Source organism: Aythya fuligula, chromosome W, assembly GCF_009819795.1.
Source record: "Aythya fuligula isolate bAytFul2 chromosome W, bAytFul2.pri, whole genome shotgun sequence".
Taxonomy (NCBI): Eukaryota; Metazoa; Chordata; class Aves; order Anseriformes; family Anatidae; genus Aythya; species Aythya fuligula.
Window position 1 is genome coordinate 5,316,259 of NC_045594.1, and position 71,739 is coordinate 5,387,997.

At 46.2% G+C, this 71,739-nt stretch overlaps 2 protein-coding genes across 6 annotated transcripts; both read right to left on the reverse strand.

Moving 5' to 3' along the window:
* Positions 1–9,737: 9,737 nt before the first annotated feature.
* Positions 9,738–26,320, reverse strand: LOC116501421 (haloacid dehalogenase-like hydrolase domain-containing protein 2). Its single transcript, XM_032206972.1, is given in 5 exon segments — positions 9,738–9,863; positions 9,865–9,887; positions 16,854–17,062; positions 23,738–23,843; positions 26,125–26,320. Coding segments are annotated over 4 exon segments (420 nt in total). The 5' UTR covers positions 23,839–23,843; positions 26,125–26,320; the 3' UTR covers positions 9,738–9,776.
* An 8,447-nt stretch (positions 26,321–34,767) lies between these two features.
* LOC116501416 (immediate early response 3-interacting protein 1-like) lies at positions 34,768–49,457 on the reverse strand. 5 transcript variants are annotated; one of them, XM_032206964.1, is made up of 5 exons: positions 48,384–49,240; positions 45,374–45,549; positions 44,055–44,182; positions 38,974–39,075; positions 34,768–34,968 (listed from the first exon to the last, which is right to left on the reverse strand). In XM_032206964.1, exons 2-5 carry the CDS (start codon positions 45,418–45,420, stop codon positions 34,913–34,915), a joined length of 333 nt encoding a protein of 110 aa, XP_032062855.1. In that variant the 5' UTR covers positions 45,421–45,549; positions 48,384–49,240; the 3' UTR covers positions 34,768–34,912. The 5 variants fall into 5 exon arrangements, with proteins under 5 accessions (XP_032062855.1, XP_032062854.1, XP_032062856.1 ...); XM_032206963.1 differs by having other exon boundaries at positions 45,374–45,552; XM_032206965.1 differs by lacking the exon at positions 48,384–49,240 and adding an exon at positions 48,141–48,369.
* Positions 49,458–71,739: the final 22,282 nt, after the last annotated feature.

Below are 71,739 nucleotides of genomic sequence, written 5' to 3' on the forward strand. Positions count from 1 at the left end.
TGAGCTAACAGTCCACGGGTCCTGAGAGATGACAAAGAGGACGACAGCCTGAGTATATAGTTCTTAAGAAAAGCATCTTTTGTCTCAAATTGAGGTAATTCATTCCCTTTGTACAGCAATCCAAATAATATTTCACATGGTGAAACTCCCACATCGTTTCTTGGTGCAGTTTGAATTCAGAGAAGTGCCAAAGGTAAGCGCTTTGTTTGGGGAAGCCGAGTTTCCAGAACTTAGTCAATTGCTTCCTTACTGTCTGGTCCTCTCCACCCTTGCAGAAGAGGAAGGATGCCAAGGAGTGTGAAGTTTCCACTTGATTCCTAGAGTCCACATTAGCCCTTGCAATATTTCTGACATAAAGTGATTTCCTCGATCAGAGTCGGTATTTTCAACAATTCCATACCTGGTAGTTATTTGTTCTAGAATTATTTTAGTTACCATCTTCGCAGCAGCAGATACTGAAGGGAAAGCTTCCACCCACCCTGACAAATGATCTACTGAGACTAATAAGCATTTAAATCTACCTACTCTAAGGAGTTCTGTAAAATCTACCTGTACATTTTGGAAGCGTTGAATTCCTGGTTCTCGCCCCCTTTGGGCTGACTGTGGATAATTTTCCTATTTACCTTTTGACATACTACACAACTCCTGCGTACTCGTTCAGCCAGAGCATATATATATATTCCTACACATACATATTTCCATAGCACAGCGTCACACATTGCTTGAATTCCCCAATGACCCTCTTGATGCAAAACAGTTAATATTTGCCTCGTTAGCACTTTCTTTAGCATTTCTCTCCCTTCAGGGAGTATCTATTTTCCTTTGGAGTTTGTGACTCCTAATTCCTTAAAAACCTCTTTCTCTTAAAACTTTTTAGTTCTTTTTAGTTTTGGGTAGGGGTAGCTCAACAATTCCCTGAATCCCCTCTGGATTTATTCTTCATTCCCCCTCAGACACTAGATGCCCTAAATACTTGACTACTCTTTCTACAAATTTAATTTTAATTTCCAATATTTTCAATCCCTGTTTTCCCAGAAAGCTGAATAGCTTGTTAGTGGCTTCCTTCACAGATGTTTTCTCCTGTCCTGACAATAAAAGATCATCCACATATTGTAACAGTAACACCTCCTGTAACTTGATTATCTCCAACCCAACCAACACATCCTGTTGAGCAGACAATTGTGATAACTACCTGCTGCAAGATAACAATTGCAGTAACTGAAATGCCCAAATAAGGAAAGGACGATCAATCCGCAACGCAGAGGAAGACTATGACCTTCATCCCCGTGACCACCAGAGAGCCCGTGACGACCCCCTAGCAACTGGTTGCGCAACCGCAGAAGAAACCAGGATGTGCCACTCAACCCGGGACCACTAGACAATAAAAGGGGACCCTGGCAGGGGTAAGATGTGCGTCTTGGTGGAGCAGAGACTCCCGGCGCACCCAGCGCTGTTTGCTTACTTCTATTCATTTAATAAATTGTAAACTTTGATTGTAACCCTATTTGGGACTCAGTCATTTATAACAATATGAAGGAGTTCGATCTGCTTCGGAGGTGGTCGATACTGAAGCTGGTCCTGCGGATGGACAAGAGCCAAGGAGCAACTGAGTCTGCGCAAAGACAAGATGTCAACCATCAGTGATGAGGAAGAGTCATCAGTGATGAGGAAGAGTCATCAACCATCAGTGATGAGGAAGAGTCATCTCCTGGAAGAGCCAGGAGACGCTCTGCTCGGCTGTGGGATTGACTGCGGAGTGGACGCTCCTAGGTGCATCCGGAGTATTTTCCTCGGAGGAGCCTCCACTCTCAGCCGCTCACCGCGGAAGCAGACAAAGACCTCCTGTTTATGGAAACTTATGGAGTTTATGGAAATGACTCCTTGGAACTAAATTTAATAAAAATTAGTTCGAAGAAGTCATTTCCATAAACTCCTCCCCTCTGCGCTTGCGCGGTGCCTTCTGGTGGTGGGCGCTGAGGGTCGTGAGGATGAAGTAAGATGTCTTCATCAGGGTTGAACTTTTCACATCGTCTCCTTGCGCATGCTCTCTGAGCCCCTGGTCACAATCTGGGCCATAAGGTTGCTTTGGTCCGGTTCTCTGGGTCTGAGGGGCCCCTGTTATCTCAAGGCCTTGCATGTTTTACATCCTCTTTTAAGAACAGTCCTCCTTATCTCTGAGCCCTTTTTCACAGTCCAAACCATATGGTTGGTTCGATCTGGTTCTTGGGGTCCCAGGGGCTCCTGTTATCTGGAGGCCTAAGCACAGCACAGGCACATTGCAAATGTAGCACATATTAAGCAATGAGTGTTGCCTACTGTCGTGGTTTAACCCGGCCGGCAGCTAAACACCACGCAGCCGTTCGCTCACCCTCCCCCCTCCCTCTCTGGGATGGGGGAGAGAAATGGAAAATGAAGCCCATGAGTTGAGATAAAGACAGTTTAATAAGACAGGAAAATAATAATAACAAAATAATAATAACAATAATAATAATAATAATACAATGGTGATAATGGGAAAATTATAATAATATGTACAAACAAGTGATGCACAATGCAATTGCTCACCACCCGCTGACCGATGCCCAGCCTAACCCCGAGCAGTCCGTCCCCCTCCCCCCGGCTAGCCACCCCTATATATTGTTTAGCATGACGTCAGATGGGATGGAATACCCCTTTGGCTAGTTTGGGTCACCTGTCCTGGGTCTGTCCCCTCCCAGCTCTTACTGCACCCCCAGCCTGCCTGTTGGCAGGACAGAGCAAAAGGCTGAGGTGTCCTTGGCTTGGCATAAGCACTGCTCTGCAACAATTAAAACATCGGGGTGTTATCAGCACTCTTCTCATCCTAAACCAAAACACAGCATTCCACCAGCTACCAGGAAGAAAATTAATTCTGTTCTAACTGAAACCAGGACATCTATCCACCCCTTATTCCATACCATTTATGTCATGCTCAGGTTACACTCTTTTCCATACATTCTAATTAGTCACCTATAGTAGTCATGGTAGTGATAACATACAGTATTATATAGTAATTAACATGGTACAATTCAGTTCATGGGCTATTCTCACCCAGTATTAAATCTCCTTGAGGTACACACCGGACCTCTCCGTTCTTTTGCATCACCCACCAAGTGTATCCAGGTCGCTGAGCGAAAACAATTCCACGAATGGGTTTGCCTTTTCCTGAGGCAGAAGTAGCCCAGACTGTTTTACCCAGCATATTTCTTACATGCACTACAGGAACTTTATCCCCTTCTACAGTATGTAACAGGTTTGATTGGGCAGGTCCAGCTCGGTTGGCAGATCCCCTAGTATTGACTAACCAGGTGGCCTTCGCCAAATGCGTATCCCAATTTTTGAATGTCCCAGCGCCCATTGCTTTCAATGTAGTCTTTAACAGTCCATTGTATCGTTCAACTTTCCCGGAGGCTGGTGCATGATAGGGGATGTGATACACCCACTCAATACCATGTTCTTTGGCGCAAGTGTCTATAAGGTTGTTTCGGAAATGAGTCCCATTGTCTGACTCTATTCTTTCTGGGGTACCATGTCGCCATAGGACTTGCTTTTCAAGGCCCAGGATAGTGTTCCGGGCGGTGGCATGAGGCACAGGATATGTTTCCAGCCATCCGGTGGTTGCTTCCACCATTGTAAGTACGTGGCGCTTGCCATTGCGAGTTTGAGGGAGTGTGATGTAATCAATCTGCCAGGCCTCTCCATATTTATATTTCAGCCATCGTCCTCCATACCAAAGAGGCTTTGACCGTTTGGCTTGCTTGATTGCAGCACATGTTTCACAGTCATGAATAACCTGTGCTATAGCGTCCATGGTCAGGTCCACCCCTCGATCACGATTCCATCTGTATGTTGCATCTCTACCTTGATGGCCTGAGGTGTCATGGGCCCATCGAGCTATAAATAATTCACCTTTATGCTGCCAATCCAGGTCCACCTGAGCTACTTCAATCTTAGCAGCCTGATCCACCTGCTGGTTGTTTTGATGTTCTTCAGTAGCCCGATTCTTGGGCACATGAGCATCTACATGGTGTACCTTTACATCGAGGTTCTCTACTCGAGCAGCAATATCTTGCCACAATGCAGCAGCCCAGATGGGTTTGCCCCTGCGCTGCCAGTTGTTCTGCTTCCATTGCTGTAACCATCCCCACATGGCATTTGCTACCATCCATGAATCCGTAGAGAGAGAGAGAACTGGCCACTTTTCTCGTTCAGCAATGTCTAAAGCCAGCTGAGTGGCCTTCATTTCTGCAAACTGACTCGATTCACCTTCTCCCTCAGCAGCTTCTGCAACTCGTGGTGTAGGACTCCATACAGCAGCCTTCCATCTCCGATGCTTCCCCGCAATACGACAGGACCCATCAGTGAACAGAGCATATTTCTTCTCATTTTCTGGTAACTGGTTGTACAGTGGGGCTTCTTCAGCACGGACCACCTCCTCCTCTGATGATATCCCAAAGTATTTGCCTTCTGGCAAGTCCATAATCACTTCCAATATTCCTGGGCGACTGGGGTTTCCTATTCGAGCCCGCTGAGTAATCAGTGCAACCCACTTGCTCCAGGTAGCATCAGTTGCATGATGCGTAGAAGAGACCCTTCCCTTGAACATCCAGCCTAGTACCAGCAATCGGGGTGCTAGGAGGAGCTGCGCTTCAGTACCGACCACCTCCGAAGCAGATCGAACTCCTTCATATGCTGCCAATATCTCCTTTTCAGTTGGAGTATAGCGAGCCTCAGTCCTCTGTATCCCCGACTCCAAAACCCCAGGGGCCGACCTCGAGTTTCCCCAGGTTCTTTCTGCCAGAGGCTCCAGGTGGGGCCGTTCTCCCCGGCTGCGGTGTAGAGCACATTCTTTACATCTGGTCCTGTTCGAACTGGCCCAAGGGCTACTGCATGGACTATTTCCTGCTTGATTTGTTCAAAGGCTTGTCGTTGTTCAGGGCCCCATTCAAACTCATTCTTCTTACGGGTTACTTGGTAGAGCGGGTTTACAATCAGACTGTAATTTGGGATGTGCATTCTCCAAAACCCCACAACACCTAGGAAAGTCCGTGTTTCTTTTTTGCTAGTTGGTGGAGACATAGCTGTTATTTTGTTGATCACATCCATTGGGATTTGACGACGTCCATCTTGCCATTTTATTCCTAAAAACTGGATCTCTCGTGCAGGTCCTTTAACTTTATTTTGGTTTATGGCAAAACCGTCTTTCAGAAGGATTTGGACTATTTTCTTCCCTTTCTCGAAAACTTCCTCTGCTGTGTCACCCCACACAATAATGTCATCGATGTACTGCAGGTGTTCAGGAGCTTCCCCCTGCTCCAGCGCAGACTGGATCAGTCCATGGCAAATGGTAGGGCTGTGTTTCCACCCCTGGGGCAGCCGATTCCAAGTATATTGGACTCCCCTCCAAGTGAAGGTAAATTGTGGCCTGCACTCTGCTGCTAGAGGGATGGAGAAAAATGCATTAGTGATATCAATTGTGGCGTACCACTTGGCTGCCTTCGATTCAAGTTCGTACTGAAGTTCCAGCATGTCCGGCACTGCAGCACTCAGTGGTGGCGTCACTTCGTTCAGGCCACGATAGTCCACTGTTAGTCTCCACTCACCATTAGACTTTCGCACTGGCCATATGGGACTATTGAAAGGTGAATGAGTCTTGCTGATCACTCTTTGGCTCTCCAATTGACGAATTAGCTTATGGATGGGAATCAGGGAGTCTCGGTTGGTGCGATATTGCTGCCGGTGCACAGTTGTGGTAGTAATTGGCACTTGCCATTGGCACTTCGACCCTCAGCAACCCCACAACAGAGGGGTCCTCTGAGAGACCAGGCAAGGTAGATAATTGTTTAATGCCCTCTGTCTCTACGGCAGCTATACCAAAAGCCCACCGGAACCCTTTTGGGTCCTTGAAATATCCTCTTCTAAGATAGTCTATGCCAAGGATACAGGGAGCATCTGGGCCAGTCACAATGCGGTGCTTTTCCCACTCATTCCCAGTCAGACTCACTTCAGCCTCCAATACAGTCAACTGCTGAGATCCCCCTGTCACTCCACAAATACAGATGGGCTCTGGTCCTTTATAGCTCGATGGCATTAGAGTACATTGTGCACCGGTGTCTACTAAAGCCTTATACTTCTGTGCGTCTGACGTGCCAGGCCATCAAATCCACACAGTCCAATAAACTCGATTGTCCCTTTCCTCCCCCTGGCTGGAGGCAGGGCCCCCCTAATCCTGGTCAGAATCTTCTTCGTTTCTGTGTTTGAAGGACTGTCTGCTGGAAGTTGGAGCAGCAAACTTTTCAGAGAATCCCTTTTTCCTGATTGTTTTCTTTTGCAACTCACGTACCCGTGCCTCTAGGGTCGCGGTAGATTTTCCATCCCATTTTCTCATGTCCTCTCCATGGTCTCGTAAGTAAAACCACAGGGTGGCACGGGGTGAGTACCCACCATATCGTCTTCCTTGTGTGGATGAACGCCTACCCCTGATAGCTGAGACACTGCTTTGTACAGGTGCGGAGGAGAATAATCTCTCTTCAAGTTGGTGAACCTTTTCAGAAAGTTTCTCCACAGCTGAGATGCAGGCCTGTAAGGAAGAGGAGAGACTTTCTTCGTACTGCCGGAGTTGTTTAGCCACTTCATCCACTGTGGGTTCCTCATCCTCTTTCCAGGCCATTATTGCCAATGAGCTGGCATATGATGATGGTGCACTCCGTACAAACTTCCGCCACATGGGTCGTGTACACCTGACTTCATCTGGATCTTTGGATGTTTGTCTGAGGTCTGGATCCTCATAAATCACCTCCCGTACGGCTAATTCCCTCAGGTACTGGATTCCCTTCTCCATAGTGGTCCACTTGCCTGGTAGACATAAAAGTTCTTCCTTGAAGGGATACCTTTCCCTCACAGCTGACAGGAGACGCCTCCAGAGGCTGTGAGATTGTGCTCCATCTGCAATTGCTTTGTCAATGCCTGCGTCTCTAGCAAGGGATCCCAGTCGCTTGGCTTCCCTGCCTTCTAATTCCACACAATTGGCTCCAGTGTCCCAGCATCGGAGCAGCCAGGTGACAAGCTGCTCACCTATACAGCGACCAAAATCTTTTCGCACATCTCATAACTCACGCTCGTTTAGGCTTCGGGTAGTTACTGTTGATTTTTCGGCATCCTCATCTTCCTCCTCCTGAACCCTTGATGGCCCAGCGTCGTCGTCGTCGTCTCCGTCGTCTCTATACCTAGATTTGGCAGAAGACTCTCTGCGTTCTAAACGACCTGAATCTCTATACCATTTTTTCACCTTCTCTACAGGGGCAGCTTGCACTGCTACTGCTCGTTTCTCTGACCTTGTTACAGGGTCTGTCACAGAGGTTGGAATACCCTCTGCAGGGTCAACTTGCACTGCTACAGCTCGTTTCTCTGACCCAGCCACAGGAACTGGAGCGGCTGCAGGAGCTGGAGCAGCTGCAGGAACCGGAGCTGGAGCAGCTGCAGGAGCTGGAACTGGTGCGGCTGCAGGAGCTTGAACTGGAGCAGCTGCAGGAACCGGAGCTGGAGCGGCTGCAGGAGCTGGAACTGGTGCGGCTGCAGGAGCTGGGACTGGAGCGGCTGCAGGAGCTGGGACTGGAGCGGCTGCAGAGTCCACCGTAGGGGTCACAGTGGCCGTTGGATCTGTCACGGGACTTGGAGAGGCCGCAGGGTCTGTTACTAAGTTGATAGCAGTATCCATGGCAGCTCGATAGGCATGAGCCAGGCCCCAGCATGTTACAATGATTTGTGTTACTTTGGAACTGCCAGAATCATGACACCTTTTTTTCAAGCATTCTGCCAGTTTTTTAGGATTTTGCAGTTGTTCAGGGGTGAATTTCCAAAACACTGGGGGTGCCAACTGCTCTAGATGCCTGCCCATATCCTCCCATACTCCCTGGCACCCACAACTATACTGCCTCCGGGCAGATCTCCGGATGAGCTTCCTAAGTAGTTGTTCAGTTCCCAGTTCAAACTTGGAATGGAATCGATCTAAGAGGATTATGGGAGGGGGCTTTATGGGCAGTGATTGGTTTGCGAAAATAAGGATGGTTGTATTGGGGATATGTGGAGGATTGTTAATAATTCCATGTTTAATACCTTGTATTACCAGACTAATACACTCGGTTATACAAGGAATGCAAATATCTGCGGTACCTGTTGACCCAGAACCAGGGAAAGAGAAAACCCATTCCCTGATGATAATAAAAATAAACAAAGATCCAAAATTGGTATCAATTGGTATCAATTCGGCAAGTATTGACTTGATTAGAAAGGAAAACACGAATCAATGCCATGAAAAAGGAGATGGGGGATTGTGAAATATGTTCATCTGATTCGTCTCAGTATGGAACAATGCTAGGGCCGCATGGTATGATGAATGTGACCTTCTGTGTTACATACCCTTGTATAACCACAAGTCTAAGAAATACAGAGTGGTTAATGTATATAATTCTTGTATCTTGCAAAGGAATGTTTGAGCAATTCGTGTCAATAGAGAGCTCGAAGGGAAATGTATTTGTAGGCTTTTCCTTGAAGTCTCTGATATCTGGGGGGTTTCAGAATAACTGCTAACTATTATGACTATTGCATGGGACACTATGCAAGTCTCTGATATCTGGCCAGGAGATTAAGGAGACGGGGAGAGCTGAAGAACAACTAAAAGACAAAGCTTGCAGGGGATGCTGCACAAGTCTCTGACATACAGCCAAGTTGGACAAAGGAGAAGGACAAGAGGGAGGAAGACTATGAGCCTTCAGCACGAGAGACCCCCAGAGGGACCACTGGAGACTGATACGCATGCTCCAGTAGGAGGGTTTGGATTCCGGAAGCTAATTATGATAACCCTGTTTTTTCTAGAAGTAGTACTGAATATGTATTAGCCTAGGAGCATAAAAATCAGCTGCTTGATGTAACTGGCGTGCGTCTTGGTGGAGCAGAGACTCCCGGCGCAACCAGCGCTGTTTGCTTACCTCTATTCCTTTAATAAATTGTAAACTTTGATTATAGTCCTATTTTGAAGACTGAGCCATTTATATCAATGACTTACAAGCAGCTCCCCTCTCCCTCAGGAGCCCAGGTCACCAGCTCAGATACAGACATCTACACTGTAGGTATCTGCATTTAATCAGGTTCACCTTAACATTCTGCACACTGCAAATCCCAAGGGACTTAATTAGCTGAGCAGTAAAGGACAAGGCATATGGACATGACATAAGGCTCAAGAAGAGAATGCAGCCAGTAGTTAATGCTTCCTTTAGACCAAAGGAGACTGACACCAGCAGCAGTTTACTCACCACTTAGTCTACAGACAAACAGCGTTCTAGATGTAAAACAGACCAGATGAAGTCCATAGCCCAACATCCTGTAATGGCCGCTCCTGAACACAAGATGCTTCAGAAACAATTGCATTTCCTTCCCTCTAAGCTGCGGGCCCTGAAGAGTCAGCTTTGAACACAGCAGCAGTCTTTCCTCTTGAAGCACTGCTAACTCGTTTCACCTTGATGACAACTAAGGCTGCACTTTTGTAGGTTGATTACAGAATGAAAGCTATGAAACCTGGGGCCAGACTGCCTGAAGTTCACAGTTAAAGCCCCAAATGCACAAAGGTTCTCTCAGACACAGGGGAATACACCACAATCCTCACTATGTAATGGCAATACCGCTACCAGCCTCTTCTCCCCACATGGAAGGATTTCCTTGCACTGTAGGGATGCAGCACAAGACAGCCACCCTTCAAAAAGTCACAAGGAGAGGCTGACTTCCCAAAATGCCTCATTCATCATCTTGTAGTGAAAGTGCTCAGGAGACAGTCTTATGACCACTGCATGCAATGGGGTCATCAGTGGCTATCCCTGGAAAATCAAAACATGGTACCAATGGTTATTCTGAGTGAAGTGAATCTTGGTCATACTTAGCAATGCACAGCCAGCGAGTGCAACAAGAGCAATTTAATCACTTTACAGCAAAAATGAGCATTTTCTGTCACAGACATCTTGTAGATGAGATTTATCTATGTTAGAAACAAGGTAAGTCTCTGTGGAAAAGGTGTTGATGTACACAGACTGTACCATCCTTCACAAAGCACACATCTGTGTCTAGATGGTCAGTGACTGTCTAGCAATGATTCTCCCACTGCCTCCACCGAGATGCTGCAGACTATAAACCACTTTTTTCACTGAACAACTTTTTGTGAGAGTCTCTCTCTCTCTTTCCACATACATTCATAGGCATTGCAAGACAGTAAAGCAGGAACATTAGTGAGTTCCACCCAGTTCTCTCACGTTTGCCATTTGCCGAGGCGATCGGCTCCGGGGCAGACGCGTTCTGCAGCGGAGCGGGGGATCGGGCCAGGCAGGGCTAATTTTTTCCGGCATCGAGCCTACTTGAGGGAGCCGCCAGGACCCGGCAGCCCTCGTGAGGGAGGCTGACGAGGCGAAGGCGGAGCCAGCAGCGCCCCCTCCCCAGCCGTTCAAAAGCAGCCCCTAGGGAGCGCGAGCGACCAGGAGCGTGGCGCGTCAGAAGGGAGTGGCGCGGCAGTTAGCGCAGGCAGGGCAGAGCGCTCCCCCTACACACAAACAACACCTCCTTAACAACAGCCGTAACTAGGTGATAATGGTCGCCACCAGGCACGGCGTGCACTCCAGAAAGTCGGTACACACGCAGACCGACTACCCGTTAAAAAATGCAGCAGTTCAGGTCACCGGATGCAAGGAGTGTCTGAGCCTGTTGCTGCCATCGGCGGGAGGCAGAGAAACTGCGTGCGTGAGGTGCGAGCAGGTGAATGACCTGGTCCGCATGGTGGCGGAGCTCAAGGAGGAGGCGGAGAGGTTGAGGGCCATCAGGGAGTGTGAGCGGGAGATAGACTTCTGGAGTAACTCCCTGCAGGGCCTCAAGGGGAGGTGCCGAGGTGAGACTCCTCAAATGGGGGCGGACCCCCTGCCCTGTCCCCGTCGGGCAGAGGGAGGGGATCTGGGAGCTGAGGAGGAATGGAAACAGGTCCCTGCTCGACATCGCAGGCGATGCCCTCCCCTTCCGGCCCCACCTTCCCAGGTGCCCTTACACAACAGGTTTGAGGCCCTAGAGATTGAGAGGCCGGTGTGTGAGGAAGAGGTAGCAAATGTTCCCAGGAGGATGCCTGGGGCGAGGAGGTCAACTCCGCGCCTCAGGACTGCCTCCACCAAGAAAGACAGGAGGGTTATTGTTGTTGGTGACTCGATTCTTAGGGGAACAGAGGGCCCTATTTGTCGGCCTGACCCTACCCGTAGGGAAGTCTGCTGTCTCCCTGGGGCCAGGGTCAGGGACGTTGCCAGGAAGCTTCCTAACCTGGTACGCCCCTCTGACTATTACCCCCTTTTGATAGTCCAGGCGGGCAGTGATAACATCGAAGAGAGAAGCCTCAAGGCTATCAAAAGGGACTTTAGGGGACTGGGTCGGTTAGTGGATGGAGCGGGAGTGCAGGTGGTGTTTTCGTCCATCCCTATGGTGGCAGGGAGGGGTACAGAGAGGACACGGAAAGCCCACCTGTTAAACACGTGGCTCTGGGACTGGTGCCAACGCAGAAATCTTGGTTTTTTTGATCATGGGGCACTTTACTCAGCACCTGGCCTGATGGCCGCAGACGGGTCCCTATCTTTTAGGGGAAAAAGGATCCTGGGCCAGGAGCTGGCAGGGCTCATTGAGAGGGCTTTAAACTAGGTAGGAAGGGGGATGGGGCTGAAGCAAGGATTGTTGGGGCTGTGCCAGGGGGAACAATGGCAAGGCCGGAGGATAAGGCAATGGCCCAGCTGAAGTGCATCTACACCAATGCACGCAGCATGGGTAACAAACAGGAGGAGCTGGAAGCCATCGTGCGGCAGGCAGGCTACGACTTGGTTGCCATCACGGAGACATGGTGGGACCAGTCTCATGACTGGAGTGCTGCAATGCCTGGCTATAAGCTCTATAGAAGGGACAGGCAGCATAGAAGGGGTGGTGGTGTGGCTCTCTATATTAGAGAGTCTTTCGAGGTTGTAGAACTCGAGGCTGGGAATGACAAGGTCGAGTCCCTTTGGGTTAGGATCGGCAGGGACAACAAGGCTAGTGTCCTGGTCGGGGTCTGCTATAGACCGCCGAACCAGGATGAGGAGACGGATGAGGAATTCTACAGGCAGCTGACAGAGGTTGCAAAATCATCAGCTCTTGTACTCGTGGGGGACTTCAACTTCCCTGACATATCCTGGAAGCACAACACAGCCCAGAGAAAGCAGTCTAGGAGGTTTCTGGAGAGCGTGGAAGATAGCTTCCTGACGCAGCTGGTTAGTGAGCCTACCAGGGGAGGTGCCCCGCTAGACCTTCTCTTCACAAACAGAGAAGGACTGGTGGAGGACGTGGTCGTCGGGAGCTGTCTCGGGCAGAGTGACCACGCAATGGTGGAGTTCACTATTCTTGGCGAGGCCAGGAAGGGGACCAGTAAAACCGCTGTATTGGACTTCCGGAGGGCTGACTTTGAGCTGCTCAGGACACTAGTTGGTGGAGTCCCTTGGGAGGCGGTTCTGAAGGGCAGAGGGGTCCAGGAAGGCTGGGCGCTCTTCAAGAGGGAAGTCTTAATGGCGCAGGAACGGTCTGTCCCCACGTGCCCAAAGACGAGCTGGCGGGGAAGAAGACCGGCCTGGCTCAACAGAGAATTGTGGCTTGATCTTAGGAGGAAAAAGAGGGTTTATAATCTTTGGAAAAGTGGGAAGGCCACTAAGGAGGACTTTAAAGAAGTAGCGAGGCTGTGCAGGGACAAAATTAGGAAGGCCAAAGCTCATCTGGAGCTCAATCTGGCTACTGCCGTTAAAGATAACAAAAAACGTTTCTATAAATACATCAACACAAAAAGGAGGACTAAGGAGAATCTCCATCCTTTACTGGATGCGGGGGGAAACTTAGTTACAAGAGATGAGGAAAAGGCAGAGGTGCTCAATGCCTTCTTTGCCTCAGTCTTTAGCGGCAATACCGGATGTTCTCTGGATACTCAGTACCCTGAGCTGGTGGAAGGGGATGGGGAGCAGGATGTGGCTCTCGTTATCCATGAAGAACTGGTTGGTGACCTGCTACGGCACTTAGATGTGCACAAGTCGATGGGGCCGGATGGGATCCACCCAAGGGTACTGAGGGAACTGGTAGAGGAGCTGGCCAAGCCACTATCCATCATTTATCAGCAGTCCTGGCTATCGGGGGAGGTCCCAATCGACTGGCGGCTAGCAAATGTGATGCCCATCTACAAGAAGGGCCGGAGGGCAGACCCAGGAAACTACAGGCCTGTCAGTTTGACCTCAGTGCCAGGAAAGCTCATGGAGCAGATCCTCCTGAGAGTCATCATGCAGCACTTGCAGGGGAAGCAGGCGATCAGGCCCAGTCAGCATGGCTTTATGAAAGGCAGGTCATGCCTGACGAACCTGATCTCCTTCTATGACAGAGTGACGCGCTGGGTGGATGAGGGAAAGGCTGTGGATGTGGTCTACCTTGACTTCAGCAAGGCTTTTGACACCGTCTCCCACAGCATTCTCCTCAAGAAACTGGCTGCTCTTGGCTTGGACTGGCGCACGCTTCGTTGGGTTAGAAACTGGCTGGATAGCCGGGCCCAAAGAGTCGTGGTGAATGGAGCCAAGTCCAGTTGGAGGCCAGTCACTAGTGGCGTCCCCCAGGGCTCGGTGCTGGGGCCGGTCCTCTTTAATATCTTCATCGATGATCTGGACGAGGGCATCGAGTGCACCCTCAGTAAGTTCACAGATGACACCAAGTTAGGTGCGTGTGTCAATCTGCTTGAGGGTAGGAAGGCTCTGCAGGAGGATCTGGATAGGCTGCACCGATGGGCTGAGGTCAACTGCATGAAGTTCAACAAGGCCAAGTGCCGGGTCCTGCACCTGGGGCGCAATAACCCCAAGCAGAGCTACAGGCTGGGAGATGAGTGGTTGGAGAGCTGCCAGGCAGAGAAGGACCTGGGAGTGATGGTGGATAGTCGGCTGAATATGAGCCAGCAGTGTGCTCAGGTGGCCAAGAAGGCCAACGGCATCCTGGCTTGTATCAGGAACAGTGTGACCAGCAGGGCTAGGGAGGTGATCGTCCCCCTGTACTCAGCTCTGGTGAGGCCGCACCTCGAGTACTGTGTTCAGTTTTGGGCCCCTCGCTACAAGAAGGACATGGAGGTGCTTGAGCGGGTGCAGAGAAGGGCGACGAAGCTGGTGAGGGGCCTGGAGAACAAGTCCTACGAGGAGCGGCTGAGGGAGCTGGGCTTGTTCAGCCTGGAGAAGAGGAGGCTCAGGGGCGACCTTATCGCTCTTTATAGGTACCTCAAGGGAGGCTGTAGTGAGGTGGGGGTTGGCCTGTTCTCCCACGTGCCTGGTGACAGGACGAGGGGGAATGGGCTTAAGTTGAGCCAGGGGAGTTTTAGGTTAGATGTTAGGAAGAACTTCTTCACTGAAAGGGTTGTGAGGCACTGGAACAGGCTGCCCAGGGAAGTGGTGGAGTCACCATCCCTGGAGGTCTTTAAAAGACGTTTAGATGTAGAGCTTAGGGAAATGGTTTAGTGGGGACTGTTAGCGTTAGGTCAGAGGTTGGACTCGATGACCTTGAGGTCTCTTCCAACCTAGAAAATTCTGTGATTCTGTGATTCTGTTCCTCTGGTCACTTAAGATACAAAGCCTGACCATTGTTCTATCTTGTCTGGTTATGGTAGCAAAGATGGTGTTGCAGCATGGCCTAGCACAGTTGTCTCACCAGGTTAGTTTTGGCTCTTCTGGAAGGTTCTGGAAGGCCTGTTTTTAATGCAGGCCAGTCCCCTTGAGAACAGCTTGCACCTCCTGTGTCCCTCACTAGGGGAGCATGATTGTTTTACATAGAAGTGTCTCCTCTGAAGGAACTAGATACAACCCTAAAAAGCCTGTGAAGAACTAAACCAGCAGTGAAAGAGTATCTGCAGAGTAGTATCTACAGGAGAAACTTAACCTGCTGTAAATAAATCTCTCATACTCTTGTAATAGCTGCATTTCTGCTAACACTTTTGGTCTTCCTTCACACAGCATATCCCCTACACCTTTACTATGACAGCTAAAGCTCCCAGGTCTCCAGAGAGTGTCATCACAGCCTCCTGGCTGATGTCTCATGCCACATGGCTTTCAGTTAGCTCAGACAGCAAAACGTTACATGCAGAGATGTCGTGGGGATTTGCGACACCACCCAAAAGCATCTGGCTCCATTAACTACGAATGGATTACATTCATCTATCTGTGACCAAATTTACAGAGAGATTATCCAAGACTAATTCAATAGCAGTCACTAACAGGAATTTAAAACATTCTTCAGCATACTTAAATGTTTCAAGAGCAGCACTGAGAGAGTGTGAGCCAAACTGTTTGCAGAAAAAAAGAAACAAAACTATAACAGATCCAAGCAATGCAGAAAATGCCACCAATGTATTCTTCTGATATCTTTGCTGTTTTATACAGAATTAACATCAGCTACTGTGAAACTGATGGAAAGATCAGAAATATATAAGAGATTAAACTGATTTAACTTCAGTAAAATCAGCTGCCATCTCATCTGTTTCTGACCCAAGAAAGCCTTCCTGAGAACACAAGCACAGAATATTGCTGGGGGCCTATTTCTCTGGATACAATATCAGGTGGAACAGATTATCAGGCGTTATAGCTTTCACAGCACACAGAGGCTTTTCCCTTGAATACCTATCTGTCCAAAGATTACTGAATAGAGCATGGTACTAAAATTTAACAGGAAATGTTCAATTTTATGCATGTCTTGCTCCTAGAAAGAGTAGAACCTACTTAACACAACAGTGAGGATTTCAGTTCATAAGGCAAGAGGCAGGGAGCAATGGCAAGTCAGCTGCATTTTCACTGCCTAGATGCTCTAGATGAAAGACTACTCACAATCCAATATACTGATTCCAACTCTGAGCACATTAGATGTGTGAATTTCTTCACTACTCTTGAAATGAAGATGTAGTTAAATCAAGGACTAACTGTTCTAGTTTCAGGCACCTGCCTGAGGTATCCAGAATGGATCACCTTCTGCTGCCCTTATTGCTGTGGGAGGGAAATGGGCACATCTGAAAGGAAAGCAGCTTCTAACTGGGTCTTTAGAGGTGACTATCTGGGGAAGTCAGGGTGACAAAGCACCCATTTAGGTGTTACAGTTATGAAGTGAGAGATAGGTGGTCAATACAAGGTTTTACATTTAATAATCATCTATTAAGAGAGAAGTAGCCTCCAGTATGTGCCCACACATCAGCTTCTCAGCAATTTGTGTCACTGCTGGCCTAACAATAAATGAAGGACGCTTTGATATTGAACTTTCCCTAAGAAAGATCTCCACAAGACAGTAGGACAAAACATGCTGCAGCAGCATAGGACCAACATCAGACACGTGAACTACTAGAAGTACTAGTTCTTTATAGACATAATCTCTCTACGATAGCTGAGGGAAATCTGGTTTCCAATAAATCATCACATTATTGCTTTAAAACATTTCAACATTGGTAGGCGCAATAAATCTCCAATGATCTAATGATAAATATTACTTTCTACGCTGGAAATTAATAAAAAAAGGATCAAGTTCTTTCTGAATTCCTGCCTATTCTCACTACTCCTCAAGAAGCTATCACAACCGCAACTTCAAACTACTTAATGTTAAATTTAATAGAAGAAAGGATCGGGAGAGTCCATGATTCAGGCTTCATCGTGGCTAGCAAAATGCAGATGGCTGTCATTCCACAAAACAGAGTTCAGAATGTTTCCTTATTCAGCACCTTCTCCCATGTTGTTCTCCATGCACCTCACCTGTGAAGTCAGGAAGGGCCTTCTTGTCTACCAGGAGGAGAGGCTGCACCTGCTTCTGCTCCAGAAGATTTCTGATTGCTGTCAGAGATGTGAAGATTTCATTTTCAGCAATGTCAAAGCCCATTTTCGTCAGCCTCTCCAGGAGGTCTCTCTTGCACTCCTTCATTGTGTTGGTCACAAACCAAATCATAACTGGAGCGCTGCGCAACCTCATGGATGAAGAGCAAAGACAAATTTGCCACAGAACGCTTTACATTCACACACTTCTTATGGCTCTTTGGGACTGAAAAAGGAACGTTCGTCTAAAGGCTGCACATGAAAAAATTGTATACATCCTAAACTATTGGTGCCAGGCTCAAAAGAAACAAGGCTGTTAGCTTCTGTGTGGAACGGAGGGCAATGTGAAACAGATAGCAAGAATTACAGCTACCTAGAACAAGATCAAGACATCCCTGCTTTGCTTCTACCAGGAAAAGGCTGGAGGAAAATGGTTATTATAAACTCCATCTTCACAGCAATATCAAGCACATCTACAATTAACTGCAACTAGTTTGAAAAGCTTTTTAATTCAAACAAGGTAATAAATAAATCAGGCCTGTGTCCTGGATCAACAGCATCCTAAAATAAAATAAATTGACAAAAGAAGCTTGCTGCTACGTTAACATACAAAACTCCACACGCTGGGTGAATTTCACAGCAGCTATAGCTCACTCAGAAGTTGCAGGATGCTCTAGGAGCTTGTGTTATCTTCATGGTGATTTTATGTCAGCTTTTGCAGCCATTTCTTCCTTTCCTGAGGAACAATGATCCTCACATAAAACCACATTATTGCCCTACCCTGATAGTACATACTACTTAACAGCCGAATAATTTTAAGTGACAATTTCAGTGGCATCTTCTTTAATTATTCCCCTACCATCACTTTCTCTGTTGCTATAGAAACAAACACTGGCACCAGGACTGCATGGAGAACATCAGGATAAAGTTGGTCAACGCTGAAGACTTTCTTGCACCTGCCACTTCTTTTTCATTTGTTCTGATGTGCAGAAAGATGCACTGACCTTTCACAAGTATAAACTGACAAAAAAAAAAAAAAAGCCCGTGTTTGCTAATAAAGTTAAAATTATTATTATTTACTTTAACCTCAATACTAAAAGGTAACCCTAAAAATGGAATCTATCCATTTGTTCCCTAAGCAAGCCACAGGCCAATCATTTCAGCTTCTCTTTAAGAAGGACAGTGACATGGATGAACAGAAAAGAACATAAGAAAATATTTTTTTCGAACCTCTAAGCAAAAAGTCCTGGCTGTTCTTTGCAATGAAATGACATCTGCTCTGCATACCTGTGAGAGTTGGCTGAGGCTGACAAATGGCACCAGATGCTCCCTACACCTTATCCCTTCCCTAATTCCCTCCCTTGCCAAAACTAGGGCAGAGCCTGCCTGGGCACAGCTCAGTAAGAATCGAGCAGAAGCGCAGCAGGACACAGAGAAGAATCAGTGGATTTATAAAAGTTTGTCTTCTCATTCTGCAGAAGCCATTTCCTCTGTCCTGCCTGCTGCCTGGGGGTTTGGAGGTGAGCAGAGCCCAGGAGAGATACTGAGTTGCTCTTGACGGCATTACCACTTTACAATAGATCTATAAATACACAAAGCACACAAAAGTATGTACACACACATGGATTTCTGAGAATGCTGACTCTCATCTGGCACAAGTTCTCTCTGCAGCACAAATCACCAGGCAGACAGGATCCAGTGAATGAACGAGTAACAAAGGAACATCCAGCACTTCACTAGTTTTCAGTTCCTTGAAATTTTACATCTTTAAAAAATAAATATTGCCACAAAATTATCTGTGAAAAGTAAGGCAGTTTCCTAATACCTCTGAGCTTTCCATTCAAACAACAGTCTAACTTCAGGAGTCCATACAATTTCAGTAAAAATTTCCCATGCTTAACTCAGCCCTATTCCTCTCTCCTGACTAATTCTTATTGCTCCCCACACACACACCATGGCAGCACACATCTCTGTGTTACCTTTCTTCATCATTTGCAAGCTTAATCCTCCAGGTAAACAGCTTCAGAAAAGAGTACAAAGATCCTTGGGGTTCCACAGCCTACTTTGCAACTGACTAGGCTAAATTATTTTACTACACCTCAGTTTCTTTAGACATCCCTTTAATGAGAAGAAAAATAGGTACTGTCCTGGTTTCAGTTAGGACAGAGTTAATTTTCTTCATAGTAGCTGGTAGAATGCTATGTTTTGGCTTAGGATGAAAAGAGTGCTGATAACACCCCGAAGTTTTAATTGTTGCAGAGCAGTGCTTACAACAAGTCAAGGACATCTCAGCTTCTTGCTCTGTCCTGCCAACGGATTCTGACCAGGACTAGAGGGGCCCTGCCTCCACAGAAGTATAAGGCTTTAGTAGACACCAGTGCACAGTGTACTGTAATGCCATCGAGCTATAAAGGGCCAGAGCCCATCTGTATTTATGGGGTGACAGGGGGATCTCAGCAGTTAACTGTATTGGAGGCTGAAGTGAGTCTGACTGGGAATGAGCGAAAAAAGCACCACATTGCATTGTGACTGGCCCAGATGCTCCATGTATCCCTGGCATAGACTTAGAAGTGGATATTTCAAGGACCCAAAAGGATTCCAATGGGCTTTTGGCATAGCTGCCTTAGAGACAGAGGGCATTAAACAATTATCTACCTTGCCCAGTCTCTCAGAGGACCCCTCTGTTGTGGGGTTGCTGAGGGTCGAAGAACAGCAAGTGCCAATCACTACCACAACTGTGTACCGGCAGCAATATCGCACCAACCGAGACTCCCTGATTCCCATCCATAAGCTAATTCGTCAATTGGAGAGCCAAGGAGTGATCAGCAAGACTCATTCACCTTTCAATAGTCCCATATGGCCAGTGCGAAAGTCTAATGGTGAGTGGAGACTAACAGTGGACTATCGTGGCCTGAACGAAGTGACGCCACCACTGAGTGCTGCAGTGCCGGACATGCTGGAACTCCAGTACGAACTTGAATCGAAGGCAGCCAAGTGGTACACCACAACTGATATCGCTAATGCATTTTTCTCCATCCCTCTAGCAGCAGAGTGCAGGCCACAATTTACCTTCACTTGGAGGGGAGTCCAATATACTTGGAATCGGCTGCCCCGGGGGTGGAAACACAGCCCTACCATTTGCCATGGACTGATCCAGTCTGCGCTGGAGCAGGGGGAAGCTCCTGAACACCTGCAGTACATCGATGACATCATTGTGTGGGGTGACACAGCAGAGGAAGTTTTCGAGAAAGGGAAGAAAATAGTCCAAATCCTTCTGAAGGCTGGTTTTGCCATAAAACAAAATAAAGTCAAAGGACCTGCACGAGAGATCCAGTTTTTAGGAATAAAATGGCAAGATGGACGTCGTCAAATCCCAATGGATGTGATCAACAAAATAACAGCTATGTCTCCACCAACTAGCAAAAAAGAAACACGGACTTTCCTAGGTGTTGTGGGGTTTTGGAGAATGCACATCCCAAATTACAGTCTGATTGTAAACCCGCTCTACCAAGTAACCCGTAAGAAGAATGAGTTTGAATGGGGCCCTGAGCAACGACAAGCCTTTGAACAAATCAAGCAGGAAATAGTCCATGCAGTAGCCCTTGGGCCAGTTCGAACAGGACCAGATGTAAAGAATGTGCTCTACACCGCAGCCGGGGAGAAAGGCCCCACCTGGAGCCTCTGGCAGAAAGAACCTGGGGAAACTCGAGGTCGGCCCCTGGGGTTTTGGAGTCAGGGATACAGAGGATCTGAGGCCCGCTACACTCCAACCAAAAAGGAGATATTGGCAGCATATGAAGGAGTTCGATCTGCTTCGGAGGTGGTCGGTACTGAAGCGCAGCTCCTCCTAGCACCCCGATTGCTGGTACTAGGCTGGATGTTCAAGGGAAGGGTCTCTTCTACGCATCATGCAACTGATGCTACATGGAGCAAGTGGGTTGCACTGATTACTCAGCGGGCTCGAATAGGAAACCCCAGTCGCCCAGGAATCTTGGAGGTGATTATGGACTGGCCAGAAGGCAAATACTTTGGGATATCATCAGAGGAGGAGGTGGTCCGTGCTGAAGAAGCCCCACTGTACAACCAGTTACCAGAGAATGAGAAGAAATATGCCCTGTTCACTGATGGGTCCTGTCGTATTGTGGGAAAGCATCGGAGATGGAAGGCTGCTGTATGGAGTCCTACACCACGAGTTGCAGAAGCTGCTGAGGGAGAAGGTGACTCGAGTCAGTTTGCAGAAGTGAAGGCCACTCAGCTGGCTTTAGACATTGCTGAACGAGAAAAATGGCCAGTTCTCTATATCTCTACGGATTCATGGATGGTAGCAAATGCCATGTGGGGATGGTTACAGCAATGGAAGCAGAACAACTGGCAGCGCAGGGGCAAACCCATCTGGGCTGCTGCATTGTGGCAAGATATTGCTGCTCGAGTAGAGAACCTCGATGTAAAGGTACACCATGTAGATGCTCATGTGCCCAAGAATCGGGCTACTGAAGAACATCAAAACAACCAGCAGGTGGATCAGGCTGCTAAGATTGAAGTAGCTCAGGTGGACCTGGATTGGCAGCATAAAGGTGAATTATTTATAGCCCGATGGGCCTATGACACCTCAGGCCATCAAGGTAGAGATGCAACATACAGATGGAATCGTGATCGAGGGGTGGACCTGACCATGGACGCTATAGCACAGGTTATTCATGACTGTGAAACATGTGCTGCAATCAAGCAAGCCAAATGGTCAAAGCCTCTTTGGTATGGAGGACGATGGCTGAAATATAAATATGGAGAGGCCTGGCAGATTGATCACATCACACTCCCTCAAACTCGCAATGGCAAGCGCCACGTACTTACAATGGTGGAAGCAACCACCGGATGGCTGGAAACATATCCTGTGCCTCATGCCACCGCCCGGAACACTATCCTGGGCCTTGAAAAGCAAGTCCTATGGCGACATGGTACCCCAGAAAGAATAGAGTCAGACAATGGGACTCATTTCCGAAACAACCTTATAGACACTTGCGCCAAAGAACATGGTATTGAGTGGGTGTATCACATCCCCTATCATGCACCAGCCTCCGGGAAAGTTGAACGATACAATGGACTGTTAAAGACTACATTGAAAGCAATGGGCGCTGGGACATTCAAAAATTGGGATACGCATTTGGCGAAGGCCACCTGGTTAGTCAATACTAGGGGATCTGCCAACCGAGCTGGACCTGCCCAATCAAACCTGTTACGTACTGTAGAAGGGGATAAAGTTCCTGCAGTGCATGTAAGAAATATGCTGGGTAAAACAGTCTGGGCTACTCCTGCCTCAGGAAAAGGCAAACCCATTCATGGAATTGCTTTTGCTCAGGGACCTGGATACACTTGGTGGGTGATGCACAAGAATGGAGAGGTCTGGTGTGTACCTCAAGGGGATTTAATACTGGGTGAGAATAGCCCATGAATTGAATTGTATCATGTTACTTACTATATACTACTGTATGTCATCACTACCATGATTACTGTACCCTAGATGAAAATGGTGATTAATTAGAATGTATGGGAAAGAGTGTAACTTGAGCATGACATAAATGGTATGGAATAAGTTGTGGATAGTTGTCCTGGTTTCAGTTAGAACAGAATTAATTTTCTTCCTAGTAGCTGGTAGGATGCTATGTTTTGGCTTAGGATGAGAAGAGTGCTGATAACACCCCGATGTTTTAATTGTTGCAGAGCAGTGCTTACACCAAGCCAATGACATCTCAGCTTCTTACTCTGTCCTGCCAACGGGCAGGCTGGGGGTGCAGCAGGAGCTGGGAGGGGACAGACCCAGGACAGCTGACCCAAACTAGCCAAAGGGGTATTCCATCCCATCTGACATCATGCTAAACAATATATAGGGGTGGCTAGCTGGGGGAGGGGGCCAGACTGCTCGGGGTTAGGCTGGGCATCGGTCAGCAGGTGGTGAGCAATTGCATTGTGCATCACTTGTTTCATGCACATTATTATTATTATTAGTAGTAGTATCATAGTTGTTGTTATTATTATTATTATTGTTGTTATTTTCCTGTCTTATTAAACTGTCTTTATCTCAACTCACAGGCTTCACCTTCCCGTTTCTCTCCCCCATCCCAGAAAGGGAGGGGGGAGGGTGAGCGAACGGCTGTGTGGTGTTTAGCTGCCGGCTGGGTTAAACCACGACAGGTACTTAACTGTCCTGTTTATGAACACGTTGTAATTCCCACATAAGATGAACTGCATTATCAAACATTTCTCCAACTAGCAGAAATAAACTTAAAAATAAATCAAATCCACAGCTGAAAGAGCACATGAAATGAGGTCTCTGCAAAAAATGCCTCAGTCACCAGGCCATAATGTTCTCCCTGTTATTCCAATTTAGCTCACCACAGGTTTAAGGGCTCAGACATTTTAGCAGGTTCCTGCAGCTAAACAAAGCACTGAGCATCAGGTGAGCTGAAGTGACTAGAATGGGGTAATTCAGGTTAACACCTTCCACTTCAGGCTAAGGCTGCAATCCCATGATTGAATGAATTAGCTGTTTTTGAAGTCTTTTTTTTTCTTTCTAGAAAAGACTTAGAAAGGACCTAGATAGCAACCTAGGAAAGCTGCAGGGGCTCAGGTGGTACATGGTGGCATGTCACTGTCTATGCCCTCTGCTGAGTTCTCCTGGTGTTGTAAATGAAAGCAGAATTTGGCCACACATTTGCTTATCCATACCAGCGTAAAAAGGCAGAATCTTCAGGCCTGTTTACTTAAAGAAATGTCTTTGTGCAAGCAGCACTGACACAACCTATCAGAGGAAATCAAAAACGGTAGCTTGCCTTTTAAGAGCTTCCTGCATGCCTGGCACAGCTGAGTCTTCAACGTGAAGTGTGCCACTGAGATCCACCAAGACAGCTTTCAGTGCATGCTGAGCCACCATCCTTCCTTCCCCAGGGAAAAGGCAAATAAATGAAACAACAGAAAACTGGTTAGCAGACAATGGATAATAAAAATAAGGAACTCAGTTAAGCGCCTTATTTGTGCCAAGCCCGGTATTACCCAGAACATTACTTGTAGTATTAAATGGGCCCCTTTAGACATAATAAAATACATAATTGATGGGGGTGGTATTTTCCCAAAGATGTTATATATGGAAATCAGGTGCCATTTGTTTTTTAAGTGCCTTTATTTGTACGTGTCAAAAATTCTCTAAATAACTAAGACTGTTGGGAAGAGGATCATTAGGTCTGGTATTGCTGGTTCAAGGCCTCAGCAAGCACATTTTGGCAAGTCCCAGCAACACCAATGGTGTTGTTCAAGTAAAATACAATACCACTAAGCAATGATAAATGGCTCTGACTATAAAGCTCAAAATGCTCTGAAAAAGTGGGTCCTGATAATTTTATTTTTGCAAACTGGATCTGCAGCAATCCAGCCCGCAGCGCAATTCAGGTGTCCTAATTCATAGGCTATGCAGTGGCTGACTACCTGCGTTCCAGCAAGGATTTTGCAGACTACTGCTGGCCTGGAAGTTCTCAGGGCTCCAGGACACTCAGCACCCAGAGGGGTTACTCCCTCCTCTTGCAGAGGGGGCACTCGAGCAGCTTTTCTGTCACACAAATGGGTGCACAAGAATTGGCCTCAAATAGAGGCCAGCCCTCGAAGTATAAAGGCACAGGGGAAGAAAACAGTGAGGTTAAGTGCAAGTCACCTGGCTAAAAGCTGTCTTCAGAAACTACTGTTTTATAGGTATGTTGCAAGTGCTGTTTATTTTTCCACACACAAGTTTTCCAAGCCTTCCTTAGCAAATATCCAATACAGAATCTTTTTTCCTGCTTGTTGCACAGTAACACCCATCCAATCTGTCATCATTGCATGTCCTTCTGATTTTCTGTTGGGCTGTTGTGGTTACAGGCACAACATGTAGCACGTATGTACTTTTTATAACACTTAAAATAGCCAGCACCATGACCAGAACTTGCCTTACTACATTTAAGTTTCTGTTGTGACATTTTTATCTTTGCAGATGGATTTATCAGCGATCAAGATCACATGAGCTCGATGTCTAAGGTACAAGACACACGCACAGAACTTTATGAGGTGCCACCTTTGTTATTCCTGCCAGTTCCCCACAATAAGAAAAAAATGCTTATTTTATAGTATGCCTGTGGCTACACAGGCCAAGGTTACGTATCAATGATAAGAAGCTGACACAACTTCTACAGGAGCATCCTCAGTTGCATGGGAAGAGGGTCTCTTCTCCAAGTTAAACATTTGTGCAGGTAAAGTGCTTGAATGGAACAGAATTTCAAAAAATCGCCAAATGGCCGAGGTTGGCAGGGACCTCTGGAGATCACCCAGATCCTGCCCAGCAGGATCACCCAGAGCACGTTGCACAGGATGGCATCCAGGTGGGTGTTGAATATCTCCAGAGAAGGAGACCCCACAACCTCCCTGAGCAGCCTGTCCCAGTGTTCTGTCACATCCTAGTAAAGAAATGCCCCCTCATATCCAGCCGGAACCTCCTGTGCTTCAGTTTATGCCAGTTGCCTCTCGTCCGGTCACTGGGCAGCACTGAGAAGAGACTGGCTCCATCCTTCTGACACCCTCCCCTTGTAAATTTATACACACTGATGGTTGTTTTTTTGCACAACTGCATGTTATCACTGTGACAGAAGAAAATAGATGGTGCAATTGAGAGAGGGAGTGAGGAGAATCTTATCAAGTAGAGATAGAGCACTGATGGCATTGAACTAGGCTGCTACTTAGTGCCTTTGCATTGTCTATGGTGCATTGTACAAATTAACTAAACAAGCCTTGGGCCCCTTACCAAGGTCAGCCTCCTAATAAGAGTGTGAGCCTATCTTAAGAAACTGGTAGAAACTGGTCCTGCAGATGGACAAGAGCCAAGGAGCAACTGAGTCTGCGCAAAGACAAGAGGTTAACTAGCAGTGATGAGGAAGAGTCAACCTTCATCCCCACAACCCCCGACAACCACCACCAGGAGACACTGCGCAAGCACAGATGGGAGGAGTTTATGGAATTGACTCCTTGGAACTAATTTTAATATGAAGCGGGGACAGGTTATGAATATGCATAGGCGAATTGTAAAACTTCATGCATAAGTAACTCTTTACTGCATAGAACCAAGGCAAGTTGCCACATCAGGTGCACACGACCTTGGCGGGACTACCCCCCCGTGCTGCCCAGTGCTGAATAAACATACCTACTTTACAGTCTTACTGATTGTGGAGTCCGTTTTCCGCAAGTCACAATTGCATGAATCCCAGAGCCACCAGTGAGAGCTGGCCCCTTTAGGATGCCAGCCATGTTGCCAAAGTCAGGAGGACACAATCACCACCCACCCCACTTCCACAGAGGTAATACCGCCTCACTCCGCGGCTTTACAAAGGGCAGCTGGGTCGGTCCACTCTCCGGAAGGGGTCTCCGTGATTAAAGCTCCCCCCTTCTGTGCCCTGCGTAGTTCCGTCCGTCCCGTTGTTGCTCTGAGAGGGCGGGCGCACTCGGCCGGGGGTGGAGCAGAGCGAGGGTACCCCGAGCTCCCCCCACCCTCCACCAACCTGGCTCCGTAAGCCTAGCGCCCCGCGGGGCCCTAGCGGAATGGGGCTACCAACCCCTGCGCCGCCTCGGCGGGAGGCAGCGGCGCTGAGGGGCGGCCTCGCTCTGCCCTCAGGGGCTCCCGGCAGGCACCACGTAAGACAGCCCGGTCCTTGCCGCCGTTGCCTCTCCTCAACGCAGCGGCTGAGGGGCGGTTGCCGGGCTCTCTGTGTATATATAGTTATATATTTATTTATACATATATTGTCTGTGCCCGAGTTAAAGCCTTCCTGAGGGATTATTTCACTCTTTACAAAAAAAAAAAAAAAAAAAAAAAAAAAAAAAGAGTGAAAAGGGTTTTTGTTGTTGTTGTTTTTTCCACTCTTATTTCTTTTACGCTCTTTTCAGCAGTGTCCAGCGACAGGATGAGAGGCAGTGGGCACACTGCCTCTCATCCAGTGGTTGCAGTGATTGGCAACCCTGCACAGAACAGGGGGGTTGAAACTAGATGATCCTTAAGGTCCTTTTCAACTCAGGCCATTCTATGGCACACGGTGTGTAGAAAGAAAACTTAGGTACATTCAATCACATTTGAAGCTGTATGTGGCGTTGTGAGTAGGATTACTTAAGGGATGAGGGCATAGCTGTGAACTAAATTATGTATATTGACGGTTTTGTGTTGTGGTTGTACATCAAAATCCATGCTATCACTGTAAAATCACAACACTGCAGTGTAAGGTGTCACAGAATCACAGACACAGAATTGTAGGGGTTTGAAGGGACCCCAAGAGATCATCGGGTCCAACCCCCCTGCTAAAGCAGGTTCCCTAGAACAGGCTGCTCAGGTAGGTGTCCAGACGGGCCTTGAATATCTCCAGAGAAGGAGACTCCACAACCTCCCTGGGCAGTCTGTTCCCTCACAGTGAAGAAGCTCTTTCACATGTTGGTGCAGAACTTCCTGTGATCCATTTTGTGGCCATTGCTCCTTGTCCTGTCCCCACAAGCCACTGAAAAGAGGTTGGCCAAATTCCTCTGTCTCCCATATGTAAGATATTTGTAAACATGTATAAGATCCCCTCTCAGTCTTCTCTTCTCAAGGCTGAACAGACCAAGATCTCTCAGCCTTTCTTCATAGGGAAGATGCTCCAGGCCCTGTATCATCTTTGTGGCCCTCCGCTGGACTCTTTCCAGGAGATCTCTGTCTTTTTTTGTACCAGGGAGCCCAGAACTAGACACAGTACTCCAGGTGAGGCTTGACCAGGGCAGAGTAGAGGGGGAGGATCACCTCCCTTGACCTGCTGGCCACGCTCCTTTTAATGCACACCAGGATCCCATTGGCCCTCTTGGCCACGAGGGCACAGTGATGGCTCATGGTCAACCTGTCGTCCACCAGGACCCCCAGGTCCTTCTCCTCGGAGCTCCTCTCCAGCAGGTCGTTCCCCAGCCTGTACTGATACTTTGGGTTGTTCCTTCCCAGGTGCAGGACTCTACACTTCCTCTTATTAAATCTCATTTGGTTTCTTCCTGCCCATCTCTCCAGCTGGTCCAGGTCTTGCTGAATGGCAGCACAGCCTTCTGGCATGTCAGCCACTCCTCCCAGCTTTGTGTCATCAGTGTACTTGCTGAGGGCAGACACTATTCCCTCATCAAGGTCATTGATGAAGATGTTGAACAAGACCGGACCCAGCACCGACCCCTGGGGAACACCGCTAGTCACAGACGGACTCTGCACTGCCGATCACCACCCTCTGAGCTCGGCCAGTCAGCCAGTTCTCAACCCACCTTACTGTCTACTCCTCTATCCCACACTTTCTCAGCTTTGCTAGAAGGATGTCATGGGAGACAGTATCAAAAGCCTTGCTGAAGTCAAGGTAGATGACATCCACTGCTCTCCCCTAATCTACTCAGCTGGTGATGCCATCATAGAAGGCAACAAGGTTGGTCGAGCATGACTTCCCCTTGGTGAATCCATGCTGACTACTCCTCATAACCTTCTTCTCTTCCAATCACTGGGAGATGGCCTCCAGAACAAGCTGTTCTAACACCTTTCCAGGGACAGAGGTGAGACTGACTGGCCTGTAGTTTCCCAGATCCTCCTTGCCGTTTTTGAAGACCGGAGTGACATTGGCTATCCTCCAGTCTTCAGGCACCTCTTCTGTTCTCCAAGACCTTTCAAAGATGATAGAGAGCGGTTTGGCGATCACCTCCACTAACTCCCTCAGCACATGTGGATGCATCCTGTTGGGGCCCATGGATTTGTGTGTGTTGACCCCACTCAGACACTCCTGAACCACTCCCTCGTCAATCAGAGGGGAGCTGTCCACTTCCCAGACTCCTCCCTCCAGGATCCAGGAGTCCCGGGGAGGACTCTTTGAAGCAAAGACTGGAGCAAAGAAAGTATTCGGTATCTCCGCCTTCTCACTGTCTCCCGTTACCAGGACACCCCCCTCGTTCAGCAAGGGACCCACATCATCCCTAGTCTTCCTTTTACTGTTTACGTACTTAAAAAAAAAAACAAAAACAAACAAAAAAAAAAAAAACAAAAAAAAAAACAAAAAACAAACAAACAAAAAAAAAAACAACTTCTTAGCATCCTTTCTCTCTTTTGCAAGCTTCACCTCCAGGTGGGTTTTAGCCTTCCTTGTCGCGTCCCTGCAGGCCCTGACAACACTCCTATACTCCTCCCAAGAGGACAAGCCCTTCTTCCACATGTCATAGACCTTCCTCTTCCTTTTGATCTTGTCGATGAGCTCCTTGCTCATCCACGCAGGTTTCCTGCCCCCCTTCCCTGATTTCCTGCTCTTCGGGATGCACCAATCCTGAGCTTGGAAGAAGTGCTAGTTAAATGTAGCCCAGCTCTCACATGCACTCTTGCCTTCTAGCAACCTAGCTCATGAGATACCCCCAAGTAGGTCCCAGAAGAGGTTGAAGTTGGCTCTCCAAAAGTCCAGGGTTGCAATCCTGCTTTTAGCCTTACTTCTTCCACCAAGTTCCATCTTGAAGTCCACCATCTCATGGTTGCTGCATCCCAAGCTGCCCCCAACCTTCACATCCCTAACAAGCCCATCCCTGTTGGTAAGAACAAGGTCCAGAAGCACCCCCTGCCTCGTTGGTTCCTCCACTACCTGCATCAGAAAATTGTCTTCAATGCATTGTAGGAACTGTTTGGACTGCGCGTGCCTGGCCAAGTTGCTTACCCAACAGATGTCTGGATAATTCAAGTCCCCCATGAGAACAAGCACCTGGGATTGTGAGGCTACTTCCAGCTGCTTGCAGAAGGCCTTGTCAACCTCCTCCTCTAGATCTGGTGACCTGTAGTACACCCCCACAACAGTGTCCCCCATATACCAGCCCACCCCTTAATTCTCACCCACAAGCTCTCCACTTGTCCTTCACCTTCCCCCAGGTGGAGCTGGGTATATTCTAGTTGTTCCCTCACATAAAGGGCAACCCCACCCCCTCACTTCCCCAGCCTTTCTTTCCTAAAAAGGTCATAGCCCTCCATTACAACGTTCCAGTCATGCGAGCTGTCCCACCACATCTCTGTGATTGCAATGAGATAGTGGCCCCACAATTGTACACAGATCTTGAGCTCATCCTGTTTATTTCCCATGCTCCATGCATTGGTATACAGGCATTTTAGGGAAGCAGCAGGCACAGTTACCCCTGGAGGGATGCAAGAAGAAGATTCTGGATGGGGTATCAGGAATATTACCTTCTCTGAGGAGCCCTCGGACAATCCTATGGGACAACTCGGAGGAGGACATTTGTTGTCGACGGAAGGAAGACAAGCGCACTCAATATGAGTGATCAGCAAGCTCCATTTTATTGCCCGAATAGCCTAACTTTTATAGTGAACTTAACAGGGGCAGACAGTGTCTCACACAAGATCATTGGTCAAAAGAACTCAGACAAACAGTTACAAGAAAACAACCCCACCTGCAAGAAAACAACCCCCTTGTGATTAGCAGTCACATAGACCTTGTCCTTGAAGCCAGCTGCTGGTAACAGTATTTTTCTGAGTTCCTTAATTGGGCGATATGATAGTCATTGCCGTGGGAGCTTCTCACAGTTACTCTGGTAGCTTGGTTTGCTCAGCTACAGCAGGCCATGGGATTCTTACTGTCTCAGCTGCTTTATGTCTACGTGACCTATTTCAATTAACCATTCCTCTACAGGAGATTTTTCCCTACTATCTTCATCAGTGACAGCAGTGACAACTTCACCCAGCCCTTCTCCGTCACTTTTAGCTCCCCTCCCTTCCCCTGTCAAATCTAGTTTAAAGCCCTGGTAATTAGCCCAGAGAGCTTGCTCCTCAACACACTTGTGCCCCACTTGCTGAGTTGGAGTTGGTCAGCAGCCCACATACCTGGCTTCTCAAAGTGCTGCCCAAGATTAAAATACCCAAAAGCCTTGGTCCAGACACCACCCCCTCACCCAGTCATTTACCTGTCCCGTTCTCCTTCTTTCTGGGTCCTGGTCACCCATGGGGAGAACAGATGAGAATACTGCCTGCACCCCTGATCCCTTCAACAACCTTCCCAGGGATGCAAAGTCCTTTTTAATATTACTAATTTTTCTTGTTGCAGCTTCCCGGGACCCAGCCTGAATGACATCAAGGGGATAGTAATCCTCCGGTTTAATGAGCTGTGGCAGAGCCTTCCTAACGTCTCTGACACGCGCTCCAGGAAGACAGCACACCTCTCTGGAGAGGTTATCCGGGCAGTAAATGGGAGCCTCAGTGCCCCCCAGCAAGGTGTCTCCAATCACTAAGACTCTCCACCCTTTTTTTGTGGCACTGGTTTTGATGCAGTGCTCCACTCGGCCCCGATCCCTGTGCTTGGTACTTCCCTCATTCTTGACATGCTTCTTGGGGCCTGGGTTCCAACTACTGTCCAGACCATCATCCTTTTCCTTTTCCTGCCCAAGAGCCTCAAGTCTATTACCCAGGGACACCGTGGGGGTTGGGGGCAGACGCCTCCTTCTGCTTCGAGCTGAGACAAGGGTCCAGCCCCTTTCCTCTCATAGGCAGTTGAGCCCTCTGTCCTGCAGGTGAGCAGCTGGATCGGCTACTACCCCTTGCAGGGTAATGTCACAGGCAAACTGAATGTAAGACTCCTTTGTGAGTGTACAAACCCATTGCCTTCCTACCGTTCCCTTCACCTATTGCCATGCCCTCCAAAACCTTTACAGGCGCACAGAACCAGTCCATTATCCTTGCCTGTAGTTGTACTAAAGACTCAGAAGAGTCCCCCAAGGTTCATTTTAAATCCAGCCAGCCATGCTAGGAACCACCAAACTGCGCTCTGGTGCTGTGAAAGCTTCTTCTGTTTCCAAATGCTTCCTAGAAATGATCTGGCAATTACTCTGTGGTGGGAAGTCACAGTCTTCATCCTGCTCTGTTCTGGTTATTGTCAGTTCTGTGCCAGGTACGAGTGAGAACGCTCTTTGTGCTTTGAAGTGACTACTGGAGTGCAGGCCCCTTTGCAAGCGTAGCTCCTTGCCAGGTGGAGACTATCCTCTGTGTTCCTGTTAGTGAAGAACCTGAGCCCCGGCCAGGTTTGAGGGCAGTTACAGCACAGTCACCTGTTAGAGGTGGAAAACTCAGGTATTGCAAGTAGGAGGCTAATACAAAAGAAAAAAAAAAAAGTGAGGAAGTGCTTTGCCTGGGTTAAACCTCCTGTTACAGTAGGCACTTCAGCTCAAAGCCACACAAGGAGGCAGTGTAGTTATTCCCCTGCTGTAGCTCTCTACAATCCTTCCTTCCCTGCCCATTTGCTGTCTACCTTCTTGCCCTCTTTTATTCTCATTACCTGGAGATCTGATTTCCAGCTGCTGTCCCACTTTGTATCACTGTTTTGCAGCTGGCAGGTAAAACTGTCCCAGTTTTGCCTCAAGTGAAGGATTCCTGCTGCACAGAGCTACTGCTTCTTCCTACTGCATGCATGAAATAGATTTTGAAATGCTCCCTGGGCTGTAAGGCATGTGTTGAGGCTTCAGCTTTCCTGAGAGGACAGGAGGAAGGCGGAAATCAGTTTTTACCCATCTTTAAAGCTGCTGCTTGTAATCTTTTATTTTCATAAGAACTTGTGTTTTCAGTCAAATCAGATGAAGAGGAAATGATGTGCAGGCAGTGCCTCAGACCAGCTCAGTGTTCCAAACCAATGCATCAGCAATAGATCTGCCACTGCTTTTCTATCACTGGCCAGCGCACCTTCAACAATCAGTAGCCAAAGCACTGAAGTGCAACACAGCACAGTTCAAACACTGGTTATCCACGTTTTATTTGTTCCACATAAGTACTATCCAGTTAACATGAAAAGACAGATTTATGAAAATAGGTGATCCAGACTATACCCTAGTCAGCTCTGAATTACACAAAGATTACTTTGAGGAATACTTTATAACAGATCTACCTACCCTAGAACCTAGCATGACCCTGTTCTGCCTCTGGGCAGTTACCCTAGCTCGTTGGCTTTGCTACATCAGACCAAAATACAACTTCATAGCAAAGCTGGTATGAATAAGTGCCATGGTGATAAGAAAAAAAGTATTTAATGCAACAGTAACTTTGGTACCTGGAGCAGGATGAAGTTGAGTTTTGAGATACTTCCACTGTACACGGATATAGAGTGAATTATGAAAGAGAGTGCTTAACTTCGAAATTCAAAATTTATTTACAGGTTTTCACTAAAAAAAGGAAACAAACTCTCCTTCTGGATATAGTCTGCTCTGCAAAACACTGGAATTAGAGATCATTAAGTTCATTTACACATTTTACAGATTTATCTTTGTATACAACAATGTACGCTTTAGTCATCAAGACATCAGAAGAAGAGATGATAAACTAAGCTGTTTTAAAATAATGAAACTGGCAGGTTTCCTTTGGCTTTCTCCACTTGAAAAATAAGCTAAAACAATTTAAGACACTTTAGCAAAGTTGAACAGAAAAGACAAAAAGTCTAACTTTTCTAAAAAGGTATCTGAGGATCAGTAATCTTAAACCCAGCCTTGCTATTTAACACAGGACCTAACCCAGCAGCCATAACTGAGGCAAGATCCTTGCCAAAGGCCTTAACAATATTCTCTGTGAAAGAACTACAAGATGATACCCATAGTTTCAGTGAGTTGTTAAATGAACAAAGGCAGATGGAGAGGGGGAGAAGCAGCAGCAGCAATTGTCAAGTCTGCAAATTTGCCTTTTTTAAAAAAATAAAATGTTATTATTATTATTATTATTATTAATAAAATTTGAAAAGGAAACATTCTCCCACATTACCCAGAAAGTCATAATACAAATGGTTCCCCACTTCCAACACACTACTTACTCACCATGCAGGTTTAACACACTTAGAAAAAAAAATAAAAGGCAATGCCTGACAGAACAATAACAAATGCTAAACACTACTACCATCTGCTAAATAAACACAGAATTGCCTCAGTTTACATACAGATTTTTAGATTTTGCATAGCAGTCACACCTATTTTCATCTGCTTCACACCAAACATTACCTATTTGAAAAGGCTATTGAACACCAAGAGAAAAATCCCAGTCTCAATCAAACCAAGAACACTCTGCTTCCAATTTGAATAGAATCAGAAATTTACCCATCTGGTTTTATCTCCCTCGCTATCACGAGACTTCAATAATTTTTAACATGCTTGGAGCCTAATCCATATTCCCTTAAATCATAGAATATCCCGAGTTGGAAGGGACCCACAAGGATCATTGAATCCAGCTCCTGGCACCGCACAGGTCTACCCAAAAGTTTAGACCATGTGACTAAGTGCACACTCCAAATGCTTCTTAAACTCCAACAGGCTTGGTGCAGTGACTACTTCCCTGGGGAGCCTGTTCCAGTGTGTGACCACCCTCTCAGTGAAGAACCTCTTCCTGATGTCCAGCCTGAACCTCCCCTGTCGCAGCTTGACACCATTCCCGCAGGTCTTATCACTGGTCACTAAAGAGAATAAATTGGCACCTGCCCCTCCACTCCCCCTCATGAGGAAGCTGTAGACCACAATGAGGTCTGTGGTAAATAGTACTGTGGTAGTAACTGAAATAAAAATCACTTTTTTTTTAATTTAGGAATAATTTGGGAAGTATATTGAAGGAAATTCATCCCTGAGTAACAAGACATTTAAAAACCGCATCCTATTGATACTCATTGCAACACGTTACGACGCATTCTCTAACAGTCAACGCGATTAACAGGAAGCAACAGAACTTGTCACAGTCCAGTATATTTGCAGCACTGTTGCATTAATCCCATTATCTTGTTTAATGAAACTGAAAGTGAACATTAGGAAATAGGATAAATAGAAATAGTGTCTTTATTATTTTAAGTTGAATGTCAAACTGGCAGCTAAACCATGCTGGATCCCAGAAAACTCAGAGCAGTGACAGCTAGCAACTTGCTTCTTTGGATGTCCAAAAGATTTTGCAACAGGTATCTTCAACCAAACAACAGGAGGAGCACAATGGTAATGGAGTTCACTGCTATTAATGGCACTGCAGAGAAAGAACAAGAGTAATTGGAGACCACCTTCTAAGGAGCAGAAGTTTAAAAAATACACCTCATTTTCTTATGCAGGATCAAGATTAGTGTAAGGAATTCAGGATCACAGCCTAGGGTTCTAAAAGCTAGTAGGAAGCAACAGTACAAATATTTATTGCCTCTTAACTTTGGCTCAAACATCCCTTTCTCCAAATGTCTGTTTCTGTCCCTGTTTTTACTACAGTTTAGAAAAAATGTACCAGTTTTTACTTGTCTTGCCCACCACAAAGTAAGATTTGTTCCTTGCTGTTTATAAAATACATACTTGCACTTATAAAATGAATTTTGATATGCTTTATAGTGAAAAACTATTGGTAACTTATAAGTTAAGAACGTTCCCCCTCCCCATCCATCTAAGCATGGGCTTACCTTTAAGAATCCCAAGAATTACATTTCCCTCACCTGGTACTTCACATAAAACTGCACTGAGCCAATGTGAACCTGTTCCATACTAAGCTTCCTCCCAGACCCCAGGAAAAGGTAAGATGCCACAGTGGCACCTTACAGATGCAGATGTCCAAATCGGCCCTGCCTGAAAAGCAGGGAACATTTTACGCTTCAACAAACTTAGAGCATAAGCACTGCACACTGCAACATGCACCTTCCTATAGAATCCATGCATGAACCCAAAAGAAGGACAGACTGGATGATAAGCAGAGAGGAAGGAATTAGCCATAGATCTGTTGCTGTTGGGATTTTAGAGAGGGCAGAACGATGGAAATGAAAGGAGCTGTTGTGGCAGAAGAGAGGAGTGGGGAACTCGAAAATGGATGTAGAAGGCCATCTGGCCCATCTGGCTTTGTCGCAGGTGGAGATGTTTGTGTGGCCTCAGCCCGAGCTTCTCACATCCTGGCCAGGTGTGCCAAGCCCGTGCTCACTGGGTGGAGGGGGAAGAAGTTCTGCACATTGGTCCACCATCATTTTAGAAGTGTTGGAGCTGTCAGTGTGCTTTATTAGGAGCCTACCTGACTGCATCCATTTGAGGGGTATAGACGAACAATGTCGCAGCTAGGGTTGGGCTAGAGTGTGATGCCTGGCCTTTGGCCGTGCCAAGATTAGATGATGTAGGGAAACATGCAGTCAAACTCAAGGCAGCTGGGGAGGTTTATTACCTTAAGAGAAACATTCAGTTTTTTGATGTCAGATTAAATTCTGTCTCTAGGACTTGTCCCCTCTATGCTTTGATTCCCAATCTGCAAAATGTCTAATAGCATAAAGTTCCAATATCACTAGGAAGTTGTAAAGATCATTCACATTAGAGATGGTGAAATATTCAGAGGTCATAAACGGATCTAAAATAAACATTATTTTGAACTGTGATCTGAATGTCTTTTGGCTTTCCTTTTCAGTATGTTCCATGATGCTGAAGAAGGCTTTCACACCACCTTAGTTTCCAAGGAAGAAGGTGCTTTACTTTCCTGTTTGTTTTCATCAGCATTTAAAATCAGTTTTGCAGTGTTTATTTGTGTGACAACAGCAGTGAGAGGCTCTAGGTAATAGCAATGTTATCAAATGTTAGCAAATGTACAAGATTTAACAGATACAGCTTTGTGAATGAGCTCAAAAGGAAGGAAGGAATTAGCCATAGATCTGTTGCTGTTGGGATTTTAGAGAGGGCAGAACGATGGAAATGAAAGGAGCTGTTGTGGCAGAAGAGAGGAGTGGGGAACTCGAAAATGGATGTAGAAGGGGAAATCTAAGCCAGATTTCAGACCATTAATTTTTGAAATAAACCCAAGAGCCAAAAAGGATGGAAACTGAAATTGAAAAGGGTGGAAGTGGATGGAGAGTGCTGGCAAGAGAAGCAGTAAGATATGGGATCCTGCAATGACTTTACTGCAAAAAAGTGAATAATATCTGAAATGACAGTGCTGTGGTCTAGCAGTGTGGGGCTACACTATTCCATCCTTAGATCCATAGGGCTGGGTTTCAGCATCAGCTCTGTGAAGCAGTTTGGGATTGTCCTTTGGTAGATAAACACCCATGAGTTAATTAACTGAGCTGCAAGATTTTTGAAGAAAAACTAGTTGACAGGAATGCCCTCCTAACTCACAGATGGTCAGTCACCCCTCTCAGTCCATGGTTTGCAGCAGAAGGACCTGTGTGCAACCTGTGACAACCTGGTGTCCTTTTGCAAAAGGTTGCATTTCCTAAAGCTGCTTGTTGGCAAAACTCACCTGTGGTTTCCATCTGCTTTTCAAGGTTCATCACTGATTACTTATAACATTATCATAGTGTCTCTCAGTGGCAGTCTGTTACTGTTGGTTGTGATCAGCATAGCAGTGAAAGTTCTCCTGAGGTGAGTGGCAGCAGGGGAGGACCCAGGGTCACCAAGGAAATGTGTGCAGTGAGGAATTCCTGCAGGAGCCAAGTATAATCAGGGGAGCCCATGGAAAGAGCCTGCCAAAACCCATTGCGTCTTGGGGTCCTCGGTTACACAAATTCTTTCTCCATCAGCCTTACAGTGGGGTGCATTAACGGTGGCTAGAGAACTGCTAGGGCACTTGTTTGGGTAACACCATTTTAGGGAAATGACATTTGGTTTTGTTTTATATCTGAACCAAATTCTTTGACCTCTCCCCAGATTTTATATATGTATATGTATATTGAAAATTTATTAAGGAATATTAAGAGACCCAAGCCCCTAATTTCTCACTACTGACAACATTTTCATTTTTGGAAGAACAACCAGAAATCACAAGATAAGAGACATTCCTTGAGATGTGTATTTCTATAATGAGGAAATAGGTAATATATTTTGAGAAATCCCTTCAAATAAAAATTTTGTTCAGCTTTAGTTTGAATGCAACTAGCCAAATGGAGAAGAGGATAAGACCCTTTTAATGTTAAAGGACGAAAAGATAAGAGGCAGTGTAAAAGGACACCTCCATAATTAATTAAATCAGCTCTATCACCAGCACCCCAGCTATCAGTTCTGTACTGCTGTTAGCTATATCCTGTTATTAATTGGTTTGGCTTCAAATACAAATGGCTCTTTGCGGGAAAGGAACTCACAGATGGCTTTGCACTGTTTCACACGTCCCTGAATTAGAGATAATGAGGAAATAAGTGGTAGAAACAAAAACATGAGCAAGGTCGAGATAAATTAACCTGGCTACAGTGTTAAAGATGGCCAATTGCTGGCTGGCTTGAGGCGCATGTCTGAGGGTCTCTAACCAATTGTATGACAGATTCGGGCGTGTGGGCAGCGCATGGGGCTACGGGGAAAGTATATGTAGTGGAGGAAAATGGCAATAAAGGTCTTCTGTTCAAGAGCCATCAGGAGTCCGTGTCTTTCATCCCTTCAGCTCTTCATGCTTAATCTAATACCTAATGATTTGTTTCATCCCATTTCTGTCGCACCAGGCACTGCACCTCACATTACTCCTCCAAAGACCTTGGTACACATGCAGTGGTCCTGGAAAATACTGCAGTGATGAACAAAAGCTCTGATAAGATTTCAACAGTGGATTTGACTGGCCCGGTGTGTGTAAGTTACATTTCTGACAGGCACACTGTATCCACAGAGTTCGCCAACTCTGAAGAGACAATTTCCATTTTTGTGTTACTGTTCTTCTCCTTCTCTGTCTCGATAACACCCCTGGATTCACCACCAGAGCAGTGACAGCCCCCAGCTTGTCTCGTCAGAAGCTTTCTTCTGGAGAGAAAAGTACACAAAGGGCTCAGGGGTGTATGCTGGTGTGTGATGGACGGATGTGCCCCACTTCCCTTCCACCACCATAGCTTTGGACTGTGAACTCGTACCACACCAGTATTAGAAAAAGAAGGAAACTGGGATTTTTTCTGGAAGTGGAGAAAAAAGAAGGACAGACTGGATGACAAGCAGAGAGAGCAGCTGTTTGGTAAAAGAAAGAGACACATGCCGGCATTATGTCATTAAAGCACAGAAACAAAACTTCACAGATGAGAGTTTAAACAAACGATCATCATCATCTTACCTCTCATAACGGTTCGTACAGATTGAACGAGGTTCATTAGCTGTGCTTTAATTCCTGGTGCGTCTCCAAATCCTCCAATCCCTTGATCACTTGCCCAGCCAACTGTGTCACATGAAAATAGGCAGCCATGTTAACAACAACAAAAAAACGAAGCCATTCAACAAACGCTATCAGCGATATTAACGAGTGATCTACCTTGAGTATGGTTGAGTTTATCACTAACATTAGAAAAGCAAACTACAAACCAATTAGCTTCATTTCAGATTCTATTGCTTGAAACAATATACCACAAACTGTTAAACATCTTAATGAACGCAACGGTAACAAGAGATCAATGTTTCTGCAAAGGAAACCCTTACCTTTTTAATATACTACTATTCTCTGCATGACAGAGAACCAAGTGAGTTTATTTGGACTTTAGAAAAGCATCCGCCAAAATAATATTAAAAAGATTGCCTACATCTGCTCACAGGCCTTTACCAGAAGATAAAAGAACAAGTAATTGCTGGGTATGAAGCAACACTTCAGAAACGAGCTACACAATGGAAACAGAACAAATTCCAAACTGGGACGATGATTTTCTGAAGTGCTACAGAAATGACTCAAACTTTTTGGGTGGCAGCTCAGCAACTGAGCCAGTGTTGACAAACATTGTGATGGGAATGAACATTTAGAGATGGGCTATCTGTGGCTGGCCTGCCTGTCAAAGAACAACAGAGCTGAGTGCCACTGGAAACAGCCTGAATTGGCTTTGCTTAGTGTGTAGTGATGTTTAAAGGCAAACAGTGTCAGGATGCACAAGGAGTCACTAAGAAAACATCAGAAGGTTTAAAATGGCTTTCTCTAAATCATGCAGACTGCCTGCAGGGACATTTTTAATTCTCTGAGCACAGACAAACATAAAGCAAGCAGTGAGGCAGGTTTCATACTTCGGTATGAAATGCCACCACACCAACAGGAGTGGAAAACACAAAACCCCAGGAAAACACAAAAACAGGAGGGCATGAGAAGCCTTCCCTGCCAAGGCAGTGGGGAGATGAGCTACAAGGAGACAGAGCACAGCACCATCCCCCAGCAATAGGACTGCGTATTTTTGGTCCCGCTGCTCACAACCCTTACACATTTGGGGATGAGCAGGGCAGACATAGGAGGGACTGACCCTGTGCAGAGATGCACGGTGCAACCTGTGAATTTCTTTCCTCCAGAGACAGCTTGGGAGCGATTTCCTTCTCTTTCACCCCTTTTTCCTTCCTTGTCTCTCTTGCTCTGCTAGCACCAGGCTGGGTGCTGTGCTCCCACCTGGATAAGCCTGCGGTTATTCCCAAGACTCACGCAGGCTTGGTGAGGGGCTTGACCCCTCCATCATCCCACACGTCTTGGGGTTCCTGGAGCTCCAGGAAAGGACAAGTAAAACCAAAGCCCCAGCTGAGTCCCACCAGGGGGCAGGCGGAAGGGCCAAGAAATGTCACTCCTGCCCAAATTCCCGCTTCGGCCTGACTTAGAGCAACCAGGACTCTGAGTGAGGAGTCACAAAATGGAAAACCTCATCAGGAAACCTTGGATGAGAGGTCATCTCCATCTCAGGTCATCTCCTGGGACACCGAACATCTTGGCTGTCTGGGGCTTTTCTGTGCTTTATGGTTGGTTTCTGTTGATTGTTTATTTTTGCTCCTAAAGGCCGGTGATGCCCAGCCTTGGGTGCAGTGGGAAGCAGAGCGTGACTCCACAGAGGTCCCTTCCAGCGAGTGGTGCAAGGCAGAGGAAACTGACTTGCGAAAAACGGACTCCACAATCAGTAAGATTGTAAAGTAGGTATGTTTATTCAGTGCTGGGCTGGGTAGTCCCAGCTTTGGGGGGGCAGTCCCGCCAAAGTCGTGCGCACCTGACGCGGCAACTTGCCTTGGTTCTATGCAGTAAAGAGTTACATATGCATGAAGTTTCACAATACGGCTGTACATATTCATAACCTGTCCCCGCTTCGTATTAAAGTTAGTTCCAAGGAGTCAATTCCATAAACTCCTCCCATCTGCACTTGCGCAGTGTCTCCTGGTGGTGGCCCTCGGGGGTCGTGGGGATGAAGATTGATGACTCTTCCTCATCACTGATGGTTGACATCTTGTCTTTGCGCAGACTCAGTTGCTCCTTGGCTCTTGTCCATCTGCAGGACCAGTTTCTGCCAGTTTCTTAAGATAGGCTCACACTCTTATTAGGAGGCTGACCTTGGTAAGGGGCCCAAGGCTTCTTGCTTTAGTTAATTTGCACAATGCACCATAGACAATGCAAAGGCACTAAGTAGCAGCCTAGTTTAATGCCATCGGTGCTCTATCTCTACTTGATAAGATTCTCCTCACTCCCTCTCTCAGTCCCCCCTTTTCTAAAAAGTTAGTAAATTCTTTCACTATTTCTAGGTTCAATACAGTGTTGGTTGGACACGTTATCCACATCCCCTCCTCCCAATCCATTGCTGCCAGTGTGCTGGCAGGTGATGAGGGTGCAGCCCGTACAAACTTCCGCCACATGGATGTTGTGCATTGGACTTCATCAGGGTCTTTAGGTGTCTGGGCATCGTTTAAATCACTATAAAGCATCTCCAGCACAGCTAATTCCTGCGGCTGCTGGAGGCCCTTATCCATAGTGGTCCATTTGCCTACTTGGTATACAATATCTTCCTTGTGGAGATACCTTTCTTTCACAGCCATTAGGATTCGCCTCCAGAGGCTGAGAACTTGTGCCTCTCTCCCAATTACTCTATCAATGAGCCTTTCTCTAGAGAGGGATCCCAGCTGCTTGGCTTCATTGCCTTCTAGCTGTTGGCTATTGGCCCCAGTGTCCCAGCATCGAAGCAGCCAGGTGAGGATGTGCTCACCTGGATGACGATTGAAATCCTTTCGTATTTCTCACAGCTCACTCAAGGACAGAGATCGAGTAGTTTCTGATTCATCTATGATTTCAGTCTCTTCTCCCTGATGTTGCCGTGATGATGCTGCTTTAGAGCTGCCTGCCTTTTCCTCTTCTCCCTCATCCTTAGGAGGAGCTTCTTCCCTTGCTAAATGACCTGATCTCCGTTTCCACTGTTTTGTCTTTACTATAGGGGCGACTGATACCATAGATGGTTGGTCCTCTGGGGTGGTCATAGTGTGTGCTATCTCATCATCAAATTCAGGAACTTCCCTATCCCCTTGAGGGTGCTGGGCAATGTTAATTGACATTTGATAGGCGTAAGCCAGACCCCAGCAGAGTGCAGCAAGCTGGTGGAGTTCTCTAGTATTGCCAGGGTCAGGGCATACATCTTTCAAACATTCTACCAGTTTTCTTGGATTTTGCACTTGTTCAGGGGTGAAGTTAAGAACCATTGGAGGAGAAAACCGTGATAGGTACCTGCCCAAATCCCCCCACACACCTTGCCCCCCACAACTACTTTGTCTGGGGACAGGTCCTTGGATAATATTCTTAATAAACTGCTTTACCTTGGGGAAGAAGACAAACACTAGAACTAGTAATAGGAGGATAATATCCGACCAAGGGTATCCAAAATACTCAAAGGCTGCTGTAATTAGCCCACAGGGAGAAAAGTAGAAGGCACCACCCCCGATATTATTCACTGATTGACTGCTAGGGGCAAAAAAGAAGATGCTGTAATTCTTAATATTTCCAAAAAGATAATCTCCAGGAGACCAGGAAGATAACAGTGCAGGGCCTGAGTACCAGACAAAACTGAAGGCCAGCATGTTACAGCACAACATGATAAAGAAACCAAGCACAGACTTCAACACTTTCTCCGATCGGATGTAAAGGAAAAAAGAGAACAGGGAATGGACTACATACAACATAGTCACACAGAAAAATATTAACAGAAAACCGAACATTGTGACTACCAGTATGTTAGTTGTAAATACTTCAACCAATGCTATTGTTTTCTTAACCCTCGAGCCCCACGTTGGGCGCCAAAAAAGACTGTGGTGGTTTTACTCAGGTGGGCAGCCAAGCTCCACCACAACCGCTCTCTCACTCCCCCTCTCCTCAAAGAGGAAGGGGGAGAAAATACAACACAGAGAACTCGAGGTTTGAGATGAGAAAGGTTTAATTAAAGGGAAAGGGAATGGGGAGAAAAAAGAAACAAAAGAATCAATAAGTCCGCGCGGAAGCACAGAGAGAGGGGAAAAAAAAATTATTCTCTACTTCCCATCAACGAGCGATATTCGGCCACGTCCTGGGAAGCAGGGCCTCAAAACGCGTAGTGGTTGTTCAGGAGGAACAGTCCCCTCCCCCATGAGAGCCCCCCCCTTTTTATTGCTGAGTGTGACATCAGGTGTTATGGAGCATCCCTTTGGTTGGTTTAGGTCAGCTGCCCTGGCGATGTCCCCTCCCCATCACTTGCCCACCCCCAGCCTGCTGGCTCTTGGGGGCTTGGAAGGAGTCCTGATGCTGTGCCAGCACTATGCAGCAATAGACACAACACTGGAGTGATATCAGTGCTGTTCCAGCTATGAGTGCAGAGCACAGCACTGTGTGGGCTGCTGCAGGGAAAAGGTGACTCCAGCTCAGACAGACCCAACACAAGGGCTAAGACAGCCCCCGATACAATGACCCTTCCAATTTAAGGGTAAGCTTTTCTAGCACGCCCATCTCTACATAGCCAATAGAATCCTTTTTGTAGCTTGCAAATTTGCGCGAGAGAATTGAGGCTATGAGATTCTGAGTTCGTATCCTTTTTATCAGCACATATTGTGACACCTACACCATAATCTCAAGTTTTAGTAAGATTAAAAGTTACATGTTAACATTTTCGCATGGGAGTAGTTCAGATCTCTCCCCTAGATGTTCGCAATCATCCTTGCCAAATGGACATGTTCCATTTCTTGCGTGCGCAAAGGTCAATGTCCAACTCATACTGGGTATGCCCCATATGGGGAATTCTAGGTTGCCTCTAGGCAGCAGTGTGCACACCCAACAGTCAGAAAGGTTGAAACTATCACTCACTGCCTGGGTGAGTTTCACATAGGTATTGTGCACCCACTGTTCAGTTTCCTTGACCAACGATACCATTAAGACTGTGAGAAACGTAACCTTCCAGGTCACACCTGAGTAATGTTCCATGGGGTCTTGGGTGCCTTTTTCACTCTGGTGTGATGGATCCAGGCATTCTGCTCCTTGATTCTGATCTCTGTGACCTGGAACGGTCCTTCCCACTGAGGTTCCAAGGTCTTCTCTGCAAGACACTTTACATGTACATAACCTCCAGCTTGTCTATTGTGCAGTGGTCCATCTAACCCTCTACCCGGAGTCCCACTCACATGCTTTCCAATTTCATTAAGCTGTTTACCTAAGACCACCATATAGGAGGTCATGGGTTCATCCCCAGCTTGCATGGATATTCCTCTTTGTATTCCATAGGGTCATCCATATAAGATTTCAAAGGAGCTTAGCCCTTCCTTTGCCCTTGGTATATGCAAAAGGGCTAAAGGAATAGACTGAGGCCAGACCAAACTTGATTCTTGTCCCAATTTCACAATTTTCTGTTTGATTAAGTGGTTCATTTTTCTACTTGGCCACTCGACTGAGGGCAATATGTGGTATGAAGTTGCCAGTCTATACCCAAATGGCAGCTAATTTGTTGTACCACTTTTGCCCCTGTCAGAGGATATAGTTGCTGAAACTGCAAAATGAGGTTTTATTTCTTGTAATTACCTCCAGAGCCTTGGCTGTTCTGGTCAGGAATGCTTCTGGCCATCCTGAAAAGGTGTCAGTTAATACCGACAAATACTGATACCCCCTTTTCTTGGGAGTTCAAAAAAAAATAATTTACCGCTGTTTGGAGCTTGATTACTTTTATACCTGTCTAACAATGGTATACAAATTAGGCCCTATCCATTTGCTATTTAAAAACTCTTACACTACTTCAGCTCCCCAGCATGCTTTATTATGTTCTCCAATTACCATTCAATTTAATATGGTATCACAATTCTCCCATCAGAAAATTAACTCTGTCCTAACTGAAACCAGGACAGTTATTTATGTTAAACCTGTAGGTAAGATTTTCCGTTTACATCTTAGAGTATTCTACTCATTTTCGAAAGCTTTTGTTAATGCCTGGTTTTCTGTTCCTGATACTAATGCCAAAATTTGACTCTCAGATGCCCGTTCTGCTACCCCTTTGGCTCCTGCATCAGCCATTCTATTTTCCCTTTCAATATCAGTATCCCCTCCTTGATGTAGGCAGGTATACTGCAATATCTCTTCTGCATGTTTAATTGAGGAAGATAAAAGTCCTCTCTCCTTCCAAATTGCCCCGTGTGCATGCACCACACCAAAGGCATATTTCAAATCTGTCCAAATGTTTGCCAGCTCAAAAGCTCTTATCAAGGCAATGATTTCCACCTTTTGGGCTGATGTTTGTTACCGCATATCCTGTGAGGCGAAATTCCTGGCGGATGAAGCTGCTGCCATCTATATACCAATCCTCCGCATCTTCTAGGGGTGTATCCTTTAAGTCTGGTCAGCTGGAGTATACCGTGTCCGTGGTCTTGATGCAATCATGAATGGGTAATCTGGAAACTCTGTTACTAAGGAAAGAGGCTGCTGGGTTCACAGTATTAGTGCCGAAAAAAAAAAAAAAAATTAGTAAATTAATAGTCCATTATACACATTCCTTTTCTTCTTCAGTGGCTATCATTTGTGTGTTGCAACAATGTCCCCTTTTCCCAAAGGGGTCTTTCAAGCTTCAAGATCACAGTGCCAAATATGGTGGGGCTATTCTTGAACCCCTGTGGTAACACCGTCCAAGTAAGCTGAGTTTCCCATCCTCTATTAGGATTTTCCCATTCAAAGGCAAAGAGTTTCTGGCTTTCAGTTGCCACAGGAAGGCAGAAAAAGGCAGCCTGTAAATCTAGTACCGTGAACCAAACTTGTCTGTTTTTCCCATTTTGTAATTCCAATCATTTTTCCCCAATTTAAATTTCAAGCATTGCAAAAAGAAAAACAACAAAAACAACAACAACAAAAAAAAAAAAACACCTTTTCCTGTTGGCCAGTTGTTCCTCTTACATTTACAGACTACTTAACACGGAAAGAAGCTCCCTTAACCAACAAAAAATTCCAGCCTCTCTCTTCGTTTCCTAGTTTTTCTTCAACTAGTGGACCTGCTAGGGTAGATGCCCCAGGTCCCCGTCATTCCTGACTGTTGTAAATTTATTTTGCAGCCTAGGACAATTTCTTTCTGATATCAGGGGCCATTTGCCCTAGAAAGAGGCTAGCCAATTGCCTCTGTTTGTATTCTGAAGCTAGGTCCAAATTCTTTTTGTTTTGTTTTGTTTTCCATTGCATTTTGAAGTTGGTCCAAAAATTCCATAGGGGTTTCTTTTGGACCTTGTTGGAGCAGATTCTCAATTCCCAATTTAACCAGATTTTGGTATTTACATAACCGTTCATTATTTCCGGGGTGATTAGGGTCTCAGTGGGGGGTCGGTCAGGGGAATGCAATCGTTAATAGTTCCCTGAGCGGTCCCACTGGCAATCTGAGCTCACACATGAACTCAAGGTTGTTTTAAGAGTTAACTGCTTTTCTGTTTCCGTGACAACTCTCTGGGACCCATCATGGTCCCTCTGCCCCAGAGGGCTCACACCCGTGATTTTGAGATCTCGGCCTCGGGTTGAGGCAGAACTATTAACATTCCTACATCCTCTTTCCCTGCTCATTCAACTTCAAACAGCTCTGTCAAATACTACATGCCACACCTTTAACACCTTCGACAACCCTTTTAACCCTTCCTTTATCTTTCTCCAGCCTGTGCTTTTGTCATGCCAACACCAAAGGCTCAGTCAGGGGCCAACTTAATTCCACGCCTTTTCCATCCAAGATGCTGACAACATTTCATCCTATTTCCCTTCTCTCCTCAAAACCAACATTATTTGCAAGATAGTGTTATAGTCGATTGGTCCATAAAGTGGCCGTTTAGCTTATGTAGTGGCCAACATTGATTGCAATACTTAATGAAAGTCCTCTTGCTTTCTGTGCCCCCAGTTCTAACAATATCCTTCCAACGTGCCAATATGCACCCAAGGAGGCTTTCTTTAAAACGTCTTTGTTTTGGATATTACCCATTTCCTTGATTTCCCATTCATTCCCTTTTATTTATTTATATTAGTTACTGTCCCTTGTTTCAATTTCCACGCAAACCTTTTTACTGCGGGTTTTTACTATCTTTTCCTAATCTTCTTCCCAAATGTCCCAGTTCTCTGGGATTAAACTCTTCCTTCCGCATACAAACTTTACTATTTCATATTGTTAATGAGCCCTGTTCCAATCATAAATCCACAGGGCTTCAGGAAAACACCTGAAGCACTCAGCCTTCTGTCTTCTAGACAAACAATACCACCTTTTCCACAAAACTTTCATTTCAACAGGACTGAATTTCAAACCGAATGACAATTTTTCTCATGCACTTTGTTAGTAAGCCCACACAAAACAAGGAATCACTTCTGCATATCTGTCAATATGGGGGTTAAAAAAAGTATTGAGGCCTAAATAAATTTGCTCTCCCCCTTCTTACCAAATTCTCAGAGCTCAGGCCCGAACCACTAAAGAAGTGACTCTCCATTCTACCGCTTTGATAATCAGTCAGCCCCCCTCCTATTTATTTATTTAATAAATATATGCATTTATGTATTTAAGAACAAAAATAGGATTACAAGATGCACTGCCAGGCCCGTATATCGGGCACCACCAGCCAACACTTGGATAAAACACCACTTCTTTTCGGTCTGTCATGCGTTTTGTTCGTCTCTGGCCGATCCCCTCACGGAGAATATGGAATCGCGGATCGGAACTCTGCATTCGCTTTGCAGCGATGCTGCATCTCACTCACACAGCACAATCATGCAATCACACAGAGAGGCCCCTTGCACTTCTCGTTCATACCACAAGAATATATCACTTAAAACAATAACCAAACTGGTTTGTATCGTCTCTGACCGTGTTCCTCGTGGAGTAATTCACTTCACAACAATACTTTGTCTCAAACACATACGCTTACACAAATGCTTTCAACATGAGATACCCAGCCATCCCCAAATAAGATATACAATTATTACCACTCCAATTAATATCCCTCCAGCAGCTGCAAATATCATCCAGATAACCTTGTCACAATTGTGAGAGGCCCGCTTACCCTTCTCCTGCTTCTTATAGTCGTTAGCAGGTCCGTCCTGGCTCCCAAAACTGGGATGCAGCAGTAACCTCGGATTTGCTCAATCTACTCCCAAGATCGCTAGTGGCCGCTCTACCGGTCAGCCTGTAGAGTACCCTCCTCCCATATGGGGACTGTGCTGCACGCCAGATGTCTCTGTGTGATTTACCAGCTGCCCTGTCCACGCGTACGACTTACAGGCCCTTCCTCTACTGTAAAACATACCTTTTGTCTGTGGCTTCAGGAGGTTTTTGTCTGCTTCCGCAGTGTGCGGCTGATAGTGGAGGCTCCTCCGAGGAAAATACTCGGGGTGCACCTAGGGGCGTCCACTCTGCAGTCAATCCCACAGCCGAGCAGAGTGTCTCCTGGCTGGCTCACCAAACTGACTTGAGGAAAACAGACTCCACAATCAATAAGACTGTAAAGTAGGTATGTTTATTCGGCGCTGGGCAGCACAGGGGGTAGTCCCGCCAAAGTCGTGCGCACCTGACGCGGCAACTTGCCTTGGTTCTATGCAGTAAAGAGTTACATATGCATGAAGTTTCACAATACGGCTGTACATATTCATAACCTGTCCCCGCTTCGTATTAAAGTTAGTTCCAAGGAGTCAATTCCATAAACTCCTCCCATCTGCACTTGCGCAGTGTCTCCTGGTGGTGGCCCTCGGGGGTCGTGGGGATGAAGATTGATGACTCTTCCTCATCACTGATGGTTGACATCTTGTCTTTGCGCAGACTCAGTTGCTCCTTGGCTCTTGTCCATCTGCAGGACCAGTTTCTGCCAGTTTCTTAAGATAGGCTCACACTCTTATTAGGAGACTGGCCTTGGTAAGGGGCCCAAGGCTTCTTGCTTTAGTTAATTTGCACAATGCACCATAATTAGCAAAGACACTAAGTAGCATCCTAATTTAATGTGGTCAGCGCTCTATCACTACTTGATAAGATTCTCCTAACTCCCTCTCTCAAAACAGCTCAGAAACATACAGGGGAGAAGGGGAAGGAAACAACAAGAAGGGAATAGAAAAAGGGGACACAAAGCAGTGACAGGAGCCCAGCCGCCATCTTCAGAGACGGGGCCCGGGACCGTGGCGGGGGGGGGGGGGGGCGGGGGACAGGACGGGGCCCGGGGCTGGCGGCGCTGAGGGCGGGCAGGGTAGCGGCGACTCACCGTTGCGGAGGAAGCGCTCCTCGTGCAGCACGGCGACAGCGTTGACGACGAGCAGCCCGGCCTGCAGCAGCGAGTACAGCGTGAACGCCATGACACCGCCGCGACGCGCCAAAAGGAGGGAGTGGCGCTCGAGTGGGACGTTGAAGGATAAGGAGGCCCCGATGGGGCGGACACAAAATGGCGGCCCCGCCCTACCGTTGCCATAGCGGCAAACGGGTGGCTGTGGGGGGAACGGGGCCCGCTCCGCAGCCTGAGTGAATCATGGAGTCATTAGGGTTGGAAAAGCCCTCCAAAATCGTCTAGTCCAACTATCAACCTACTGAAACATGGGATTAGAAGTTAGAGAGCGATTGATTAAGAATGAATATATGCTACATTTGCGATGTCCTGTGCCTGTGCTGCGCTTAGGCCTCCAGATAATAGGAGCCCCTCGGACCCTGAGAACCAGATCAAAACACCTTATGGCCCAGATTGTGACTGTGATATATGAAGTAATAATTCATGTCAAGAAGATGGTTGATGTTAATAAAGAAGGGGGAGATGTGGGAGTGTGGCCATGGGGGTCGACAGTCCCCATGGTTGATGATAACATCAGACTCTTAACGATGAGGCCATCATGAAACATGGGATCAGAAATTAGAGAGCGATTGATTAAGAATGAATATGTAGGTGTCCTGGTTTCAGTTAGAACAGAATTAATTTTCTTCCTAGTAGCTGGTGGAATGCTGTGTTTTGGTTTAGGATGAGAAGAGTGCTGATAACACCCCGATGTTTTAATTGTTGCAGAGCAGTGCTTATACCAAGCCAAGGACACCTCAGCCTTTCGCTCTGTCCTGCCAACAGGCAGGCTGGGGGTGCAGTAAGAGCTGGGAGGGGACAGACCCAGGACAGGTGACCCAAACTAGCCAAAGGGGTATTCCATCCCATCTGACGTCATGCTAAACAATATATAGGGGTGGCTAGCTGGGGGGAGGGGGACGGACTGCTCGGGGTTAGGCTGGGCATCGGTCAGCGGGTGGTGAGCAATTGCATTGTGCATCACTTGTTTGTACATATTATTATTATTTTCCTATTATCACCATTGTATTATTATTATTGTTATTGTTATTATTATTTTGTTATTATTATTTTCCTGTCTTATTAAACTGTCTTTATCTCAACTCACGGGCTTCATTTTCCATTTCTCTCCCCCGTCCCAGAGAGGGAGGGGGGAGGGTGAGCGAACGGCTGCGTGGTGTTTAGCTGCCGGCCGGGTTAAACCACGACAGTCTTTTTTGGCGCCCAACGTGGGGCCCGAAAGGTTGAGATAATGGCAGATCTGACCAGAGTGTGTTAAACTAAAATTGGTTTAAGTATTAAACCTGCTTAATAGTCACTTGTCATAATGCTGATTGCTTTAATCTCAACTCTGCTGCGCCTGTTTTCCAAATTGAGTATTATAGCACATTATTTTCCGTATGTGCTCTCTGTCATGTTGTTTATCCTCTCCGGGCCCTGGTTTCAGATCATTATGGTACTGAGTGTTGTAGCAATGGCTTATGAGACGATGAGATATCTGGTCATGACTCTAACTTGGTATTTGTACTCAGTAACATCATCGACTCTGTATTTTGGAAACTGTATCTTGGAAACTATTAGCAATTGTACCTATTGTTTTTTTCCATTAGGGAGTCAATCTGTGGAGGGGAAAGGGGAAGATATTTTTTCTTACTTGATCACTCTCCCTTTCTCCTTCACCACCCCTGTATCCTCCTGGATCACTCTGCCTTCCTCCTTCACCACCCTCTTATCCTCCGAGCTTGTTACAATAGCTCTCCAAGATATTGAATATCCTTGGGATACTCAGACCAGCATAGTCCTGTTGTTCTGCCTCCTGAATGCACTTCAGATTCTGCTTAAAGTTAAACAACTACTTAGGAAGCTCATCCGGAGATCTGCCCGGAGGCAGTATAGTTGTGGGTGCCAGGGAGTATGGGAGGATATGGGCAGGCATCTAGAGCAGTTGGCACCCCCAGTGTTTTGGAAATTCACCCCTGAACAACTGCAAAATCCTCAAAAACTGGCAGAATGCTTGAAAAAAAGGTGTCACGATTCTGGCAGTTCCAAAGTAACACAAATCATTGTAACATGCTGGGGCCTGGCTCATGCCTATCGAGCTGCCATTGATACTGCTATCAACTTAGTGTCAGACCCTGCGGCCACTCCAAGCCCTGTGACAGATCCAACAGCCACTGTGACCCCTACGGTGGACTCTGCAGCCGCTCCAGTCCCAGCTCCTGCAGCCGCTCCAGTCCCAGCTCCTGCAGCCACTCCTGTTCCAGCTCCTGCAGCCGCACCAGTCCCAGCTCCTGCAGCCGCTCCAGTCCCCGCTCCTGCAGCCACTCCTGTTCCAGCTCCTGCAGCCGCTCCAGTCCCAGCTCCTGCAGCCGCTCCAGTTCCAGCTCCTGCAGCCACTTCAGTCCCAGCTCCTGCAGTCGCTCCAGTTTCAGCTCCTGCAACTGCTCCAGCTCCTGCCGCTACTCCAGTCCCAGCTCCTGCAACTGCTCCAACTCCAGTTCCTACAGCCGCTCCAGCTCCTGCAGCCGCTCCAGCTCCTGTGGCTGGGTCAGAGAAAAGAGCTGTAGCAGTGCAAGTTGACCCTGCAGAGGGTATTCCAACCCCTGTGGCAGACCCTGTAACGGGGTCAGAGAAACGAGCTGTAGCAGTGCAAGTTGACCCTGCAGAGGGTATTCCAACCTCTGTGGCAGACCCTGTAACAAGGTCAGAGAAACGAGCAGTAGCAGTGCAAGCTGCCCCTGTAGAGAAGGTGAAAAAATGGTATAGAGATTCAGGTCGTTTAGAACGCAGAGAGTCTTCTGCCAAATCTAGGTATAGAGACGACGGAGACGACGATGACGCTGGGCCATCAAGGATTCAGGAGGAGGAAGATGAGGATGCCGAAAAATCAACAGTAACTACCCGAAACCTATACGAGCGTGAGCTACGAGATGTGCGAAAAGATTTTGGTCGCTGTATAGGTGAGCAGCTTGTCACCTGGCTGCTCCGATGCTGGGACACTGGAGCCAATTGTGTGGAATTAGAAGGCAGGGAAGCCAAGTGACTGGGATCCCTTGCTAGAGACGCAGGCATTGACAAAGCAATTGCAGATGGAGCACAATCTCACAGCCTCTGGAGGCGTCTCCTGTCAGCTGTGAGGGAAAGGTATCCCTTCAAGGAAGAACTTTTATGTCTACCAGGCAAGTGGACCACTATGGAGAAGGGAATCCAGTACCTGAGGGAATTAGCCGTACGGGAGGTGATTTATGAGGATCCAGACCTCAGACAAACATCTAAAGATCCAGATGAAGTCAGGTGTACACGACCCATGTGGCGGAAGTTTGTACGGAGTGCACCATCATCATATGCCAGCTCATTGGCAATAATGGCCTGGAAAGAGGATGAGGAACCCACAGTGGATGAAGTGGCTAAACAACTCCGGCAGTACGAAGAAAGTCTCTCCTCTTCCTTACAGGCCTGCGTCTCAGCTGTGGAGAAACTTTCTGAAAAGGTTCACCAACTTGAAGAGAATCTATTGTCCTCCCAACCTGAACCAACCAGTGTCCACCGACCAAAAGAGAACACTTGGGAGAAACTTTCTGAAAAGGTTCACCAACTTGAAGAGAGATTATTCTCCTCCGCACCTGTACAAAGCAGTGTCTCAGCTATCAGGGGTAGGCGTTCATCCACACAAGGAAGACGATATGGTGGGTACTCACCCCGTGCCACCCTGTGGTTTTACTTACGAGACCATGGAGAGGACATGAGAAAATGGGATGGAAAATCTACCGCGACCCTAGAGGCACGGGTACGTGAGTTGCAAAAGAAAACAATCAGGAAAAAGGGATTCTCTGAAAAGTTTGCTGCTCCAACTTCCAGCAGACAGTCCTTCAAACACAGAAACGAAGAAGATTCTGACCAGGATTAGGGGGGCCCTGCCTCCAGCCAGGGGGAGGAAAGGGACAATCGAGTTTATTGGACTGTATGGATTCGATGGCCTGGCACGTCAGACGCACAGAAGTATAAGGCTTTAGTAGACACCGGTGCACAATGTACTATAATGCCATCGAGCTATAAAGGACCAGAGCCCATCTGTATTTGTGGAGTGACAGGGGGATCTCAGCAGTTGACTGTATTGGAGGCTGAAGTGAGTCTGACTGGGAATGAGTGGGAAAAGCACCGCATTGTGACTGGCCCAGATGCTCCCTGTATCCTTGGCATAGACTATCTTAGAAGAGGATATTTCAAGGACCCAAAAGGGTTCCGGTGGGCTTTTGGTATAGCTGCCGTAGAGACAGAGGGCATTAAACAATTATCTACCTTGCCTGGTCTCTCAGAGGACCCCTCTGTTGTGGGGTTGCTGAGGGTCGAAGTGCCAATGGCAAGTGCCAATTACTACCACAACTGTGCACCGGCAGCAATATCGCACCAACCGAGACTCCCTGATTCCCATCCATAAGCTAATTCATCAATTGGAGAGCCAAAGAGTGATCAGCAACACTCATTCACCTTTCAATAGTCCCATATGGCCAGTGCGAAAGTCTAATGGCGAGTGGAGACTAACAGTGGACTATCGTGGCCTGAACGAAGTGACGCCACCACTGAGTGCTGCAGTGCCGGACATGCTGGAACTTCAGTACGAACTTGAATCGAAGGCAGCCAAGTGGTACGCCACAATTGATATCACTAATGCATTTTTCTCCATCCCTCTAGCAGCAGAGTGCAGGCCACAATTTACCTTCACTTGGAGGGGAGTCCAATATACTTGGAATCGGCTGCCCCAGGGGTGGAAACACAGCCCTACCATTTGCCATGGACTGATCCAGTCTGCGCTGGAGCAGGGGGAAGCTCCTGAACACCTGCAGTACATCGATGACATTATTGTGTGGGGTGACACAGCAGAGGAAGTTTTCGAGAAAAGAAAGAAAATAGTCCAAATCCTTCTGAAAGACGGTTTTGCCATAAACCAAAATAAAGTTAAAGGACCTGCACGAGAGATCCAGTTTTTAGGAATAAAATGGCAAGATGGACGTCATCAAATCCCAATGGATGTGATCAACAAAATAACAGCTATGTCTCCACAAACTATCAAAAAAGAAACACAGACTTTCCTAGGTGTTGTGGGGTTTTGGAGAATGCACATCCCAAATTACAGTCTGATTGTAAACCCGCTCTACCAAGTAACCCGTAAGAAGAATGAGTTTGAATGGGGCCCTGAACAACGACAAGCCTTTGAACAAATCAAGCAGGAAATAGTCCATGCAGTAGCCCTTGGGCCAGTTCGAACAGGACCAGATGTAAAGAATGTGCTCTACACCGCAGCCGGGGAGAACGGCCCCACCTGGAGCCTCTGGCAGAAAGAACCTGGGGAAACTCGAGGTCGGCCCCTGGGGTTTTGGAGTCGGGAATACAGAGGATCTGAGGCTCGCTATACTCCAACTGAAAAGGAGATATTGGCAGCATATGAAGGAGTTCGATCTGCTTCGGAGGTGGTCGGTACTGAAGCGCAGCTCCTCCTAGCACCCCGATTGCTGGTACTAGGCTGGATGTTCAAGGGAAGGGTCTCTTCTACGCATCATGCAACTGATGCTACATGGAGCAAGTGGGTTGCACTGATTACTCAGCGGGCTCGAATAGGAAACCCCAGTCGCCCAGGAATCTTGGAGGTGATTATGGACTGGCCAGAAGGCAAATACTTTGGGATATCATCAGAGGAGGAGGTGGGTCGTGCTGAAGAAGCCCCACTGTACAACCAGTTACCAGAGAATGAGAAGAAATATGCCCTGTTCACTGATGGGTCCTGTCGTATTGTGGGAAAGCATCGGAGATGGAAGGCTGCTATATGGAGTCCTACACCACGAGTTGCAGAAGCTGCTGAGGGAGAAGGTGACTCGAGTCAGTTTGCAGAAGTGAAGGCCACTCAGCTGGCTTTAGACATTGCTGAACGAGAAAAATGGCCAGTTCTCTATCTCTACACTGATTGATGGATGGTAGCAAATGCCCTGTGGGGATGGTTACAGCAATGGAAGCAAAACAACTGGCAGCGCAGGGGCAAACCCATCTGGGCTGCTGCATTGTGGCAAGATATTGCTGCTCGGGTAGAGAACCTGGCTGTGAAAGTACGTCACGTAGACGCTCGTGTGCCCAAGAATCGGGCTACTGAAGAACATCAGAATAATCAGCAGGTGGATCAGGCTGCTAAGATTGAAGTAGCTCAGGTGGATCTGGATTGGCAGCATAAAGGTGAATTATTTATAGCCCGATGGGCCCATGACACCTCAGGCCATCAAGGTAGAGATGCAACATACAGATGGGCTCGTGATCGAGGGGTGGACCTGACCATGGACGCTATAGCACAGGTTATTCATGACTGTGAAACATGTGCTGCAATCAAGCAAGCCAAACGGTCAAAGCCTCTTTGGTATGGAGGACGATGGCTGAAATATAAATATGGAGAGGCCTGGCAGATTGATTACATCACACTCCCTCAAACTCGCAATGGCAAGCGCCACGTACTTACAATGGTGGAAGCAACCACCGGATGGCTGGAAACATATCCTGTGCCTCATGCCACCACCCGGAACACTATCCTGGGCCTTGAAAAGCAAGTCCTATGGCGACATGGTACCCCAGAAAGAATAGAGTCAGACAATGGGACTCATTTCCGAAACAACCTTATAGACACTTGCGCCAAAGAACATGGTATTGAGTGGGTGTATCACATCCCCTATCATGCACCAGCCTCCGGGAAAGTTGAACGATACAATGGACTGTTAAAGACTACATTGAAAGCAATGGGCGCTGGGACATTCAAAAACTGGGATACGCATTTGGCAAAGGCCACCTGGTTACTCAATACTAGGGGATCTGCCAACCGAGCTGGACCTGCCCAATCAAACCTGTTACGTACTGTAGATGGGGATAAAGTTCCTGTAGTGCATGTAAGAAATATGCTGGGTAAAACAGTCTGGGCTACTTCTGCCTCAGGAAAAGGCAAACCCATTCGTGGAATTGTTTTCGCTCAGGGACCTGGATATACTTGGTGGGTGATGCAAAAGAACGGAGAGGTCCGGTGTGTACCTCAAGGAGATTTAATACTGGGTGAGAATAGCCCATGAACTGAATTGTACCATGTTAATTACTATATAATACTGTATGTTATCACTACTATGACTACTATAGGTGACTAATTAGAATGTATGGAAAAGAGTGTAACCTGAGCATGACATAAATGGTATGGAATAAGGGGTGGATAGATGTCCTGGTTTCAGTTAGAACAGAATTAATTTTCTTCCTGGTAGCTGGTGGAATGCTGTGTTTTGGCTTAGGATGAGAAGAGTGCTGATAACACCCCGATGTTTTAATTGTTGCAGAGCAGTGCTTATGCCAAGCCAAGGACACCTCAGCCTTTCGCTCTGTCCTGCCAACAGGCAGGCTGGGGGTGCAGTAAGAGCTGGGAGGGGACAGACCCAGGACAGGTGACCCAAACTAGCCAAAGGGGTATTCCATACCATCTGACGTCATGCTAAACAATATATAGGGGTGGCTAGCCAGGGGAGGGGGACGGACTGCTCGGAGTTAGGCTGGGCATCGGTCAGCGGGTGGTGAGCAATTGCACTGTGCATCACTTGTTTGTACATATTATTATTAGTAGTACTATTATCATCATTGTATTGTTATTATTATTATTATTTTCCTGTCTTATTAAACTGTCTTTATCTCAACTCACGGGCTTCACTTTCCATTTCTCTCCCCCGTCCCAGAGAGGGAGGGGGGAGGGTGAGCGAATGGCTGTGTGGTGTTTAGCTGCCGGCCGGGTTAAACCACGACAGACGTGCAATTTTCTTCATTTCCTTTACAAGTTCATTTACAGCTTTTCTTTCTGTTGTGGTTTAACCCAGCTGGCAGCTAAACACCACATGGCCGTTCGCTCACCTCCCCCCCTCCCTCTCTGGGATGGGGGAGAAACAGGAAAGTGAAGCCATCCGCTGTCCGATGCCCAGCCTAACCCCGAGCAGTCCGGCCCTCCTCCCAGCTCTTGCAACCCCAGCCTGCCCGTTGGCAGGACAGTGAGAAGCTGAGACGTCCTTGGCTTGGTGTAAGCACTGCTCTGCAACAATTAAAACATCAGCATGTTATCAGTACTCTTCTCATCCTAAGCCAAAACATAGCATTCTATCAGCTACTAGGAAGAAACACCCTCATCATCAATCTTTGAACAGCCATTACTAAAGTTAAATTTTCCTCCTTCTTGTGCTAGTAAATAATCCAAAGCTAAGCGATTTTGATACAAAACAGTTTTCATCTTGGTATTTTGCTTTGCAATTAATCCAAGTGCATCTCTGGTTTTATTTACAACTATTTCTATTACAGCTTGTAACCTAATTATTCTATTAAGCATATATATTGGGGTCCTATAGCCCCAGGATCTGTCTTCTGCCCACATAGCTGGATCATAATAGGCAAACACCTTCAATCAAGGGGTTGGGCCCGCTTTCAGGGTCGATTCAGGCTTGTGTTACCATTCAGCCTGTTGGGGTGATCCAGCTCCTGGAAAACAAATCACAATTTTATATGGGTTTAAAAAAAGAGGTTCTTATGTTATTTTCTCGGGACAACCTGACCTTAGTGTGGGAGAAGTCCAGTCGAGGCCCTCTCACTCAGCAGTCAATACCCATAGGGGTTGCCTCCCTCGGTAGGCCATACACACCGCAGTGGAGGGTCCTGCCCCGGTCTTGCCTTCTCCCTTTCCTCCCTTCAGGCTTGTCCTCTTTATCTGGTGCCCTTAATTCATGCAGAGCCTCGTTGCCAGAATATTAGTTCTTCTTTAGCTTTAGTTTCAGTTCCCCAGGAGCAGACTCAACCCTCCAAGTTTTGGTAGTTACTGGTCCTTTTATTCTGGATGCGTGGGTCCAACCCCTTTCTGCTGTTCTCACAGCTGTTTCAGTAGTCAGTAAAACAAGGTACAGTCCCTCCCATCGGGGGTTCAGTGATTCTTCCCTCCAGGTTTTTTTTTATTAAGACCTTGTCTCTTGGTTGTATCTTATGAATAGCAAATCCTAAAGGTGGTGTTTGAGCCATCATTCCAATTTCTCTTAGCTCTTGTAATCTCCTTCCAATAGTAATTATATATTTCTGGATGCTATGATCCTCAACTACATTGTTCCCTAGAGGCATCCCTTGAGAAGAAGGCATACCATATAACATTTCATATGGTGATAATCCAGTCTCACTGTGTGGTTTAGTTCTTACGTTTAGAAGTGCCAATGGTAAGCATTTTGTCTAGGGCATTTGTGTCTCGATTATTAATTTAGCCAATTGTTGTTTTATTGTTTGATTCAATCTTTCTACTTTCCCTGAGCTTTGTGGGTGCCACGGAGTATGGTATTCCCACTGAATATCTAATGATTGACGTAATAATTTTATTATTTTAGAAGTAAAGTGTGTGCCTTGATCAGAATCAATGTACTGGATTATCCCATATCTAGGTATCAGGTGTTCTAATAGAATTTTTACCACCATTTGTGCCGTAGCTCATGCTACGGGATAAGCTTCTACCCATTGTGTTAAATGATCTACTATTACCAATAGATATTTTATCCTCCCTACCTTGGGCAATTCAGTGAAATCAACTTGTACTTTCTCAAAAGGCCTATAAGCTGTTTTTCTCCCTCCCGTGGCTGCTTGTCAGTGGCTGCTTGTCAAAACACTTTCTTATTTATCTTCTGACAAGTTAAGCAACGTTGTGTAATTTGCTTTGCTATTTCAAAAAAAAAAAAACAACAATACAACCAAATTGTTTTAGTAAATGATCACTTCACACCTTTGTACCCCAATGTGTCTGTGCATGCAAACGTTCCAATATTTGCTTCGCATAAGCTTTTGGCAATCTCTCTCGCCTGTCTGGCAGTGTCCATTTTCCTTGTTCTAACTTAGCCCCTATTTTCTCCAGTTTAGTTTGTTTGTTTTGTTTTGTTTTCCATTGCATTTCAAAGTTGGTCCAAAAATTCCATAGGGGTTTCTTTTGGACCTTGTTGGAACAGATTCTCAATTCCCAATTTAAACAGATTTTGGTATTTACCATTTATTATTTCCGGGGTGACTATAGTCTCAGCGTGGGGTCGGTCAGGGGAATGCAGTTGTCAACAGTTCCCTGAGAGGTCCCACTGGCAATCTGAGCTCACACATGAACTCAGGTTGTTTTAAGAGTTAGCTGCTTTTCTGTTTCGGTGACAACTCTCTAGATCTCGGCCTCGGGTTGAGGCGGAACTATGAACATTCCTACATCCTCTTTTCCTGCTCATTCAACTTCAAACAGCTCTGTCAAATACTACATGCCACACCTTTAACACCTTCAACAACTCTTTTAACCCTTCCTTTGATGAAGGTCACATTCATCATACCATGCAGCCCTAGCATTGTTCCATATTGACACGAATCAGATGAACACATTTCACAGCATCGTTCGTTTTCCCTCCACTAGTGCTTAAAGTAGGACAGACGAACTGTTGATTTGTTGAGTTATTGGCTACGGAGTGTTTCTCACAATTTGGGGGCTCGTCCGGGATCCAGTCACCTACTGGGGAGTCCCACCGCCGCAGCAGCAGGAAGGCATGCCCCGCTGATTTCAGCGGTCCTGTGCATCGACGGTGGCGGTTCTGCGGAAAGCTGACAGAGGGCCCGAGACTGGTTAAAGAGGCAGGATCCGTGAAGTAGTGGGGAAAGGAAGAAGGTAGGCACTCCGGGTTTTTAAGAATCGATCCGGTAACTCTGTGCACAGACCAAGGTAAGAAATATTGAGTATTGCCTTGGGGGTCGGGTGATCTGGTGTATGGTAAGCCCTTGCACGGGGAAGTGCTGGCACTACACCAGGGGAATCTGGTGTACGGTAATCCTTGCACGGGGAAGTGCTTGGAAGTACACCAGTAAACTCAGGTGTGCAGTAACGCTTGCACGGGGAAGTGCTTGGCGGTACACCCCCATTTTTCAGTACATTGGTGTGTGGTACACTGCAGAAGGGAAATTTCTGTAGCACATACTGGCGAGGGTTAGGAAAAATGGGAAAATATGAGTTCCTGGGGGAGTGCCTACTAATAGTTCTTCCTGAAGAATGATAAGAAATTGGAAACATAATCCCAAAATTAGAGGGATTGTAAAAGAAAAGTAATTAAAAAAAAAAAAAAAAAAGGTTAAATATTGTGTATCAGTCTGGACAAAAGAACCAATTAAGGAAACAGCAGTATTTTGGCCAAAATACGGGTCTGATGAAAATTCAGGCTTTAAATTTATGTGTAAACAATAAGACTCCTTTTTCAGAGAAGGAGCCAAGTTATGCTCCCTATAATCTTAACATTGAACTGGTGGCAGCAGCAGTCACTCCAGGAAAGGAGACAGGGACTGTAATTAACACTGTCCCTAAAGAAGTATCATACTCTAGGCTCTGGCAAGAATTAGAACAAGGTAGAAGATATGTTGAGAATTTTGCCTTCCCTGATACTAACAGCACTAACACTAACTGTGTATCCTCTTAGGTGAACTACCCCTCCTCCTTACAAGCAGAGAGGTTAGGACTTTTAAGAAGGAGAGGAAGTCTTTATTCAAGGACCCCAACAGCCTAGCTGAACAATTAGACCAGTTCCTACGACCTGATTTATACTCTTGGGGGAGGGAATTATGTCTATAAGTATGTTGTTTACAGGGAAAGAAATGGGAATGATCAGGAGGAGAGCTGCTATACAAGAATGGGAAAGAGCTCATCCTCCAGGACCAGGGGTAATACCGGCAGGGCAGAAATACCCACTTGCCAATCCTGGCTGGAATAATAATAGTGTGCAACACAGAAATCATATGAGAGACTTGGGGGTCAGAATGAGAAAGTACTTGGGGATGAGACCTGAGGACCCAGTATCCCAAGGGCTCTTGAAAGTTCATTGTGTGATTAAAGCCTGGTAAAATACGCAGAAAATGCTTCAGAAGGTGGGAGGATGTAGTGAACAGTCACTGGGGGACCCTCCTGCGGGAGGCCCTGGAGGTGTGTGTCTGGAGGGGAGATAAGAAGGAAAAAAAAAAAAAAAAGAGAGAGCGAAACTAATGGTATTGACAGTGCAGCAGGTAGTGAGGCAGAGGGTTGGAGAAAGATGAATAAAATTTTAAGGGGGAGTCAGGGCCAGGATGGAAAGGGGAGGAAGAGAGATGAAGGAATGGCAGGCAAAGAAGGCTGCCTGTGTTGTGGCCCGAGTCCTAGCAGGGACAGGCTTTGATAAGATGTTTTAAGTGTGGCCAGGCTGGCCACTTCGAATAGGAATATCTGGAGTGGAAGAAGGAGGAAAGAAGGAAAATGAGGTGAAATATGCTATATTGATATGTTCTTTCAGTATCTTGGAGGGAAAAGGTATGGAATTAAGTTGGACCCTGACTGAGCCTTTGGTGCTGGTATTAGGAAAGTACAGGCTGGAAAAAGATAAAGGAAGTGTTAAAAGGGTTGCTGAAGGTGTTAAAGGTGTGGCATGTAATATTTAACAGAGCTGTTTGAAGTTGAATGAGCAGGAAAAGAGGATGTAGGCATTATCTAAGTAACAGTCTAGAAGTTTTGGTATATTTGCATATTTGCTGTGGTGTTTGTTCAGTTTCCCAAGCATCGGGGAGGGGGGAACAGCCTGCTCCACCAGGGGCCTCTCCAGCGGCCGCAGGGGGGCTTCGGCTCCAGCGCCTGGAGCACCTCCTCCCCCTCCTTCTGCACTGACTTAGGTGTCTGCGGGGGGGGGGGGTTCTCGCTCTCCCAACTGCTGTTGAGCAGCAGGTTTTTGTTTGTTTCTTTGTTTGTTTGTTTTCGTGGATGTGCTCTCACAGAGGCACGGACTGTATTGCTCATGGCTTGGCTCTGGGCAGCACTGGGCCCCTTTGGGGCCAGATGAAATTGTCCCTTATCTGCCACGGGGAGGTTTCTGGGTTTTTCTCACGGGGGCTGCCACTGCAGTTTCTCACCCCTACACCCCTCACACCCCCCCGAACCTTGCCATCAAACCCAATCCACTGGGGAACAGCTAGGTCATTACTGACTTGTAAAGCATCAGGGATTAAATTAACTAATGAAACCCTAAAAAGTGATGGGGGTAGAAGGGGCTGGGATAACAGTGCCACTTTTGGGGGATACCAAGCTGAGACTAGGGGATAAAATGATCACTGGGTAATTATTGTATGTACCCAAGGCAGGGACTAACTTGTTGGGAAGGGATTTGATGATTAAATTGGGCATTCAAATAGTAAATTGTTAGACTGGAATAACAGTGTTATGAATGGAGTGCTCTCTGGCCCTGAGAGCAAACATACATGTATATTCACCTCTGACTGGAAAGACCCTGAAATGGGGGCGGAAGCAACAATATAGGTGGACAATTTTACCTCAGAGGTTTACAGGGCCACCTATCTATTTGGGTAAGTTCTAAAAAAAGATTTTGGAGCAATTACAACCTCCCAAGGAGGTATTAATGTTAACAAATATGTGGATCGTTTTCTATTGTCAGGACAGGAGAAAAGAGTTGTGAAGAAAGCTACTAACAAGCTATTCAGCTTTCTGGGAAAGCAGGGCTTGGGAGTATTAAAAAAAAAAAATTACAATATGGAGAAAGAGAAGTCAGGTATTTAAGGCATCTAATGTCTGAAGGAAAACAAAGAATAAATGCAGAGAGGATTCAGGGAATTGTTGAAAATTAAGAAAGAACTAAAAAGTTTTAAAAGAAAGATTTTTTTAAGGAATCAGGAGCCATGAAGTCTGAAGGAAAATCGATACTCCCTGATGGGAGAGAAATGCTGAATAAAGTGATAATGAGGCAAATATTAACTGGTTTACATCAGAAGAGTCATTGGGAGGTGCAAGCAATGTGTGATGTTGTGCTAAGAAAGTATGTCTGTATAGGAATATACACTTTAGGGAAGCACATATGTAGAGGATGTACCATATGTCAAAAGGTAAATAAAAAGGTCTTCTGTAACCTATCTAGAGGGGGACGGGAGCCAGGGGTTTGACCTTTCCAAAGTATACAGGTAAACTTTACTGAGTTACTTGTTTGTTCTAATTGACCACGTGACTAGATGGGTGTAAGCTTTACTGCAAGGGTTAAAGCAGGCCTTAGAGATTGAGTGGGATTTTCACAGCCCCTGGTACCCCTCCTCTTCTGGGAAGGTGGATCGAATGAATCAGACATTAAAGAAGCAATTAACTAAACTAGTGTTAGAAACCCAACTTCCTTGGGTAAAATGCTTACTCCTACAGGTTTAAACAGCACCAAGAAAGGATATAGGAATTTCACCATATGAGATGCTGTTCAGATTGCCCTATCTGGGCAGAAGGGATGAGATACTGTGAGAAACACTCCGTAGCCAATAACTTAGGCTCAGGCGAGGATCTCAGTGAAGTAGTAATTTATTCGCGATTGCAATGGCGGGCGCCCCACAAGCAGGAGAGAGCGCATCTACTAGTTCCAAAACACAGTTTATATACCTTTTTATGGCAGGACCCTCCCCTGTTTCCCCACTGAGTGGGTAATCCAGATTCACAATCTATCTGATGCTTCACAAACAATGCATGGCCTTCAGTCGCCGGCCTGTTAAATTTCAAATTTCTTTTGACATTTTTACTGCTTGAAGTGGTAATGTTTCTTCACTTATCTGACTTGACTTGACACCATGATTTTCACCTAATTGTCCTAAGGACTCTGATTGTCTGCATTTTACAAGGTCGCCTGCTAAACTTTCTTATCACTGTAAGCATATCTCAGTACCACATTCCCTCCTTCTAAACAATGTAACTCTGCAAAAACAACATTTCTATTCCCACAATTCCCCCCTTTTCTTTTTTTATAAACTGTTGATTTTTGCAAAAACTCTTTTTATTTTTATTTATTTATTTATTTATTTTAAGTGTAATTTGGTAAATATCTTCCTCTTCACTTTCTTTGCTCTCCATTTCCTCTAATATCATTTTATCTGAGTAGGGTGGTGGATCTATGGTCATTTGTTTCAATAATGTGGTTTCAATTAACCGCTGGACAAGTCCCCTTACACAGGGGATAATGCAACAGCCAATAGCTGTCAAAACTCCTGCTACTATAATTGAGGATGTAAATATGGACGTTACCATCCCTTTCCATTTACCAAACCAAGATTTCAACCATCCTGTGATGGAAGTGTCTGCTCCCGAATTTTCTGCCAATTCATTGGCAAGGGTGGTAAGCCCTTGCAATGCTCTTGTTACTGTGCCATCCGGGGCAGTATTGTTACGGATAAAAGTACAACAGTTGCCCAGCATCACGCATACACCACCCTTCTCCACAAGCATCATATCTAATGCTATCCTGTTTTCCCAAGCCATTTTGCTGATGACATCTAGTTGTTCAGAGATTCCTCTCATCGCATCCTTGGTATAATTGATGAATCTCTGCTGATTATAATAGAAATAATTAATCCAATCCACATTTTTATTGATTGTTACCCACCAGAACAGTAACTCAAACCCTGCAGCAATTTAATTTCTGGCTTTATATTCATCCCGAACTCCTCTAGGTACCCCAACAGAATCTATGTATACTCTATCATCAAATGATATTCCTAAGCCTCCTTTACTTCTTCTGGGTATTTGTGATGTTTCTCTTTCAAATGCCAGGGTGAAGGGTATAGCTGATTGAACAAGTGCACAAGTGCCTTCCCAATTAGATGGTAGGGTGGACCATAAGATCTTCCCTCCACCGTACCACCAGAGATCTGCCCTGGGGATCTCTAGTCTTGAGCAGTTTCCCATCAAGTCCTTGGTAGCACAAGGCAAATTCTCCCAGATGCCAGGTAGCACTCACACCCTGCCGTGAGAGGCAAGCTGTATGGTTACCTATAGCTGTAGAGAATGCAGGGGGAACTGTGATATTGTTATCATGCAAGAAACAGCAAAGAGAGACTTACAGGCCTCATTTCCCCAGGCAGTCTTTTCTTGGTACAATGCAATCATACATCGCATCCCTTGGGAGTCTTTGGTCCACCCCCATGGGAAGGGCACTATCTGGGCAATCGGTCATCCCAAGGCACAAGCATAGCAGTAGCTACGGTTGAGACTCTGGACAGTATATTTGACCCATTCTATCCAGGCATTCACGTCCCCATACCCTGTTTGAATCTCAAATGTTTGAACTGCCACATTTCAGAGGGCCTCCTGTTTACTCTCCTGTTTTCTCCTTGAGTTTCTCCCTTTCTCTGATGGCAATAGAGGATTGTTTCCATACAGCTATTCTCAATCTGGCTGTTGTGTCTCTCCCAGTTATTTGTTCTTTCTGCTCAATTGTCATTGGGCATTTAAATCTCCACAAGCTAACACCTCACAAGCATCAAACGTGACGGCTTGTGGTACATAACCCTCTGTCACAGTCACCCATATTTTGATGGGGTATCCCATTTTTGCTATTATCTGGTCATGCCTTTTCCAAGTTACCAATTGACCAAGGCCTTCTCTGAGGCCTAGAATCACTAAAAACAAAATTAGTAATCAATTTTTCCCTGTCATTATTTTTAAACCTTAGGTTTCCAAATAATTATCGATACAAAAATAAGATGTACACTACTACTATAACAACCCCCCCCTTGGGAGCACTTCAGTTCGCTATAGGTCTGTTCTTTCTCTCAATCACAAGTCACACTCGTTAGTTACCTGTGAAAATAAAAGGTTAGTTTACATTGTAAGCTCTTATCCTGCTCAGAGTCCACTACGAGATTTTTCTCTTCAATTTCAACTTCCAACAAGTCTTTTGTAGGAACAGCTTCCCAGGTACTAGCGTCGACAGATGACTTCACTCGAGTATAGTGAGTCCAACCTTTTTCCGCAGTTCTTACGGCTGTTTCAGCGGTCAGTAATTGTCCTTCCCATTCAGGCCGGAGTTGACTCTTTCCAGGTCCGAATCAGGACCCGGTTTCCTGGGTGATGGTGGTGAATGGGGAATTCCAAAGGTGGGGTTTGAGCCAACAACCCACAGGTCCTGAGAGATGACAAAGAAGAAGACAACCCCAGAATACAGTTCTTAAGGAAACTCTCTTATTTTGAATTGTGGTATCTCATCCCTTCTGCCCAGATAGGGCAATCTGAACAGCATCTCATATGGTGAAATTCCTATATCCTTTCTTGGTGCTGTTTAAACCTGTAGGAGTAAGCATTTTACCCAAGGAAATTGGGTTTCTAACACTAGTTTAGTTAATTGCTTCTTTAATGTCTGATTCATTCGCTCCACCTTCCCAGAAGAGGAGGGGTGCCAGGGGCTGTGAAAATCCCACTCAATCTCTAAGGCCTGCTTTAACCCTTGCAGGAAAGCTTACACCCATCTAGTCACGTGGTCAATTAGGACAAACAAGTAACTCAGTAAAGTCTACCTGTATACTTTGGAAAGGTCAAACCCCTGGCTCCCGTCCCCCTCTAAATGGGTTACAGAACACCTTTTTATTTACCTTTTGACATATGGTACATCCTCTACATATGTGCTTCCCTAAAGTGTATATTCCTACACAGACATACTTTCTTAGCACAATATCACACATTGCTTGCACCTCCCAATGACTCTTTTGATGTAAACCAGTTAATATTTGCCTCATTATCACTTTATTCAGCATTTCTCTCCCATCAGGGAGTATCCGTTTTCCTTCAGACTTCATGGCTCCTGATTCCTTAAAAAAATCATTCTTTTAAAACTTTTTAGTTCTTTCTTAATTTTCAACAATTCCCTGAATCCTCTCTGGATTTATTCTTCATTTTCCCTCAGACATTAGATGCCTTAAATACCTGACTTCTCTTTCGCCATATTGTAACTTTTTTTTTTTTTTTTTTTTTTTAAATACTCTCAAGCCCTGCTTTCCCAGAAAGTTGAATAGCTTGTTAGTAGCTTTCTTCACAACTCTTTTCTCCTGTCCTGACAACAGAAAACGATCCACATATTTGTTAACATTAATACCTCCTTGGGAGGTTGTAATTGCTCCAAAATCTTTTGTTATTTAAACTGACCCAAATAGATAGGTGGCCCTGTAAACCCCTGAGGTAAAATTGTCCACCTATATTGTTGCTTCCGCCCCCATTTAAGGGTCTTTCCAGTCAGAGGTGAATATACATGTATGTTTGCTCTCAGGCCAGAGAGCACTCCATTAATAACACTGTTATTCCAGTCTAACAATTTACTATTTGAATGCCCAATTTAATCATCAAATCCCTTCCCAACAGATTAGTCCTTGCCTTGGGTACATACAATAATTACCCAGTGATCATTTTATCCCCTAGTCTCAGCTTGGTATCCCCCCCAAAGTGGCACTGTTATCCCAGCCCCACTTTTTAGGGTTTCATTAGTTAATTTAATCCCTGATACTTTACAGGTCAGTAATGACCTAGCTGTTCCCCAGTGTATTGGGTTTGATGGCAAGGTTCGGGGGCTGTGAGTAGGGGGGTGGGAAACTGCAGTGGCAGCCCCCATGAGAAAAAAAAAACCGGAAGCCTCCCCGTGGCAGATAAGGGACAATTTCATCTGGCCCCAAAGGGGCCCAGTGCTGCCCAGAGCCAAGCCATGAGCAATACAGTCCGTGCCTCTGTGAGAGCACATCCACGAAAACAAACAAACAAAGAAACAAACAAAAACCTGCTTCTCAACAGCAGTTGAGAGAGCGAGAAATCCCCCCGCAGACACCAAAGTCAGTGCAGAAGGAGGGGGAGGAGGCGCTCCAGGCGCTGGAGCCGAAACCCCCCTGCGGCCGCTGGAGAGGCCCCTGGTGGAGCAGGCTGTTCCCCCCTCCCCGATGCTTGGGAAACTGAACAAACACCACAGCAAATATGCAAATATACCAAAACTTCTAGACTGTTACTTAGATAACGCCTACATCACCTTTCCCTGCTCATCAATTTCAAACAGCTCTGTTAAATATTACATGCCACACCTTTAACACCTTCGGCAAGACTTTTAACACTTCCTTTATCTTTCTCCAGCCCGCACTTTTCTAATACCAGCACCAAAGGCTCAGTCAGAGTCCAACTTAATTCCGTACCTTTTCCCTCCAAGATACTGAAACAACATATCAATATAGCATATTTCATCCCATTTTCCTTCTTTCCTCCTTCTTCCACTCCAGATATTCCTATTTGAAGTGGCCAGCCTGGCCACACTTAAAACATCTTATCAAAGCCTGTCTCTGCTAGGACTCGGGCCACAATACAGGCAGCCCTCTTTGCCTGCCATTCCTTCATCTCTCTTCCTCTCCTTTCCATCCTGGCCCTGACTCCCCCTGAAGATTTTCTTCATCTTTCTCCAACCCTCTGCCTCACTACCCGCTGCACTGTCAATACCATTAGTTTCGATCTTTTTTTTTTTTTTTTTTTTTTTTTTTTTTTTTTCCTTCTTATCTCCCCTCCAGACACACACCTCCAGGGCCTCCCGCAGGAGGGTCCCCCAGTGACTGTTCACTACATTCCCCCACCTTCTGAAGCATTTTCTGCGTATTTTGCAAGACTTTAATCACACAATGAACTTTCAAGAGCCCTTGGGATACTGGGTCCTCAGGTCTCATCCCCAAGTACTTTCTCATTCTAACCCGAAGTCTCTCATATGATTTCTGTGTTGCACACTATTATTATTCCAGCCAGGATTGGCAAGTGGGTATTTCTGCCCTGCCGGTATTACCCCTGGTCCTGGAGGATGAGCTCTTTCCCATTCTTGTATAGCAGCTCTCCTCCTGATCATTCCCATTTCTTTCCCTGTAAACAACATACTTATAGACATAATTCCCTCCCCCAAGAGTATAAATCAGGTCGTAGGAACTGGTCTAATTGTTCAGCTAGGCTGTTGGGGTCCTTGAATAAAGACTTCCTCTCCTTCTTAAAAAGTCCTAACCTCTCTGCTGGTAAGGAGGAGGGGGTAGTTCACCTAAGAGGATACACAGTTAGTGTTAGTGCTGTTAGTATCAGGGAAGGCAAAATTCTCAACATATCTTCTACCTTGTTCTAATTCTTGCCAGAGCCTAGAGTACAATCCTTCTTTAGGGACAGTGTTAATTACAGTCCCTGTCTCCCTTCCCGGAGTGACTGCTGCTGCCACCAGTTCAATGTTAAGATTATAGGGAGCATAACTTGGCTCCTTCTCTGAAAAAGGAATCTTATTGTTTACACATAAATTTAAAGCCTGAATTTTCATCAGACCCGTATTTTGGCCAAAATACTGCTGTTTCCTTAATTGGTTCTTTTGTCCAGACTGATACACAATATTTAACCCTTTTTTTTTTTTTTAATTATTTTTCTTTTACAATCCCTCTAATTTTGGGATTATGTTTCCAATTTCTTATCATTCTTCAGGAAGAACTATTAGTAGGCACTCCCCCAGGGATATCTCCCTGTCCCCTGGAACTCATATTTTCCCATTTTTCCTAACCCTCGCCAGTATGTGCTACAGAATTTTCCCTTCTGCAGTGTACCACACACCAATGTACTGAAAAATGGGGGTGTACCGCCAAGCACTTCCCCGTGCAAGCGTTACCGCACACCTATGAGTTTACCAGATTCCCTGGAACTCGTACTTCCCATCTTTCCTAACCCTCGCCGGTATGTGCTACAGAATTTTCCCTTCTGCAGTGTACCACACACCAACGTACTGAAAGATGGGGGTGTACCGCCAAGCACTTCCCCGTGCCAGCGTTACCGCACACCTGAGTTTACCAGATTCCCTGGTGTACTTCCAAGCACTTCCCCGTGCAAGGATTACTGTACACCAGATTCCCCTGGTGTAGTGCCAGCACTTCCCCGTGCAAGGGCTTACCATACACCAGATCACCCGACCCCCAAGGCAATACTCAATATTTCTTACCTTGGTCTGTGCACAGAGTTACCGGATCGATTCTTAAAAACCCGGAGTGCCTACCTTCTTCCTTTCCCCACTACTTCACGGATCCTGCCTCTTTAACCAGTCTCGGGCCCTCTGTCAGCTTTCCGCAGAACCGCCACCGTCGATGCACAGGACCGCTGAAATCAGCGGGGCATGCCTTCCTGCTGCTGCGGCGGTGGGGCTCCCCAGTAGGTGACTGGATCCCGGACGAGCCCCCAAATTGTGAGAAACACTCCGTAGCCAATAACTTAGGCTCAGGCGAGGATCTCAGTGAAGTAGTAATTTATTCGCGATTGCAATGGCGGGCGCCCCACAAGCAGGAGAGAGCGCATCTACTAGTTCCAAAACACAGTTTATATACCTTTTTATGGCAGGACCCTCCCCTGTTTCCCCACTGAGTGGGTAATCCAGATTCACAATCTATCTGATGCTTCACAAACAATGCATGGCCTTCAGTCGCCGGCCTGTTAAATTTCAAATTTCTTTTGACATTTTTACTGCTTGAAGTGGTAATGTTTCTTCACTTATCTGACTTGACTTGACACCATGATTTTCACCTAATTGTCCTAAGGACTCTGATTGTCTGCATTTTACAAGGTCGCCTGCTAAACTTTCTTATCACTGTAAGCATATCTCAGTACCACATTCCCTCCTTCTAAACAATGTAACTCTGCAAAAACAACATTTCTATTCCCACAATACCACAATTCAAAACAAGAGAGTTTTCTTAAGAACTGCATTCTGGGGTTGTCCTCTTTGTCATCTCTCAGGACCTGTGGGTTGTTGGCTCAAACCCCACCTTTGGAATTCCCCATTCACCACCATCACCAGGAAACCGGGTCCTGAATCGGACCTGGAAAGAGTCAACTCCGGCCTGAATGGGAAGGACAATTACTGACCACTGAAACAGCCGTAAGAACTGCGGAAAAAGGTTGGACTCACTATACTCGAGTGAAGGCATCCGTCGACGCTAGTACCTGGGAAGCTGTTCCTACAACAGACTTGTTGGAAGTTGAAATCGAAGAGAAAAATCTCATAGTGGACTCTGAGCAGGATAAGAGCTTACAATTGTAAACTAACCTTTTATTTTCACAGGTAACTAACGAGTGTGACTTGTGATTGAGAGAAAGGACAGACCTATAGTGAATTGCAGTGCTCCCAAGGGGGGGTTGTTATAGTAGTACTGTACATCTTATTTTTGTATCGATAATTACTTGGAAACCTAAGGTTTAAAAATAATGACAGGGAAAAATCGATTACTAATTTTGTTTTTAGTGATTCTAGGCCTCAGAGAAGGCCTTGGTCAATTGGTAACTTGGAAAAGGCATGACCAGATAATAGCAAAAACGGGATACCCCATCAAAATATGGGTGACTGTGACAGAGGGTTATGTACCACAAGCCGTCACGTTTGATGCTTGTGAGGTGTTAGCTTGTGGAGATTTAAATGCCCAATGACAATTGAGCAGAAAGAACAAATAACTGGGAGAGACACAACAG

What these genes read in the sequence shown, in the direction of transcription:
- LOC116501416 (XM_032206964.1), bottom strand. Translation starts at nt 45,420, where the DNA reads ATGGCAGCAGCTTCATCCGCCAGGAATTTCGCCTCACAGGATATGCG. An exon ending in TTCGCCTCACAGGATATGCG is followed by an intron (nt 44,183 to 45,373) that starts GTAACAAACATC and finishes AGTGTCTTGCAG; the next exon opens with AGAAGACCTTGGAACCTCAG. An exon ending in TGTACGAACCGTTATGAGAG is followed by an intron (nt 34,969 to 38,973) that starts GTAAGATGATGA and finishes CTTTCTCTGCAG; the next exon opens with TGCCATTAATAGCAGTGAAC.